General features: G+C 36.9%; 2 protein-coding genes across 2 annotated transcripts; one reads left to right on the top strand and one right to left on the bottom strand.

Annotated features, from left to right (window-relative positions):
- The first annotated feature begins 2484 nt into the window (after positions 1–2484).
- On the top strand, positions 2485–7124 carry BTD (biotinidase). The gene is made up of 3 exons (XM_009704504.1): positions 2485–2716; positions 4241–4390; positions 5816–7124. The coding sequence occupies exons 1-3, from the start codon at positions 2498–2500 to the stop codon at positions 6995–6997; spliced, it is 1551 nt and encodes a 516-aa protein (XP_009702806.1). The 5' UTR covers positions 2485–2497; the 3' UTR covers positions 6998–7124.
- A 9570-nt stretch (positions 7125–16694) lies between these two features.
- On the bottom strand, positions 16695–63747 carry ANKRD28 (ankyrin repeat domain 28). Its single transcript, XM_009704492.1, has 25 exons — positions 63666–63747; positions 60535–60735; positions 59664–59751; positions 53419–53561; positions 52143–52355; positions 45123–45201; positions 44554–44668; positions 44033–44115; positions 41551–41614; positions 40187–40255; positions 38454–38594; positions 34265–34376; positions 33595–33621; positions 32569–32643; positions 31191–31392; positions 29659–29746; positions 29093–29210; positions 28277–28496; positions 26778–26865; positions 26598–26681; positions 25936–26081; positions 25668–25750; positions 25442–25524; positions 23079–23170; positions 16695–17497 (listed from the first exon to the last, which is right to left on the bottom strand). Exons 3-25 carry the CDS (start codon positions 59749–59751, stop codon positions 17211–17213), a joined length of 2700 nt encoding a protein of 899 aa, XP_009702794.1. The 5' UTR covers positions 60535–60735; positions 63666–63747; the 3' UTR covers positions 16695–17210.
- Positions 63748–72089: the final 8342 nt, after the last annotated feature.

The raw sequence follows: 72089 nt of genomic DNA, 5'->3' as shown, positions 1-72089 counted from the left end.
ACCGGTGACAACATGTTCTGCCGCACCTTCTGACTTGTTCGTGCTGCCGTTGTCAGTTGTTCAAGGTGAAAAGGTGAACCACTAATAATGGCGGCGTTCAATTCGTCTTCATCGTTAAGTGTGATAACATGGATCTTTTAACTGTGAGACACAGCATATTTCAGGAATCCTGTGAAATGTGTAAAATTTACGGTGAAACATTATATTAGAATGGGCAACATTCTTTAAAAATAGGTTGCACATCTGGATAAAAGCTAGGAAACTCGAGCGAGGTTATATAATGCATTGCACACAGAATAAACATTTTACAGAAAAGGAACTGCAAGATACCTGTTCATATTGAGCTAGGATTGCATTGCTAAAAAAACCTTCATAAAAAAGCTATATGGTAAAATACTGGGTTAAAATATAGTGCAGCATATAAAAGCAGTAGACAGGAGGGACCAGTGGAAAAAAAAACTTGAATTTCACTATATTTTTACATCTATGTAGCGGCTGTTGTGTTACATATTCTATATATTAGAATGGCAGCAACATCACAATTCTTGGGTATCACTTAATGTAAAAACAGACTGCTAATTATTTTTTCATAGCAAATTTAATATTTTGCCTTGTAGTTATTACTGTTCGTGTTACTATAGCTTAACAGGCATTTGCTGTTAATCACTTAAGAGGACCCAGACTAGTGCTGTGTTTCTTCTGGTTTTTATAGCCTGTTGAATTCTTCTGAGCATAAAAGTGCCAGGAAGCAGGGTATGTATTGCTTTTCTCTGTTTATACATCTGTGTTTGGTGAGAGCCAACAAACTTCTAAGTTTCCAAAGTTGTTGAAAAGTGAGTGACTGGATGCTTTACTGTTCAATGCACTGAGATTAGATGGTTCTGAAAACTGAATAGGAAAACGGTCTGCACTGTGACTGGGGGAAAAACTTGTCTGAGTCAGCAACCAAACTTAAACACCAGTCTTTATACCTTTTGTATAGAACTATAACTAGAATACTGTGACTGCGTGACAGTAATACTGCTATGAATACTTCAGTTTGGCTGAGATGATCCTACTGAAGTGTATCTGCCAGGCAAAAGACTGCATAAATCACAAGGAACGGACAGAAAAAGAGATTAAATTATAAAGCATTTCAGTTCATGAAAATTTCTTTTGAAGTCATGGCTCAGGTGAGGTGACAGCTCTGTAGACCCTAAACAAATTAATTTCCTTTCAAGAAAAGGATTCATTAGATAGTATAGCACTTTCCATTACAGAAAAAAAAACCCAACAAAACAGAGTATGGCTGAGACTGACTTGGAGTCTCCACAGCCTGAGCTGAGTAAACCCTGATGGTATCCTTATTCTGAGTGGACAGGTTGCTATCGCCCAGCCCAGCCTTGGGGCTTGTCACAGCTGTCCTTGTTAGAAGCAGTCTATTAGATAGCAGGGTTCTGTTGTGTAAGCTGTCAAGTAGGGGAAAGGCATTAGGGAGCACTCAGGTAAGTGCTAAGCCGTCTTCTGTAGGAGTAACGGTAATCACAACCAAGGGTAAGCACTCAGAGGAATGATTTTAGTTGGCCCGGGTTCAGCCAAATGGGATTGTGTAGTTCAGTGTTCAGTGCTAAACCTCTTTGTGCATCTAAATGAGAAAGGGATCGAGGGTAGCACTTTGAGTGTTTCTGACCACCAGAAAATAAACCACGGCAGAAAAATGAGAGTTCTCCGAGCATGTCTGTAAAACATAACATTTTGTAGAAGCCCATTACCTGTTAATTTAAAATTGTTATTACTATGAAAGCATTTGTGACCTTACGTATATGCATTGTATAGGAGGAATGGAGATCTGAACTGCGCTCAACATTTTTATAAATGTTGAAAAAAAGCTGGGCTGTATGATGCCAATTAGTCTATTAAATTACATATGTGGAGTTGGAATAGAGTGAATCCATAATCCATGAGGAGAGGCATTTTTGTGATAGACAGATAAATGCAGAAGTAGTGTCTAGTGTAATTCTTTTGGCAATTATCTGTTTCTGTATTGATAAATTCTATTTCTACTTGACTACTAAATACAGTATCCAAGTAATTTTAGGAAATGCTACTTTTAAATACATCCCCCATCACCAAATTGGGGAGAAACTGCAAATTTGCTAGCTGCTTTTAACTTTTCCCAAAGTTTTTTTGATATATGGTGCAATAATCTATAAATGAATGCTAAAGTTAATTGTAAAGGTAGACCAAGCAAGAACATCAGTAGAACTATATATGAAGCTAAAATGCTTTTAAACAGGACAGTTATTTAAAGTGCCAATGTAGCTAGATTTAAGGTTTAGAAACAATATGCCTGTGGTCGTTCAGGAATTTAAAAACAACACACTCAGTTCAAACACTGTTAAGAGTCTCAGTTGCAGTCCGTATTTAATAGTAAATTTAAATTCCTGGTGTGATTTGTTGCTCAAGCTCCTCCCCTGTGGTTTGGTATTTTTTTTCCTCCAGATTTGTGGCATACACCATGGAGGGTCTGTGCTGGAAGCTGTCCGTCTGCTTTTTGTGCTATCAAGTTGCTTTGGGAAGAGTTGAGAGGGAGGGGCATTATGTTGCTGCCGTGTATGAACACGAGTCCATCCTGAGTCCTAACCCGACAGCCCTGGTTGATCGTCAGTCTGCGCTGGAACTCATGGGCAGAAACCTAGATATCTATGAACAGCAAGTAGTGGCTGCTGCAAGACAGGTATGCCGCAGCTTAGTAGCAGTTGCATGTGTCCTATGTATATATAGAGTAAGTGCTATTTGAGGATAATCTTTCACATTTGTGTTCCCAGGCAACTAAAGCCGTATTTATATACATAATGATGGTCTGGTTTTTCAGACATTCTGACCTGCCAGCAGCTCTGAAAAAAATCCGGCTGATTAGCAGCTCGCCTGACTTGAGTTATTCCAAGCTTGGAAAAACACGCCTATAGTTATTTAGTATAGGGAAATTAATTTTCTATTTTGGTCTGAATACCTAGCTCCTTTCTGTTTTCTTAAATGGAATGTTTCTATTGAAAGATTGTCTTACAGGCAGCTGTCCTCAGGTTTCATTTTATTCCAGTGCTCTCAATGGAAATTCCTGAATGTTTCTAAAAACTAAGGAAGCTAAATGCTTTGGAAATGAATGTTCCACCATTAACAACTTTGTGGAAGTAAAGTTTTCCATTCCTTTCTCCTGCCCTCCATGTAATGGTTCTCAGTCTAAATATATTTAGAGGAGAGATATTAATATTTCTGGCTGTTCTTATGCAGAGTCTCCTTTCCTTCCCTCCCCAAGAAAACCCAAAGCTGGTTCTAGTCAGAGGAAGTGGGCATTACTGTCCCTATGCAGAGAAGAACTGACTTGCAAGCTTCACAAATCTGTTTTTCTGGAACAGAATTATTACCACTTATGTATAATTGGAATTTTTTTTTTTGGAGACATTCAGATGACTCTGCATCACAGTCCAGAAGCACAATAGCTATTTTTATGCAGTACTGCATCCAAGACACCTGAATTATCCCAAAGCAATAACACAGATAACGTTGAACTGCCTTTTGAAAAGTCACAGGAATTTGAGTGACTGATTCTGTGTCTGATTTAAGAGGAATCCACTCCATTTTTAGCAACAGTTCAGATCTCCCTGAACTTCAGGTAGAGCCAGCCTAGTGCTGGCATGGCTACATTTCTACCAGAATCTGCATTGCTTCCACACCCAAGCTGTTTCTGAATTCAATACTCCAGCACCCTATCCAACCCTATATACCTAGTCAAGGTATATAGCCATAACTAGGTGATGCTGCACCTTTCACACGGGTACAGCACCTTTCACAAAGTTCATCTGCCAATAGCGTAATTCTGAAAAAAAAAATTAAGACAAATTTTAACATTGTCAGCCTTTAACCTGAATGATGTCATTTTCATGATTCATGTGAGTGGAGAATACTTTGGGTAAGAATTTAGATGAAGTCTGCTCTTACTTGCACACCCTTAAAATAATGTCGAATAGGTTATTTTTCAAGCTAAAGGTATGTGTCAGGTTAAATAAGCTTTTTTCATACATACAGTTACACCTACTATGAAGTCAAAGAAAAGATACTTTCAAACTACGTTCTTGTGAAAATATACTTGGGTTATCCTTAACTTTCTTTAGCTCTTTTTACCCACGAGATTCCCTTTTTTCCTTTTGTATTTGCTTTGGTTTTGCTTTGCCTACAAAACATGTCTTTGTTTTACATACAGGGGGCACAGATCATTGTTTTTCCTGAAGATGGAATCCATGGCTTCAACTTCACCAGAAGCTCCATTTATCCTTACTTGGATTTCGTTCTGCATTCACGCTCTGTGAAGTGGAATCCATGCAGAGAGCCATATTTGTTCAATGACACAGAGGTAAATGCAGGAGGGATTTCTGCAGGGAGGTGGAATAACTAAATGCTAGATTTCTGCTCCAAGTAGGAAACTAGCTCTAGTTGTTTTGCTTGGGGAAGTAAGCAAGAAGTTTAACAACTCGTAGTAGCAGATTCTGTTTTCAGGGACTCTCTGTTTAGGCTGGTTTCATGCTTAGCAGAGGAGGGCTTTAGATACATACATGCAAGAAAATTAGCTTGTTTATGAGCTGTCTGGATTTGCCATCTCCTCCTCCCCAGCCTATGAAATGGTAATTACTCCCTAATAAGGCACATTGTGTGTGATTTTGAACAACATTGTTTTGTATAAAACAACATGGCAGTATCTCCACTTTTGATGCATTCCCGTTACTCAGTTTTAATGACTTGATGACAGCAGAACATTCTGACTCGGTGATTGTGTGTAAAGTGATCAGCACAAGTAACAGGACTTGACCAGCTGCTATAATGTAACAGAAGTCACAACTTAGCACAGACCAAGTGTGATTACAGATTTGACACGCAGTTTGCAAAAATAGTATTTTCATCAGCTGTTCTGAACCTGAAGTGAAAATAATCATGCTTAGTAATACAAACTATTCTTATTAATGTTACAGTAGTCAATATAATGAAAGTAATCACGCATGGGCCTACTAAGCAGAATTTGTGTGCAAACATGAATCACAGTTGGAAACGGTGACCTACTTTGGTCTATGAATCTTTACTACCAATGATCATGGGCAAGCAAGATCTTAGTTTGCCATTTAGCTCCTATTTGGGGATTGCAGTACTGGCAGTCTTTGGTACAGCTGTCTATGGCATGGAAGAAAAATCCGAGTAATACTGTAGTCTGTAGCTTTTTGTATTTCTTTTCTGTAACTATGCAAAATCTGCCTGTTTACATCTCTGCTTCTCTAAGTTGTAGCTAGTAATCACTTTTTTGAAATTTAGAGTAAAAACATCTAGTTGCAAGAAGGAATTGCAGGTGCAAATGATCGTTGTTAGATGTTTGCTCGTCTACTGACACACAGAGATCAGTTATGCTGCCTTGTCACAGTTTTCAGTTGACCTATGATATTTTAAAGCAATTGGTGCTCCTGCAACAGTCAGAATTTTCTGAAAATTAATGCCCTTGAAATAGAGAGATTTGTTTATTTACTTACTTCTGAGGAAATAAAATCCAGATAATTTTTTTCAGTGCTATTTTGAAATTAACTTCTGAAATACTTCTCTGTGTAGAAAGCTACTGGTTGCAGTAGCTTTCATCACAAAATCATCAGTACTTTTAAATTTTACAGGTACAGTCAAATGTGTTCAATTTCCATTTGAAAATAATAATTTGAAAAGTATTAAATAAGCCATAGCTGCTGAAGTAAAACTTATTCCTCCATATTCTGAAGTGCTTACATTTCCCCATACTGTTCTCCAGGTTCTTCAGCGTCTGAGCTGCATGGCACTGAAGAACAAAATATTCCTTGTGGCAAACTTAGGAACTAAGCAACCCTGTGAGCACACCGATCCTCACTGTCCATCTGATGGGAGATACCAGTTCAATACCAACGTGGCATTCGATGATGACGGTATGCTGGTAGCCACGTACCGCAAACACAACCTGTATTTTGAGTACGCTTTTGATACCCCTCCAGAGCCTGACTATAAACTCTTTGATACCCCTTTTGCTGGCAAGTTTGGTATGTTCACTTGCTTTGATATACTCTTTTTTGAGCCTGCAGTGAACCTCATCCGACAATACAATGTGAAACAAGTTGTATATCCAACTGCCTGGATGAACCAGCTCCCACTCCTGTCTGCTGTAGAATTTCAACAAGCTTTTGCAACAGCTTTCAACATCAATGTTTTAGCAGCTAATATCCACCACCCTACCTTGGGCATGACAGGGAGTGGCATATACACTCCAGTCAAATCATTCATCTACCACAACATGGAAAGTTATGGTGGCAAGCTCATAGTAGCAGAAATTCCTGTGATTGCCACAGATTATGAAACCAATTTGGAGAGTAATGAAAGATTCAGAGAGAGCTTACATCACTCATGCAAGACTTTTACAAGCACTTCACTGGATGATCAAGTTTGCTTTAAGGAGGGAGAAGAGACCCTCAGCAGAGTATCAGAAAAAGGAAATGAACAGTTACCCCTATTTTATGCAGAAATGATGTATGACAACTTTACTTTTGTTCCTGTATGGGGGGAGAAAGGAGAGCTCCGTGTTTGTGCCAATACCCTTTGTTGTTACTTAAATTATCGGAGAGCTGTTTTAACCGATGAATTATATGCTTTGGGAGTTTTTGATGGGCTCCATACAGTGCATGGCACATACTATGTCCAGGCCTGTGCATTAGTAAAGTGTGGTGGTCTCAGCTTTAGCACTTGTGGACAGGAGGTTACAGATGCCACTGCTCTGATAGATTTCCAGCTATGGGGAAATATGAGTACCTCTTATATCTTTCCTTTACTGCTGACGTCTGGTATTACCTTGGACTTTGCTGATCACAGGGGCTGGAAAAACAACCACTATTTCATAAGCAAAAATAGAACATCTTCTGGCCTACTGACAGCTGCCCTGTATGGACGATGGTATGAAAAGGACTAGCACAGATATTTGACTGAATCAGTAAACAACTGCCCATATGTTCAGAGCATGTATCTTAACATAAGTTATTGAACATCTGTACTAGAGCTTCAGGTGTGCTTGTTACACGAGTGACTTGATTAGATGCCACATTTGAAATGATAAGTGGCAGCACTTAACCTAAGAGGCTGTAAGTACAGTCTGTACCTTGGTAGCTTATGTCCTACCAGAAGTAAAAGAATTGCCTTGCAAAGATGAAGGCTTGTTATAATGTGTTGAGATGTTTTATATCGGGAAAATAACATTTCTCGTTTCAACTGAATTTATTCCTTTTAATTTAATCTTTTGGTTTTCTGAGGTCCTGGCTAGCAGTATGGAAATTAATGGAATGGAAAGCCATTGCAAAAGGAAGAAAAATAGGAAAGGGAATGAAGACACAAATACCATGCATGACTCATGGAAATATATATGTATACATACATATAGCTTGTATGTGGTGAGGTTCTGATTTCTGGTTAGGGTGCCGTGATTTATTTTTTTTTCTTAGAGTCAAAAACTCCCAGCTGAGATCGTTACCATTTACTGGCCGCTTGGTTGACTGTAATCCTGTTAGAAAACTCAGTGAGTTTTCCCATATACTTTTAACAGTAACTGAATGTTACAGTTGCGAACATCTCCGGAGCAGCTAGCCTGGGGAAGAGGATGTCAAATGATTGTGAAAAACTAGACTGCATTAAGACACAATTTCCAGCCTACTGTGCAAGGAATTGTGTTTAAAGAAAACGTTGGCAATGAATATCAGTGACTATGTTACGTACTGTGTAAGTACTTTAACTTTCCCTGTTTAAGAGAGGTAATTTCAAAACTGTTTTGACTTTTAGACATCTTACACGTTGCTCGTAAATTCATTCAACAGGAGCTGTGAAAAGCGCGTAATGAATTGTGAGACAGCAAAGTTTTTACATAAATACTTGGTGTACCAGAGGGCAGGTTTCTGCTGTTAAATGAGTAAAACACAGCATTCTTTCCAGAGCAGTAACTAGGTGAAGTGCTATAACTATTGTACTGCAGTGACAAACTGTTCTACTGCAGTGAAGAATTTGGGAAGAGAATATTCAAAAGATATTAATTTGGGGTTAAATTCAGAGAAGATAATTTATTCTCAAGCATTCTAATTTTTTATGGTCTTATTGGCTGTTATGACTTCATCTGTGTAATAGCTGTTGAGTAACGGAATAAACACAACCATTCCTTTGGTGAGTCCTCATGTTCCATTTTCTCAGTCTGTTAATCAGGCCAAGGGGAGCAGAGCGCTAAGAGGAGAGCTGTCAGTCTGTTTTGGTGGTCTGAGTCTGTCCTGAGATGCGTTCAAACTCAAACCACTATGGCAGCTGTAAGTACGTGCACTGAAAGGTGCTCAATAAGCTCCTGCTGTGAGTGAACTCCCTTTCCAGTTTCAGAAAGTAAAACCACAAAGGAATTTCTGAATTTCTACCTCAAGGTTTCTTAAATATTTACACTAAGTATATAAATATTGATAATCTTGGGCTCTATCAAACCTTCCTTCTCCACGTTATATTACTGTGAGCCAGGCCTAGGTGCACTCAGCTTTGATACAACACCACAAGTTTGTTTATCCTGCAGCATATATTGGACAGAAAGATGGAGAGGGGAATGTCTATATCTCATTAGACATAAACTTGCTGATGTAAAAGTAGGCCATCCCACCGCAGGCTTATTAAAAATCATTAATTCTTTGGCACCCATAGTGGTGTTCTTGCTGAACACTGCACTAATTCCAGAACATACAGGGTAGAACAGAAAAGCATTTGTGGTGCTTATTTGTGCTTCTGGTTCTAGTACCATATGACCAAGTCTAAAAGAAAGGAACAATGAACAGCTGGAGCATTTCAGGTCTCAGGACAAGCCTCCCCACTCCACTTAGTAGGCTTGAAAACACGTATTGTCTTGCACTAAATACTGCTTTGGATTTAGTTCCAAAGCAAACCGTTATTGTCACAATAAATTAGGCAAAATAAGTAAACACCATTGCACGTATTTGCAATGCTTAAGGAGAAAAAAACGCATTTATCTATGAGATATTTGCAAAGTATGTTCCACAGAGCTATTCTAACTTTGTGTATGTCAAAACTATTCAAAAACAAGACCTTCTGGCCTTACTGTTTGCATGGAGTACGTTGCTCTGTCTCCTCCCTGAGAAGTATTAGACTGTGTTCTCATACCTTGTTCCCTTCACTCCAAAAATGCAGCTGTTAGCGAAGAGACAGTGGAAAAAGTGGAACAGACAGTACTAGACACGATGGAGACTTACCAATAAGTAACTTCCACCCCCATCCCGATCTTTGAGTGACAACAGATGTACCCGTTCTGAAAGGGGGTGACCAGGCAGTACCCTGCGACACTCACCACTACCCATCGGCGGCTTTCGGACATCTGGGCTGGAAGAGCAATCCCAGCCCTGCCCAACACAGCCCCGCGCCCAAACAACCTGGCATTCACAGGAGTGCAGCTGCGTTACCATTTACTGAGGAGGTGTGAGAAGCCTTCAGCAAGACTGATGTTCACACAGGCAGACTCATACTGTAGTGCAGTCCATCATCTAATCTCTCGTCAGTGGATCTGAACAGTTGTATTAAAGCTTCCTGAATGGTTTCCACCTATGAGTACACCAAAACCAAACCAGAACACAAGGATCTTGTGGCATACGGGAAGTACAGCTGAAGTCTAGAACAGCTTTAAATCACTCAGTCTGTTGACTTAAGTGAAACCAGGATTTGGAAATTTGTACCGACGCCGAAGGAACATCCTGTCCGAGACAGACAGGAGGGGATGATGTCTTTAAAAGGCCTTGACGCTGCCCCTGGGAAGGGGAAGACAACCATAGACACCGACTGTCCAGGCAGGGGTAACAGCACACGAGTGGTGAGAGGGGTTTCTTCTTAAGGGATCTGCTGCTTTGGGATGCACACGACCAGTGAGTTTTCCAGGTGGATGTGGGAATACTCTGATTACAGTGAGAGACACCACCAGGAAGCACACCAAAGGAACATGGGGCAAACAGGACGTTGGAGTTATTGAGAGGCATGTGAACAGGCTGAGGAACTGGTGACAGACTGGGACAATCTGTTCAGATCAGAGATCTTCACAATGCACAAGCAGGCGAAAACTTGTTTAGGCCGATCTCTGCAAGTGACGTGAACTGGACTGAAGCAACTGACCTTCAAGGGCCTCCTGGAATCAGCACAGATGTAAGGAAGCCATCGTCATGAGGCTCGGCATGGTCTTGCCCAGGCTGTGACCCGTCTTGCAGCATCAGGTATTTAATGACCACCCCAGCATCGCAGAAGACCCAAGAGGACCAACACAAAAAACTGACTGCCCTCTTTGGCTGCTTCAGGCATACCATCTAAAGTGAATAAAAGAGCCAACTGAAGAAAATTGCATTTTCAGAACTGTTACAGAAAGAGGAGCTGAACAACTCCTAACCACCACTATGGCGCACATGGAGATTCAGTGGCTAGAAAGAACTACCCCCCTCCTCCTCCATTTATGTAGGTTAAAAAAAAACCCCAAAGTGGTGACAAATGCCATTCCTGAAAACCCCAAATATCCACAGGTTGAAGTGAGAGTTATCGTTCAATCAAGTTTTTAATGGTCAATGGCAATGGAAGTATTTCAGAGACTCACTGTGCTCTCCTTCCTCCCTCCACTGGGAGAGCAGGCATAGGTGACACAGGTCAGCAGTCAGAGACGATGATTGGTGGTACCCACAGCAGATCAAACTCTTGGTAGAAGAGATGAGAAAGGCTGAATTCAGCAAGATGTTAATCGATTCTAAGAAAGATTTTTAAGATTTTAAGAAAACTATGCAGACAGCTTGAATAACAAAGTTTGGCAAGGGATAGGAAATATATGACAGGCTAGGACGTGAATCCATAGATTTTGCCTTAAAACTATTTAAGGTATCTAATCTATTCTTTCAACATAACATCTGAGACCTCGGTGTGTCAAGCTTTCTAAAGTAAGTCAGCTCCCAGGTAAAAGAAGAAGAAAACCTACATGTCTGTCATTTGACAAGGCTTGGAAAGTGGGGGTTTGTTTTGTTGTGAATCTGAATAGCAAAATTTCTGCTTGCCTCTGTTGAAATTTTAATGAAAAAAGAGAATATAAAGTGTTTTTCTCCTCTTTAAATATTTACTGACACAATATTAAGACAGTTTGAAAGGCTCTTTAGGTTCCATATTATTCAACTATGTTTACAGTTACATGGTGAGATAGTGCAAGATTCCTTTCCCAACTTCAGCTTGCAAATTGCTAAAACATAGCGTGGAATGGAGGGAGCTCAGTTCATCCTGATGTAAAAGAACACTGAGCACCAGGGAAGCACAGATAATTTAGATACTGCTTTGTTCGAAGACAAATAACAGTGCTGAAGAGACCGGGATACTGGGTTGGAAAGAGTTGCAAGAAATCTTCAGGTCCCACAAGCAAGGACACTTCTTCCAGTCAGGAATGTTCAGTTGCGAGATGAGTTGTAGAGACGGGAAAAAGCCCACCACTTGAAAATGTTAGTCCCATCTGTAACTACTTTTCCCCTAGGGAAAGGAAACCAAAACACTTGCATTTTCCTGGGCTCTAGATGACTAACAACTGGAAGAAATACTCTTTCCGAGGCTGCAATTGCAGATGGTTTTTCTCTTGGTAGGTATGAGAGGATACATGGATCAGACTAGGGGCCAGGGTGACATTTACAGCATCCAGCCAGGCATCTGCTTCTCCTGTTAAGTAGTGAAACAAAGGGATTTCTGTGATAAGGCTTATAGATCATTATAATAATAGGATATTTTCTTAATAATAACCGGTTGTTTTGCTATTTCAAATTAATCCACAGTGGTTCCTTTGCACTTAACATTTTTTAAAATGTGGATATTATAGTGGGAAACAGACTCTAGAAAAATAAAAAAGCCAATGCTATCAGCTAACAAAGCAAGAGGCCTGCATTGCGTCTATTCACATTCAACATCTCAGGTTTCAGTCTGTAAAGGAGACCCATGTTTTATAAATTCTTATCTTGTCCAATTTATTCACAGCTACAAATTTATAAAAAAAAGTTTTTAATCTTAATCTGAAATAATTCTTCTCTGTCGCATCAGCTTCTGCAGCATATTAAAGGATTATAAGGAAGTCATCACAAATCATTGAGAGATTACTACAAGAGGCAATAATTACCAGTCAATCTTGGATTTAAGGATTTATATGAATTTGCTGGACCAGCTTCAAGAACGTAAATGCTTACTTTTTCCTGATTATTGAAATGGATTTTGCCAAGTTTAACTCAAGACCTATGTAAGTGGTGTTAAAAGTTTAAACTACTTATTAAGAGATTATAACGGCCCTTCTCTCCAAGGTTATTAGTCTGATTCCAACCAGGACTGGTTCAAAAAATAACCTTATTGTTATCAGGAACCAATGCTTTTTAACCAAAAGCACGATGGCATTTCTTTTGGGGAGTGGGAACGTACCCTCAGCAGAGCCACAGAGCAAGGTGGCGGGCGATGAGGAGGGTACTGGGGCCAGCTCCAGCTCCTCCTCTTAGTCCTCCAGCTGCAGCGAGGGAGGCCCACGGAGCTCCCTCACCCACCCTGTGGTACACTGAGCCAAAGAACACGTCCTCCAGTTCTCCACAGCTGCTGTTTCCATAAACACTCACCCTTTTTATTTAGGTTTCGGTTTTTAAGATGTGAACCTCACAGATCCAAACATGGAATTAGGTAGTATGAGCTCCCAGGACACATCTGGCACTCTTAAAAAAATGTTCCATGATTATGCAGATGAAAACACTCACAAGTACGTGCTAGGCAACAGTCCTTTGTACAGCATTCACTGTTGCTTCCAATCTTTCTACAGGCTTATCCTCACCCAGTTATTGCATGATTAACAGAAAGGTCACCGCAATTTATTTTTTTTTTTTGTAATAAAGCAGCTGATCTACCAGAACACCACTTGTGTTATCTCCAATCAACTAGACTTAATGAACATTCTCTCTCATTTTTTTTTTCCCCCGAACTAGAATATAAATACGAGTAGGTTATTCTAGATTACTAAGTAGTTGTTGCCTTTAAATGGACGTAATCTCTGGGCAAGACAGGAAGGCTAATTCCTCTCAAAACCAGAATTATTGGGTTGAAGAATCCATAAACATTATCTCATGCAAAGACAGGAAGGCTAATTCCTCTCAAAACCGGAATTATTGGGTTGAAAAATCCATAAACATTATCTCATGCTCCTTTTTAGTCATCTTCATACAGCTTAGGTAACATCTTTGGGATCTTTACTGCCCTTTGTGTAAATGTTAAAAGGAGCAAAACTTTGTAGTAATTGATCTTTAAGTATTAACTTTTTTTAACCAAACATTTATTAATTCTTTAGCCTGGTAGACAGGTAGGAATTTTAAACAAGGAAAAACCCAACCAACCACAACCAAGATCCAAGTTTAAGAAATGCCTATCCCTAGTGCTGTTCCAAATACATGTATATGATTATTTTGGAGATATCTAAGCGTGGGGAAACAATAAAGACTAATAGGAAGAAGTACAAAGCAGGAGACACAGAGAGCTCAAAATTTTGTAAGCAATTACAAGAAAAATGTTTTTGATTACAGTAGGGTCACTCTTGGGCAGGAGGGGGAGACAGACCAATTCTTCATTTTAACAGCATCCAGCATTTATGCTACCACACTACGCTCTAAAAGTAACAGCTCAGCCTAGGAGGTTAATACTAACTAACTTGGCATTTTCTCCTGCCGAACATTTATCCTGAGAACTGAAAAACCCATAAAACATCCCAGAAGTCAGAGTACACAGAAAGCTGAGCAAACTTGGTTGTCCTCATTCCTGAAGTCCATTCAATTTTTTTTTTTCCAGAATAAAAAGGGTTTCTTTTATTCTAATATACTGCTTCAGTGTCCAGCCAAGGCTCACTGCTCTCTCTCAGTAAAAATCCATGAGATTGTTTGGATGAAGGTTGTAACAGTAACTGCCCTATTCATCTGTACAAAAAGAGGAGGATTTCTTTTAGAAAGATGGAGGCTCCAATATAATTTTTCTGGAAATGAGCAGGCCTCCACTAAGGTATGAATGCTTTTTTCTTTTAAATTAAACCCCCCCACCAGCCACAGACAGCATTATTTGTTTTACAGAAACAAGGAACCTTCTGTTTCTTGACCTCTCATTAAGAAAGTTGTTTCTGACCACAGCAGCATGTTCTTTAAACAAACCACATTCCATTTTTGGAACCATATTCTACTAGTAGTCCCAATTACCACTTACAAGGCACAATTGCTGTCCTGCCAGGTAGTGATGGAGGGTTTTTTTGGTTTTGTTCGTTTTTTAAATAGGAACAACCAAATACATGGAAACTGCAATCTACAGGCTCACTGAATAAATTCTAACAATGAGCTAGACGAGATACACAAATCATATAACTCTGGATTCCTAAATGGAATTAACGAGTTATAATAATAAAAAACCCCAGACAGATCTTTAGCTCCACAAAGTTCACAAAACTTAAAAATAACGCAGTGAAAAAGTTTTCTTCCTCCGGAGGCAAGTAGTAATGAGATGGAAGAGAGAGGTGTGATTTCTGACTGACATAAGGAAACAAAGGTGTTCAACAGCACTGCTTTCTGCATTTGCCTGTATTCCATATCCAAATCTCTAACTTTTAAACCAACGCCTTCCAAGCTTTTTCTCCTCCATCATCCAGGCACAGTGGACATGAACAGCTCAGTCCCTACTGCCCTGCGAATTTTTCAAATAAGACCGGAGCGTCCCCTCCTATAAACTGCCCTATGGCTACAGACAGCACAAACTGAGGTAATAGGTCATCCTGAAGTCAAACAGAAGTTAGCACAGATAATAAAGGCCTCTTAATATCCTCTTCTCACAACTCCTTTGAAGCAACAAAAATTGGACAGTTTCATGAACAGAAAGATGCAATCGTTACCTTTTAAGTAACAGGCATGCTACTTGGCATTCTGATTCAGATTTTCCACCAGTGTATGAGGAAAGCTCTGCCTGTGCTGCTTCAAACTTTGTATTTAGATGTAGTGATTCTCAAGACAGGCGAATATGGATCTTTTGAGTGCTGCCTGCCCACTCAGCTGGGGCACGTACATTACTCCCACACTGCCCTGTACTTTGAAAGACTCGGAAGGAAGCAAATACAGAAATCATGATCTCCTGGAAGTCATCTAATTCTGCTCACAGACCAACACACTGCACATACAAACAATGAACACAGGCACGAATGGTTAAGACAGGAAGCCTAAAGGAATAATGAAGTAATTTAACATTTAAAATTACTTTAAATTTAAATAACTCAGCTTTGCTTTAGAAGTAAAATGCTAGCAAAGCTTTTGTGAAGTGAGTTTTATAAATTCTAGCAGTTCAACAAAGGAGACTTTGTCATTAATGCTTAGTAGATACAAATACATTATTCGTTAGTAGAACTCACATTTGGGTTTTATTATACTCCGTAAAATATACAGGAATCTTGAAGTACTGAAAGAGTGCAGGTAAATACAGTATTCAAGCAGTCACTATTTCTATGTACATGCTCATTAATTCTTCAAAAAACCCACAAAATTATCAAATAGATCAAAATATTGTCCCGTGTTTCCACAGTATGTTCAGAAAACCAGCTGATAATTTACAATATCATAAAGATTTCCAGTTTCACAATACAAAAAAGGATAAAAAGGAAATTGGAATCAGTTTGTAGTAATTTATTCTTACTTTAGCAGGACATGCAAGGATTCCTTGCATGTACATAAACAAATTCACTTGAAAAGTAACAGTTATAGTTAAAGCAGAGCCAAATAAAGTAAATACTCATATTTAACAGACAAAACTTCAGCTTACTTATGTCAGTTTTTCATTCTTCAGGCAATTAAAAAAACCACAGTAGTCTGTTATAAATAAAAAAAAAATTCGGGCAAGTCTGAACTACTTTACAGGGACCTGTTCCTGCTGTTTATTTTCTAAATGGAGCACAACAAAGATACACAGCTCTTCCCACAGACCAGACACTGTACTTCTTTCTCTAATAGGGAAATATACTTTTAAATTCACCTCCCCCCCTTGTAACTCCAGGATTGGAAAAAAAAGTGATAGGGATATACAATTTTCATCTTACATACAAATTTATGATGTAAGGAAGTAGACAAATTATTGAAAAGAACTCTCAGTCACAACAGGGTTATCAAGACATTTCAATTTTTATGCAGTTTCATAGTTTCCAAGTAACTTGTGTATTTTTAAATTAAAAAAAAAAATCTCAATCCAAAACCCAAAAGTTAAAAAATCTAAAACTGTGCAACAATTACTGCTTCCCTCCCACATCTCCCACCCCTTCCCTTGTTTATTACACTGTACATTTTTCACCCTGACTTCACCTTGTTAGCTGGTTTAATTTTAGTATTATAAAAGTATGACAAGTTCATTTTCATTTCATCTAAAAGAAAAAAAACCCAAAACTTAAAAGTACATCTGCTTTCTTTCATGGTACATTTAATAGTGTCGGAAGGCTTTCAGATGATTAAAAAAAATAAATCAACATTTAAAACCAAATGTAAGCTTCTTTTCCAGAAGTAATTAAGGTTTGGTTGAAACAACTTCTCAAATAACCTATTCCAGTTTTCACAAAAACGTATTTAATTAAAAAAAAAAATCTTTAAGTTATTTGGTCCTTTGGCAATTTGCAGCACAAACAATGCCTACTGTACCAAACTCATTTATTGCCTTCAAAATGGTTTTAGTTTTATTGGTAATATTTAAATCTAGCATCCTTTGTGTTGTACGATAGTGTTGTTCATTTACATCAAGTAGGGTGCCCAGTCTGCAGAAATTACTCCCGGCACCGGAAACAGAATGGTAGAATACAGTTAAATAAAACAGTTTTGACATTCTTTTTTTTTTTTTTTGCCATGGATTCCAAGTACTTATTCAAGAATTTATGCTTCTTCTGCAAAATATGCTCTTAAAAATCCTCCTACAGTCTCACAGATTTTTTTTTATATGCAACCACAATAAAAAACATCTTCTCAAAGGTCTGTCCTCTTTTTGCATTCAAACACTGATAGCTTTTTTCCGAAAAGCACAAGTCTGACCTTCCAGCGCAAGGGTTCACTCTTCAGACTTACAAAATGTAGCTTCTAATAGGTCTCAGAATCTGAGTCATTGAGTTCGTCTTCTTCTGTATATGGGTAGCCATCTTCCCTGCCAATGTTGTTAAAAGTACAGTAAGAGCTATGGTCACTCCTCATGATTGGCAGGGAATCGAAGGTGACAGTTTTTGAGGTGTTGGTGTAATGATTAATGGCATTGAATGTAAGGGAAGGTAACGCGCTGCTCGATGAAACAGGCATCATCGTGGCCAGAATGAGAGCTAGGCAATCAGCCACATCCTTATTGGGTGCGCAGGCCAAAGCTGGTGTGTAACCTGGAAAGTGAAGAAAAACCAAAACCTTCATTTAAAATAAAGACAATGTAAAAATTTCTCCAAGATCATGTCATGTTTCAGCTGCAAAAGTATTTTATATTGCTTAGTTCTGCACTGTTTAAAAAAAAAAAATCAAACACATACATTTAAATGCATTATCAATTAAAATTTTTAAACTTTCTGTTACAAAAACAACCCAGAAGTTAGTGGGCTTTGGAACAGAGATGTAATTGTTTTGTTAAGCACAGTCAGACAGTCTAGGCCAGCGAGAAAAGCCTGGATTTGAAAATGGTGAGGAAGTCACCTGGCTGAGGTGACAACTAATGGCAGCCAACAGTGGTGGGTGAAGGCATTCACTAGAGAGCCACTGCAGAAACTATAGCTCAACATGTGAAAGATTTCATCCAGAAGCTTCCATATAGCAGGCAGTTATTTTAGTAAGACTGTCCTATCTCAGTAACAAGCTGGCTAAAGCATCAGGGACAGTTAATTGAAAACGCAGAACATACAATTTCAATCAACCTATACTTTTATTACTATATACAGTAATATAAACTATAAAGCCAATGTCTAACTTTTATTTGAGGGATATCAATTCAGATATCCACAAGAAATTTGAAGAAATGTCAGCTGGATTAGTAGGCTGGGACTTGCAGAGAGAAACTACACCTCTTGGTTGCCCACCTGGTCCGGCCAAACTCCTGCTGCCAGGCAATGCTACTGTCACAACCCCCAAATGCTGCAGGAGGTCTCGGGCTCTGATTTGCAGTCAGGTCACGTAGCTGTGAAATCTCTTCTGGGTAACTGTGGCCCTAATGATCCTCCAACATTTCTCCTTTCCAGCTTCACCCTTCCCTATATACTTGCCTCTACTCAAATGTCAAGAAGAACTCTTCAAATTCTCCTCAGTGGAGATCTCCACATTGCTCCCATCTCAGGCTTTAGCCTTACTCATCCAGCAAGGCACCTGAGGATAAGTTTTGGCACAGGTCTCAGGTTATTTCTGCAACACCACGGCACTGCAATGAGGGTGACAACAGCAGCTCTAGAAGCAAGGCAGCCCCCTAAGAACAACCACAGATAACACCTAATTCTGCTGCCAAGACCAAAGTAAGTTTGTTCCCTCTACCTGGTCCGCACAGAGGTGGGTGTCCAGATCACCTTGTAGCACCCTTGCACCCTCTCACTGCATGCGACAGATATGCCCACAATGAGCCGAACAGGAAGACTCACATCCAGGTACATTTGGAAGTCTGAAGTCCTGCGCTACCCCAAATCCACAACTTAAAGGTATACAACATCCAGGTAAAAAGCACACAAGTAATTTTAAATAACAGATGGCTTTAAAGCAAACCGTGTGATGGATTTCTAGCTAGACCTTAGGAAGGCATGGAAAATGAGGCAATGCCCATTCTACCAGTAAGTGTTTCAGCTACTAAGGAATCATCTTTATTGTAGAAGTAGATCCAGGTCAAGTGTTAGGATAGAGCTCAGGAGTAGTTATCGTGTTGTACAATTTCACAGAAGTTTTGAACAAGTAGGCACATTATGGAAAATAATTGTAGCTAGAAATTAAGAAAACAGCAAGCAGGGGACAGACAATCTTGCAGTTGAACCTCTACTTGCTCAGGACAGACCTTGTGCTTGATGCTTGGAACAGAGTAAGACAACAGTCCCTGCCCAAAGGAGCATACAATCCAAGGGAAAACACAGATAATTCAAGCACAAAACGCACCAGCTGACCATGCGATAGGGCCGTACAGAAGTGCAGCGCAGCGGATGTTGTCATTGTTAGAGTAAGGTATCACAGCACTTTAACAGCTCAGAGTTAACAGTGACAGTCTGCAGAAGAGATACATTTTGAGAGGATTCAGAAGCAAGAGCCAGAGCTTGCCACACTTGGATGAAGACTGCATTTCAGGTACATCAGGCAGAATAGAAAGCTCAGCATCGATACTCAAATGCACACAATTTGATATCTACAGTTGCAGGAGATTGTATGAAGGTAAGATGGCACACAAAGTGTTTATTCAAGCTGGCCATACTCAACACCATTTCTTTCACTAACACGGTTTGATAAAAGCTCAAAGAAGAAAAATGAGCAGTCACCAGCTACCTTTGAGTGTTCCAGTTCAGTATAAAAAACATTAAAGGCCAATGTAAAGATTAAACAGATTACTTGCTTATTTTAAAAGTTCTCTAAAAATAGTATTTATACTAATATTCAGTTTTAGATCTTAAGCTTCTGGCTTTCATAACTAGGAATGAAATATCACAGTTTTATTCTTGCCTTAGACATAGCAAAATGAAGTAACTGCTTGCACCATGAAAGACTGACATCTGCATCCTCCAGCACTTTATTTTTTGTCCATGTTCTTTTAAAATTGTAAGAACAAATTACATTTTTATGTCCCTCAAACAACTGCAAACTGATCATTCATATGTCAGGGCAACAACAGATATAAATACTTCAAATGTTCTTTTAATAAGATGTTGGTAAAAGGTACCAACTCACTGAAATACTCTTACTCAATTCTCATATAATGTTCCCCATAATCTGTACTTGCCTTTGCATAAGCTTTCATAGGACCAAAAAAAAAAAAAACACCTCATCAAAAATCACTATCTTCATTTATAGACAGGGCAACTAAAGCAGAGTCAGCTGAAGCAGCTTCCTCGCACAATAGAAAAGACAGCCTAAGTAGTGGACACGGACTTAAGACAAGGGCTCTCTCTGCCCAAATGCAGAGCTGCTCCGTCCCCTGGGGCTTGAAAGTTTCCATGAAGGCGCCTACAGGAAAATCAGAGGGTTATTAATGTGGTCAGTGCAAAGACAGTTCTCAAGAGAAACTGAATGTAGTCTTACACTTGGGAAAGAGAAGAAAGTAATCTGAGGCATGAGTCATCTCGTAAGCATTTACAAGAAAAATTCCTTCCAGAAAACTGGAGGTCTCCAATATAAACTAGAATATGAGTAAAGGAAGGCTTGGAAAAGAACTAGAACCGCCCCGCCCCCCCCTTTTTTTTTTTTAAAAAAAAAAGAGAAAAGCTTGCAAGGCCAATCATCACTGTAATGATGAATCTAGAGAAGAAGAGAAACCTCCATGCTCTGTCAGTCTCCGAAGCTAGAGAATGCCTCCTCTCACTACTGTGATGCACATTAATACAACAAAAGACAGACCGTACCAAGAGATTTAGCTAGCCTAGCAAGTTAAACAGCAGGAAAAAGTCCAAAACAACAACAACAAAAACTTGAAAAACACTCGTTTGGAAAAAAACTTGAAAACACTCGTTGAGTGACCAAAAATAAAACTTCAGCTGGTGTCAAAGGAAAGAAAAAGCTAGTAATTTATTTTAAGATAGGTAAACTTGCATAAATAATGTAAAATTCAACCAAATTTTTGTAGATGCGAGTGATGGTAAAGTTTTATGAAGAAAGGTGTGGAAACATGGGAAAAGAACTGAAAGATTTGAGTGAGTGCTGATACAGAACTGAGAATGAACCCTCAACATGACATTTTTGGGAAGTATACTGGACAGTTAATTTGCTGTTTCCGTTGCATTTAATCTTTCGAGAACCAAGAGGATTGAATTTTTTCCAAAGACATTAGTTCTTAAACATCTCAAAAAGTGATCTCACCCCATTAAGAGATAGTCTATAATAAAAGCAGTAGGACTTCAAATCTAGAGTTTTAAATATCTTATAAATTATTTATAAATTTAAATGCAGAGAATTGGAGTGACGTTAGTTTTTTTCCAAAGCTCACGTTTTTCAGTACTTTTCTGTAGCCCAGATATAGCAGCAGAGGACTGTTAAGTAGTTTTATACAGATATAGATACAGACTGCTTATAAAAAAGGTCAATGCAGCCTTTATAGAAAGGCACAACTTCAAAGACAAAAAGGGGGTCACCACTCCATACCAGTTGAACTTCTGCTGGTTACATGTTCCACACATTAAGACACGCTTCCATGTAAAATACTAACTCAAACTTTACCTCCATTTTAATCTAATTCTACCTGAAATGCCAAGCTTGCATGGCAGATGACTGTACTTACCTGAGCTATGCTAAAGTAAGAGAATGTCAGTGTTGTGATGCAAAATATTCCAGCGCCTATTTCTTCAGTCTGCTTTGCTAACCGGATAGCTCTCACCCCCAAAAATGTATCATACTCTTTTAAGCCTTTCTAATTAAAAATAAAAAAAAAAATAATCAAAGTTTCTCCTATATTTTTACTTAGAATTAAGAAACACACTCTAGCAATAGATGCTAAAATCAAAGACAGCAGACCTAAAGCAGAACCTGGCTATCACTACTGCCAACTTTTCTATTTAATATAAAAGGTACACTATGGAAATCAAGACAACTGTTGCAACAGGTTTAGCAAGTCTGCTGACATACTAATACTTCTAAAAATTAAGAAAAAATTACAGTGACAGGTGAAATAGATTGATAAATCCTACAAAAGTTTCCCTTGCTCTCCCACAACTCCAAGTATTCACCACTTTGCATGTACTGTACTTTAAGTTGGCACATTCATCCAATAGAAAAAGAATTCATTATGAATATTCTCAAGGCTGCTTAACATTGTATAAACAAAGCAATTGCTATTAGCAAGAAAAGAACCATAGTGAAGAACAAGATTAGGTAGCACTCAGAGCTACTTTAAAATTTAACTGTGACTTCTATACAAACAACTTTTTCTCTGTTACATCAAAGATCCACCCTAACAAGGGACTTGCTGGCTGCACATGAAAAACCCACAAAAATACAAACATCTCCAGTTAGCATACTTGTGATGAGAAACAGAAATCAAAAAGATATGTTTTCCAATCTTTTCATTTTAGGGAGTTTCATTTACAGTTACACCTGTCCCCTGTTTTGGGCAAGGAGTGATCTTTAAATCACCCATGTCACTTTCAGCAGCGTAACTTGAGAAAGGCACAGAGAAAGTCATAGTAAACATTGAGAGGAAAAACTTTCCAAACTGGAAATATAATTAGAACTCTTAATTAAGCACATCCCTTTGGGGGGGGGGGTAGGCGAGGGGGCGCGGGGGGGGGGGGGGGGGGGGGGAAGTGTGTGGGGGTATTCTCTGTGATAAAGCAGTTACTTTTTCTTTCATGTGCCAAAAAACTCTAAAGAGCCAGAAGCTTGAGACCAGTAACAGAGATCTGCAATTCATACTTGCTTTTAAAAGCTAACACCAATATATCTACCATGACAAAACAAATGGCAATTCAATCCAGCTTCTTAACAGTTGAAAGTTGTATTTTACTTTGAGCATTATGCTTTTCTGACCATTTTCAGTATGCCAAAGCTAGTGTATTTATAGGGTATACATTATAAAACTACACATGCAAACCAAACATTTCTATGCCGTGACCTGTGCTGTTGTGGAAGTTTTCACTCTCCTTACACTCTGCTGCTTTGCTAAAATGACCCATCGCCACCACATTTTTTTCTATGGGGGAACCTACTGCAAGACCCATATGAAATTTCCAAAGGGTTATTGCTTTTCAGGGAGCTGAGTTTAAAACCACAGTTCCTTATGGGGAAACAAAGTTAAATTTTGCTTACCATTTTCATCTACAGCAAGTACACTTGCTCCCTTTCCTAAAAGCTCTTGAACTACAACCGTTAGTCCATTCCGAGCAGCGACATGCAGAGGTCTGTGAAGACAAGCAAACTCATATGTAAATATGAGAATAAGATATTAAGTAAGATAGGTAGCTTGCATCTAGATACACGATTATTGAAGTATTTATACTTGTATGTTATTTACACACATAAATATAGTAGATATAACTAAGATGGGAAAAACAGCAAATCTTTTTTCTTATCGCAAAGAAACTGTACAATAACAAGTGTGCACGTTCTTCTTTTTATGGCACCACACAGTGAGGAAGTAGCTACTAGAAAAGACCTGCTTGCTTATGAGCTTTATCATGTTAAAAAGTTAGAAACATTTAGTACCCTACTGTTGATAAATCCTTCACTGAACTGTTGTAACAGATATTGTCACATCTGAGAGTTACTGCATATTGCTGGCAATAATCATTAGAATACTAACAGTAGAATGGTAGTCATACTCTATCGCATGTAAATGCTTATAAGAGTTGCAGAAGCCTTTAATCAATGTGCCTTTTAGAAACCACTATATTCCATTGTGATTAGAGATTTAAAAAAATTATTTTACAGTATAATGCATGAAGCAAGAAAAGCAGATTACTTTTCAAAACCTCAAAATATTAACCGTAACTCTGTTTTGTGGTGACTTGATCCTCAAATATTCAAATTTTATCTTTTTAGAATGCAACAGTTTTTCAAAATTGGTTCCCACTGGCTTAATTAAAACCTACCACCACTCAGCAGTAAAGAGAATAATCAGCTTACTTCCCTTCTGCTTTATATTGCTCTTCATTCGTTTCAAGAATCTTAAAATTGTTTGAATTAACTGTGAACTATATTTTGATTTGCAAACAAGTGCCTTACTTAGAGACCAGAAATGCAAAAGATACAAATAGAAGCAGCTGTATCTATGGTGCTTATATTAAATTATTAAGATTCAAGAACTACTGCACACCACAGATACACTGAAAAATGTACTGTAATTAAAATAATTCTAATACAAAGGCCAACAATTTTAATGCTTATCTTGCCACAAAGTAGGACATTGTTTAAGCTGTTTAGAAAATCAGTTTAATTATTAAAAAACATTTGCTAAACTAGTAACATTTTAAACAACCATTAAAATCTTGCCATTTATATAAACATTTTATGGAGGTGTGAATATGTACCTATTTTTCCCTGTGACATCTCTTGATCAGACTATATGAGCCAAGGCATGTGGGTGGAATTACGTGAGCCTGTGGTAGCATACTTTCCCACTTCTGTTCTCATCACATTTTTGCTTTTCTTTCTCTCAAGACATCCTCGCTTCAAGTCAGAAATGGGGCAATCAATCTCTTTCCTGCTTTCTGGTTATTTCATGCTGCCTGAGGTGCACCATGGTAAGCAGTAAGAGAGAGGAAGAGTCTTACTATCTTAACTCCTTAGTTCAAGCAGATCTCTGGGAATAGTTGGAAGAACTGTAGGAGTCTGAACATGACAGATTCCAAAAGGGATGCAAGGCCAGAGAAATACAGGAGTTGCTTACAAGTTCCAGTGTTTTTTTTCTAAATGGTCTGTGATAGTGTCATTAAAGCAGTCTAACAATTCATGAACATAACTCAGCTATGTATCAGGTGTCAAATATTGCCTATAACACAAATACATTCTTTAAAAGAAAAAAAACCACAGAAGAGTAATTTTGATAGCCCATCCTCATATATATTCCCCAGTATGACATATCACTACATTTTTAAGTTTTCCTTATGATTGGGCTAACAAAATAGGCTTAATTCTATTTGACAGAAGATCTTCAGGAAGCATCAAGAATACTGTATCCTCCATAATATTTAATAGAAAATAGTCTTTCATCCTAGTAGGAATAGGTGTCTTTTGCTAACAGAAAGCATACTGAAGAATAAAAGCATACTTCAGCTAGGTTTTTTTTTTTCTTTTTTTTTTATTAGTTAGCTTTGAAGAGCAAGGATTAGTTTGCCTCAAGTGAGTTGTTAACTGAAGTGAATTTTAATTGAAAAATTAGGTAATTTATAAAACAAAAATATTGGTTTACAGGTAATTGCAGTGGATTGCAGTATTCACACAGGACTCCCTGAATCACATTACTCTAAGATTTATTTGTCACCCCTTTCACCCAGCTAAAACTAGAACTTTAAGTATAAGCAAAACACCACTTCAGGTTGGTTCAACTCTTGGTACCTATTAAGCAATTAAAATTCAACAAATTTGGAAAAAAATCTGAAAAATATTCCTCTTTATGAGCAAGATAAACACCAAAATCTCATCTGTACAACACACTCACTGCTGATACGTACGTTTGCAAGGCTGCATTGGTGGCATTGATGAGATTTCTATCCGTAATCTTCTCCAGTATTAACAAGGCACTAGTTTCATGACCCTTAATACAGAACAAACATCTGTCACATAACAAATACTCTTCAAAAATTGCTATGAATGCCTTTTCAAAGTAACAAGTTAATATTTGCAAACAATGCTTGATAACACCAAGTTCAGCCCTGATAAGTCAGGCTACGCACACACCTTGCTGCAAGCCAAATGGAGTGCTGTGTTCTTAGAACTGTCTTGCAAAGTCAGATCAGCTTTAGCACTGCTAACCAGCACCTCTGGGGAAATAAAGATTTGTATTAACTAAAAGCATATTCCTTAAAGTCTTAATGGCTTACATTTGAACAAAATGAAAATATAATTTTGACAAAATATATCCACAATAACATTAACTATAAGGCAACTTTACCAGTAGTGAGATTAACAAACCTAAGAGCAGAAATATGTAAAGCTTTCTCTTTACCAACTGTATTCGTCTGTCCATTTTCTGCAGCCATCATTAAAGGTGTTTTTCCAGAAGAATCTACAGCATTTACTTGAGCGTTGTGACTGAGCAGAAGCTGTAGACACTCAACGTGATCTGTAAAAGCTGCTGCATGAAGAGGAGTTCTGCAACAGATCAAAAGACAGTATGGCCGTGTTCAGCCATGCTTTCTACTTTATACTACACATATGACTGTGATCCTGCAGATACAAAAGTCTGGGCAGTCCCTCCCACTGATCCTGTGAAATCAGTATTGCTGGACTTGTGACTGCTGCCTTTAGAAAGTCACCTTCAAGTTTCAAAGAATTCCCTCTATATAGTTTACAATAGAGATACAATTTGATTCAGGAAAAATAAAATATGCATAAAATACCACCCACAAAATGATACAATTTAAAACATGCTCAAACTTGCCTATATAGTAAAAAGCCAATTCAAGTTTATTGAATCAGAACAGGATTTTTAAAAATCTAAAACTTGTTTCTAGCACAGAATAAACAAAAAATCTTCAAAGCATAAAAACAGGGGGAAGAGGAAATTAACATAAGTAGCAAATACAAAACCCCCAAATTATTCTAGAATTTAGCAGAGCCACTCTATTACATCACAAACATTCTTCCACAGTGCATTTACACTCTTACCTTCCTTTTGAATCTGTTGAATTTACAATACCAGCACCTAGTGTATCAATTAACATTTCTGCAGCACCTTCATTGTCATTTATCCTATAATGAATTAAACAGCCTGTTATTTACAGAATGATAAATCTTTTGTTAAATACAGCAATGAAATCTATGAAGAATAATTTTGCACTTCCTTACACAGCACAATGCAATGGACTGAAAGAATTTCCTTCCATTTTCTGGAAAACTTCCTGTTCCAGGAGGAGCTCTACACAACTGTCATGACCTAAAGCAAATATAAGAATTAGGTATTAAAAAAAAGAGGGAAAAGGTCCATTTATGGATTACAACAAAAAATACTTATCTAAATTAGATTAAGCCATATTTAGTTTGAAAGTTTCAAAGATACACCGGTTATATTTGATAGGGTTACATTTAGGAACTAAGACATTTTTAGAATACTGAAAACCAAACTGACATTTAACACTGTAAACTTTGTGAAATTTAAAAGGGTTCTCATGCCATCTGAAGAACATCCAGAACACTTAATTTAGTTCTTTACACCTCCACGTTTCAAACTCTTCTGTAAGTTTACCACTTTGTCTACATGAAAATATCTCCATCATTTGATGTTCCACTGTCTTGCTAAACCCAAAGAATTACCAAGTCGATAGTCATAACAAAAGCTTAAAAAGAACATATTCAACCTATCATATTATTATTTTCAAAATTCTATAACCTGCTGCTGTACAGGTAGCTAGCAATTGTAACTATCTGTTTAATCTTTGATGTATATATGCAGAGAACCTTAGTTCAACATTCACTGATGTCTGAAGATTTGTATTTTCACAAGTCCTGTCACATTTTCATTCTACAAATCAAGCATATTTCAGTTCTGTTTTATTCAGACACTGTGGTCACTCTGAAAATGGACCAAGCTGCAAGAGTTTAATTTTATGAATGTGATAAAGAGATGTTATTCTAGTTCAAATTATCAGTGTATTACCCAGTTGCTTCAGCTGTGAAGAGAGTCTAGTTAGTTATTCACTTAAAAATAACTGGTAAAACAAAGCTCTAAACCCTTGCTTCTTGAGCTTTTTCTATCATGTGACTCAGTAGACATTCACATTTATTTCACCTCTATGTCGGAAATGAACACTCAGAATAAAATCTTTAGCAAAGGAGCTGAATGAACTTTCTACCTTTTAAGGCCTCCCTCACCCCCAAATCCAAGAAAAGTATCAGTGAAGAAAAGGATCCATAAAGAAAAAAGTAAATTCTTATTGAATCACTTTTATATACTTTAGCTTCTTATGCCTATATCAAGGTCGATTTGAAGCAAGTTTAAAAAAAAAAAAAAAAAAAGATTTAATCTGAAACCATTCCTCCCAAGACTCCCTGTGAAGGTTATTTTTTTGGGGATGTGTGACACATTTCTAGTCATAGGTACTATGTTGAATTTCTTGAAAGACTCCTTGAGGTATAAAACTAAGAAGGCAATTTGTAACAAAAATGTAGAACAAAACTAAACACCTCATGTATCAGATGTTAACGTATTCGCCCTCAGGATATCATGTCCATCATATTGTCACATTGACTAATAAGAACTGACAGAGGATAGATTATATATGTTACTCTTATAAGTAGTAATAACTTCTATCTCAATATCAACAAATACATTTAGACCTGTATTTTACCATTATAGCAGGCCCAATGCAGTGATGTGTAGCCATGATTGTCTGCTATTGCAGGTACTGCATCCGCAGATGTAGCTGACTGCAGGAGAGCTCCTAGAACACCTATATGTCCACATGCAGCTGACAAGTGTATAGGGGTTCGTCCCCTACAGTCTCGTAATAAGGACTTAGCACCATGTTGAAGCAATGCTTCCACACATTCCTCATGCCCAGTAACTGCCTGTGAGAGAGAGAAGAAATAGCAAGTTTGCAAATATTCATGTATGTAAGCCAAGGTGTATAACTAAAGCAAGCAAACTTCAGGCAATTTCTTACATTTTTAAGTAATAACAAGACAAGCACAGTTACTTTTATTCCTGGAAACAGCCACTCTGTTGGAAAAATAGTAATGTATTTCAATATTGATGACAGAACAATTTCTTGGAATAACACTGAATGAACTGCTAATCTCTAGGGCTCATTCAATTGTCTTATCTGGCAGAGACTACAAAAAAAAAAAATTTGGCATATGGCATGCATCACGCTTTTCCTCCTCCCATTAACACTACCCCCACCCTGAAACAAAAAGCTGTACTCTGAGAACTTTCCAGTCAACACTCCACAGCAAGATTAAGAGACTCTAGAAGTCCAAAAGAATTCTGAGGGTACGTACCAAGCAGGCAAAAGCTAACCTTTCGAAAGCAACTAAAAAGACAATTAAAAACTAAGAATGACAAGATGAGAATAATGAGAAATTCATTAACACTACATATTAACTTTATACTTGAAATTAATATGTATAAAACTGGAAAGGACACCAAAGGAATATTCTCTTACCCCTCTATGTAATGCCGTCCTTCCCCACTTATCTTTGGCATCTACATTTGCTCCTTTGTTAAGGAGCGAATAAACGCAGTCCGTGTGCCCATTGAGAACTGACAACATCAGAGGAGTCCTAAGCAGAGAGTGAAATAAAGTGGAAATTTAACAGACTAGCACTCAGTTGAAATGTAACAACTACTATCCTTCTGGACAATGCTGTTAAAATTTACATCAATGATTTTCTCTAGCACTGCCTTCACTCCAAGAATGCCACTCATATTTGCTTTTCAGATTCAAGAAAATCAATTAATATCCCCTAATGCAGAAGTCCTGATTAAGTTACTAGAATCCCTTTTTTCAGCATCTGGGCATTAAGACACATTTTAGTTTCCCCCCAAATGAACAAGAACATTTTTCACTGTTAACTTGATGTTTATTGTAGAGTACACAGTCACATTTGTCCTAGTTCAAATATCATCTCCCTTTAATAAATTAAAAATCACTAATGTAAAATATTTAGTTTTTCCTTTTATAAAATGCAGTAACTTCTGAAGAACAGTATGTGTATCATTTAGACTCACTGTCCATTTCCATCTTGAATGTCCACTGCATTCTGTGGTTCTGCATTTCCTATCAATAGCCGCAAACATTCCGAGTGACCATTTGTAGCTGTAAAACATCATTAAAAAAAAAGTTTTACATTAATTGCGTTTGAGTATACAGCTCAAACAGAACGGTAACCTGCTCAGACTAAAGCCTGTTAGCTTGAGAACCCACTGTACAACTTTACCATTGTTATAACTTAAATTAAAACCAAAAAATACAAACACTGGAAAATTATTTTAGAAATCAGGCATTCTCAACTGTATAGTATTAAAAGTAATTGACTTCAACTGTCAATTGCCAACAGGTATTTGTTTTTTACATATAAATGGGGTTGCACACATTAAGCATAATTAGAATATATGCTTATACAACATCCACAAGAAGGAATAATTATAGTAATTAGCATAAATTTTGCTTGTTTTAAGGCACAGGTAAACACATATCTAGCCAATCACAGACAGATTTTGTTAGCAAGTGTAGCGTGCGCATAGTTATGAAATAACTGAAATCACATTTAGAAAGAGGAGAAGGAAATGTAATGCATAGAAGTAATTAACCAAGCAGTTAAAAAATAAGGAGGGGGGAAGAAAAGAAACAAAAAATTGAGAAATCGCATTTACATGCAAATCATGAAAGATAAATGATTGCTTGTTGGAGGGGAAATTATTTCTGACATACAGCTGCTGTATTCAGTCCCAATAAGAACAGTGACAATTCATGCTTCTCTAGCTGACAGAAATGCCAACGGAAGTTAGGAGAAGCTAAATCAAATAGAAGAACACAGCTTGTGCTCATGGAAAACAAATTAAGTGGTTAGAATGATGATGTTTTGTACATAATGCTCTTTTTATTGCGACATTTCTGTAACACCATAACTATAAACATCAGTTTAAATAAGCCTATTTTCAAAGACAGGAAGAAAATAAGAATATAGTATGAAGGCTAGACTTCGAGAAAGGTAGGTTTATAGAAGTTTTCTAGGAAACGCAGTGAGAAAATATTGCAAAGGATTGATGTTATTTTGAAAATACTCAGGAGTCATTTAAATCCTTGGAAAAAAGCAACGTATAGTTTTCACGTCTCTTCTCAAACTGACAAAATTCTCTGAGACCCCAGTCATTTTTAGAAGTATTTTACCGCCAAGACAGGCAACACAATTCACGTATCTAAATTTGAGTCTACAGTTTGGGCTGTGTGAAAGACGAGGAGAGAAACAGGAGCGTGTCACTGACCCCTGTGAGCAGAGCCATAGTCGAATGGACAAGGACAACGCACCCTTCCAGAGAGCAGTGTGGAACAGCACTCTTCAAGCCAAAATGATTTACTTAGTTAATACCGGTTTCTACCTGCAACTGCTTTGTTACACCTTTCTCAGCATGGCATATACCTTAAAAGTCACCGTCTATTCCTAAACCACCATTTCTCAGAACATTAATGACAGACTTCTAAATATGAAGATGATCCACTTCAAAGGCCAAAATTCTAGAGGTTAGCAGTTAGCACATACCTGCAGCATGTATTGGGGTCCTCTTTACAACATAATCTTTCACCAAGATTGATGCCCCCTGATTAATGAGCACATCTACACATTCCACGTGTCCCTTAAAGGCAGCAAGATCCAATGGTGTTCTTCCGTTATTATTCCTCACATCAAGGTCCAGCAGCGACTGTACTAGCACTTCCAGAGCTTGATGGTGGCCATGATAGGCCTACAAGAATAAGAAAATTCTTCAGTTTTCTCATCCTTCACATTTCTCCCTTTCTTACCAGAATTACATAAATTAAACTGTGAAGATAGTATTTTTGTTTTAACATGTGGAAGAGATACTGATGCAGCATGTAAGTAGTTATAATAGTTATAACTAATTTTAAAACCCCCACAATTTCAGAAAGGAAGGTTGGTGGAATTTTGCGGTTTTATCCTTGCAGTCAGCAACTGAAACTACTTTCAGAAAAACATCTCTCTTCAATTTGTATAAATAACAGTGTTTTAAATACTGCATGTTTCATTGCTTTACGTTATAGTTACATCACACTCAGATTATTTCAAGTGAGGAACATATGCAAACTTAACGAATTCCTTGTATTTTTTAAAAATAAAATATTTAAAAAAGAAATCAATAAAATTTGTAGGTAAAATGAATACAGTACAAATAGCTACAGTTAACATAACTGGTAAAACAGAAGGGACTTAGGGAATGAAACAGTTAAGAGCTCAGAATGGATATACAAGGATAAAAAAAAAAACAGAGAGAATACTCTGTAGGTATGTGTCAAGACAAAGTGTCAAAGTTAGTAATGAAAATAAACATCTACAACTATGGTTTTATAATTTTTTTTTTACTTTGGCCATATATACACATACATATGTATACTGCATGAGACTTAGGCTATTTTCAGAAAGTACATTGTGGTTTTTCAGTTGCTCAAGGTCCAGTGAAAAGATGAAAGCTACATATTGAGCTGGTTGCTCTGTATATTGAGTATATTTGCATAGACAGTTTCATCAGGTCCTGTCCTACACTTCTCTTTATGCACAAATCTTTATGCAAAGGACAAACATTTCTCATGCTAAACAATGATGAGAGTAAAACAATGGTGATGATACATTATTACTTATAGAACAAGTCTTCGAAAAGTTTTATTACTATAAATTATAATATAAATCTTAACTAGAAGATTCCAAAGGAAAGCTGTTCCATGAAGCAAGTTTCAAGTGAAATGCAAAAATCCCCCTGTACAGCTCATTCAGGAATATTAGTGTGTATTTTTGCATTTCACTTATTGTTATTAACCTATTTTTAAAAAGTTCAGAATGAATAAACCTATGTCAACAACTGTTTGCAATTAGATGAGCTATCATCACTAAAGAATGAAATACTTACAGCTAAATGCAGTGGACTTATAGGTGCTCTGTTGTCTGAATCATTCAGCATGTCAGTACCTGATGTTTCCATTAGCTTAGCAGAGAGAGAAAGTCAGAGTGAGTGCAAAAACCCCTCACCTTTAAAAACATTCAGCAATAATTGCTACAGTTTCCAGTATACACAGATTGAAAAATAAAGGATGAAAAATGGGAAAAATAATATAGGATTACAGTTTTCTTAGGAATTCTAGATGTCCTTCAACCTTTTAAAGAGTTTGAATTGCAATGACTGCAACCCCATCCTCATATTAATCTCCCAAGCACAGTTGTTTAATTTTGCATAAAAATGCCATAATTAAATCAGAAACTAATCTAAAATTATTATTTTTCCTGAAGCAACCATACAAAATAATATAGATGAGATGCATACAAAGGGAAAACAAGGACAGGTGAGAACAGCTGTAGTAGGGGAAAAAACCAAACCAACCCAAAAACCCCCAAGCAACCAAGCATTTAGATTAGGTGAAAAGTCAGCAAGAAAACAATATGAAAAGCCAGAATGCAGGATTGATTTCTCAGAACAGAACAACATTTCCCAAAGAGAAGAAATAGACCCAAAAAGGCACAAGTGTTACACATAGATATTTTAATCCTATTTTATATGTATTTCTATTTGTTACTTTCAGATGTGTTCTAAAGTTTTAATTCTGGGTCCTTTTCAAGACCATATTTAATTTAGTACACTAGTAGAATTAAAATATTCAAAGTGTCTGAAGAACACCAAATACATTCAGATCACTAAGTTTTTATTATCACACTTTTATAACAGGGTCATATGAATGTTGAAATAAAAAAAAAGGCTTAAAAATAATTTTCTATTTTAAAATTCTGAATTGCAATTAAATCTAAATTGTAATTGAACTTAATACATCTATGCATTGAAGAAATGGTTGAATAAGTCTAAAAATAAGCAGTATTTTTAAAATTACATGTTCCTTTTCGCTGTACAGTCATACTTTAACAGTGAGAAATAATACACACTTACAACATCTAGAGGTGTTTCGCTTGCAATCTGCAGTAAAAAACATTCAGAATTCATGTTTGAATACATTTGAATATAAAAGTATAATTTGTATAAAAATACTAAGTGGTATAACACAGAGAAGAAAATTAGCATATCAAACAACATACACATTTTTGCAAAGGGTTTAATAAAAAACTACCTGAGGCTTTGTTATCTAAAATTCTATTATGTGGCCGTTACTTACTCTAACTCTATGAACAATTTCAAGGGCACCCTTACTTAACAGGTTTTCTCTACATTTTAATTTGCTCCTTCGGATGACTTCTGTGAAATTTCTTAACACTTCTCAGTGAGATAACCCATGGTTATTTTTTTTTCAGCCGTCAGGAAAAAAATTTATAAGTGTATTCTAAGTTAAGAAACAAAACAAAACTAATATCCACATCCTCAAACAGTTATCTCTTCATCTCAGAATGTATTATCTTTTTAAGCCAGTATCTAGCATCTCAGCCCCTCACCTTGGCCCTGTTTTAAGAGTACAAAGTGCTTAAATATTTATCCTCACGGGGGCTGTAAACCAGTATTGACCTAGCTTACAGATGAACCACCAAGACGGAGGAATCCCCTGGCCTCTGCATCATATTCTGTAAGAGCAGCTGTTACAGCTTTCATCTATGATATATTTTCTTACCAATTCAAGACACAAGCGATGACCATAAGCAGCTGAATAATGAACTGCATTGTATCCTTGTTTGTCTCGGATCCCCGGATTGGCATCGTTTCTTAGCAAGTATTCCAGGCACCTATTTAAATTGACATATGCAACCATATCTCTAAATGTTCAATTTCAACTTTATGCTAAGTGATAAATTGTTCCAATTAGATTGGAAAATAGAATATAGCACACAGGAACACTGATTTAACGTACAATATTGGCTAGGACTAGAGAACACCTAACTCATTACATCAAATGTTAAGGTCAATCACAAAGCTTCCAAATTTTGAGAGAATCCTTCTCTGCAGACATCCTGCATCCTCTGAATTATCTGACTTGGTTAAAACTAGTATTTCATGACTATTTTCCTCCTAGCTAATACAACTGCAGTTACCTTTGTTAGTATAAATGATTACTATTTTTGTATGTTTTTCTGTATCAGTACATTCTTCTGTACTTAACACAGAAGGAAGAAAACCAATAGCTGAGTCCTTCATGGTATGTATCCAAGAGCCATACACACATATGCTTCCACTACCAGACACTGATTTATTGATTTATTTATACTGTAAGCACACTCAGTTGTTAGCATGCTTATATCCTACAATTCGTTACTTTCATTACCCAAAGTTATAAGGCAGACATGATCAGCACAGTTTCAACCACAGACACTCAGCCAGGAAGATGAAAAACAGGGTATTAAAGTCAGCTCCCTCTCCCTATTTTTCTGTTTTTAAGAGACTCCATGCATACACACTAAATGATTCCAACCAATAACCCTACTTATTAATAATTTTATACTCTCATTTCAGCAATGTTTTGCAAAGTCACCATCATGACCTTGAACTTGCTGGTAAAGCCATTTGGTTTTCTGAAGTGTACAACAGGTCACTATCCCTTCTTCTCTCTGGGATTATGAAATGCTTCTCCTTTATCCGTTAAACAAAATGTATGTGAAGCTAAAAAAATACATTATCTTGTCAAATCCAGCTTGGAATCTTTCTTCCTTAGCACAGTTTATCTAAAGGTCTCACAGATTACCATTATCAGTAGTGACACACGGGCCAGTTGGATACACTGACAATGAGAGTTTTAGTTCCCATTTATCTCATGGAAAACTGTTTGGTGGAAAGTTAAAGGAAATTTCAACATTTGTAGTTGTATGATATGGCTATGCTGTGATGTCATGTGACAAACTTGCAGTAGGATATGGCAGGTTTAGATTTGAGAGGCAGGAATCCTAACATGACCTCTGATCAATGCCATTAGTAGAAACTTGATCACTCAAAACCCTGGAGAACATTCAAACCTTGGAGAAATACAGGCAGAAATCCTACAAAAGCAGTCATCTCCTGAGGGAAGACAGCATGGCTCTGTGACATCAGAACTCTTCCTAAATTCTTTCAAGGAAGGGCCTAGAGTCAGCAGCAGATGGAACAATGCAAGTTCATCATCTGAATGTGATCCAGTACCAGCTGTGATGAAATGGAAACACATTTCAGCATAAGTAAGACAGCTGTACTGGCTCAAGGGCCCGATAACCTTATGTGCAACAACAGCAATTTGCTGAAGACCTGACATTTGCTTTTCCAGACAAAGGCTGAATGTAACAAACCAGGTGAGTGAAGATGAAAGAGGCAAAAAGCTGCAGGAAAAACTGTAATTAGACACGTCCTCATTCATAAAGTACTCTGTCTCATTACAAAGTTGAGAAGAGGAGCAACACCAAGGTGCGAGCTCACTTTCATCATTTTGTGTCCAGCATGCACAAAGGAGAAAAGAACTTAGGTGGGTAGTAAAAAAGGCAACAATTCTCCAATTTTAAAAAGAGTAACAAATGTAACACAAAATGTAAGTAACTTTACAAGTTCAACGTATCTAATAAAAAACTACCTGTAAAGTATATCTATGTTTTTAACCAACTAATTCGAGTTTTATTTGCCCAGTAAACAAATGCCTGGATTTCATTACAGAATCAGTTTGGTTGGAAGAGACCTCTGAGATCATCAAGTCCAACTTTTGCCTTAACACCACCATGTCAGCTAAGCCATGGCACCGAGTGCCACGTCCAGTCTTGTCTTAAACACCTCCAGGGATGCTGACTCCATCACCTCCCTGGGCAGCCTATTCCAAAGCCTAATGACCCTTTCTTCCCAACACAAAACAGATGATTATTTTTGCTGTTTCTTCTCATCCGGGAAAGACATTAACTTTGCATCTTTTGCATACTTAACTGTCCTCAACAGGCCTATTTAAAAGGAGTTCAATCAAACTTTCTGAAAGCCCAGATAAGTTATTTTCCATTTATTGGTATACTGTCTGTTAAATAATTCTAACAGAGTAAGAGTGTGTTTTTTTCTCTCCTAAGATGCTGGTTAGTTTATTTCATGCTGCAACCATGTTTCTCTCTCTGGTCTTGTCAAAATGAGGCTTACTGGTGTTTGTTCCAGATCAGAAGCATTTGTTGAAGACACAAAAGAGACACTTCCAAACAGGAACAAACAGGTAAATAATTTTCAACAAAAACGTCCTTGTCCCTAAAATCTGTCTTTAAAGATGTCTTAACAAAGACTATAAAAATGCACATAAATATCTTTGGAATTTCTATATAGATCATTTCCTGATATTTTTTCCCCCACTCATTTTCCACTTATATTCCAACTCAGTAATCATTTCTAGCTTCATTCCTAATTTGAATATGAGCTGAGCACTACTGGTTTTCCAGCTGTTACTAATCAACTTGCTGCATCAATATAAAAAGCTTCTCCTCAGGCCATTCTGCTTTGCAGCCTCTCTTCCAGACAGCCAACTGTTCATCAGAAGGGCAGTATCGCATGGGTTCCAGAGACGATTCTTTTGAGTTACCTCCCAAAGCTCTGCAGTATTGTCATCATCATTCTTGTTCATGCCTTTTATAAGACAGATGGCAAAACGATGTCATCTGAAGAACCATTACAGTTTGGAGGTTTTCAGAGCAACTGTGAAGCTAAAATTAATCCTAGCTCAACTCATAAGAGGGCAATTAAAGTAAAATTATCTCAGCAAACTCCAGCAGGAACTGAAAGTATATCTAAAAAGCAGCAATTTTGTTTTGAAATTTGGCTTTACATAATACTTAAAAGTACATGCCTTTTTTATTTAAATGGCCATGAAAGTGTTCTTTATTTATCCTTTAAAACCCAATCTGTAAGTTATACGCCACCTCATCTTTTAAAAGGTGCTGTATTCAAACAAGATGATATGGCACTAAGCAGCACTCTTTTCCAGTGAAGGTGTCACTGTATGCATTTGAAATGCGATGCTGCACACCAGCTTGTTTTGACCTGTGTATGCGAGCATGTACATATGCAAGTGGTACTCTTCTCAAGTCTCAATATATACAATGTCTACAGCTTAAGTAACCTCATCAGTTTTGTGCTATCTATATAACTTTTGCACATAAGCATTTAAACCATTAATAACTATGTTAAATATAGCCATTAGTTACAAAATAAACACATGCAAGAGACATTTGTGGATTTATGAAAGTTTCTGGATGCTTTTCATTAATAGAAATGTAACTACTTCACAAAAATTTACACTAACAAGAGACAGAGTTGTAATGCCACACATGAATAGTTTAATCAAACGCCAAATGGATAAAGCATCTTATATTGAAATGTCAAGTTAACTTCTATCCTGATGTAGGCCTACTGTAACTCAAGAGTCTAGTTTTACAGTGTATTTCTGACTAACTACACAGATTTTTGGGCAATGGTAAGAACCCTCCATAAAACACACCATCCTTCATCAGAATTTGATTTTAAAGCAAAATAACCCTACTGCTCACAACTGTCCTAATACCGCCCTTGCACCCCCCCCGATATTTACTCAACCACTGCACAGCAGGCAGGATGAAAAACACTGTTCTCAATGAATTCCTGAATTAGGGCATCTGCATTATAGGACATAACCAAAAAATTACAATACATTTTACTATTGTTCATTTTTCTCAGAAATATTTGTTACAGAAAATATTTTATATACAATCTACAACCCTCTGTCCAGTTTAATGTTTAAAAATATAAAAAATTGTATTTGGCAAAGCTGAAGGCAGAACATACACGAAATTCACAGCTCAAATGTTTCTAAGGAGAAAGGCTTTAGTACAAGGCATGCCACTTACTTTCCGTCTGTGTCTGATGCAGCTGCATAGTGCAGAGGTGTACAACCCCTCTCATCAAGGTCGTTCACACTAGCTCCAGATCCCACAAGGGCAAAGAGGCACTGATAATTACAATTGGCAGCAGCATAATGGAGTGGAGTTCTTTAGTACACATTTAAATAAAAAGTACAATGGTAAATAACAGCAAAACAATATTACAGAGACAGAAAAAGCAAAGTAAATTAAATCCTCCTTACATTTTTTAACAAGCATTTGTGGTGAAGAATGCATCATTACAATATTAAAAAAATGGGGCCATTTTCTAGGGGCCATTTAATAATGCAGAACAATTTCTAGGGGATCTATTTTCCAGCCCAAATATGCACAAACTTTGTATGAAGGGAAGCTTTATATGAATTTTCTTGTGTAAACATACAGAGGAAAATCAAGTTTACATTAGAAATAGTATTTTTAAATAAGTAATTTCAAGCCACATGGAAAAATATGGACAAATCTAAGAACTGCATAAAACTAAACAAGGTCAAAATAAAATACAACAATTAACAAGTAGATGTTTTCGACAAAGAGATCAGAATTTTGTCTAAAGAGAGGCAAGCATTATTTACTTATTTTTAACTATACTAACATAGTAGAGGTATTGTTAAAGAAAACTTTTGAAAATAGACCTTGTCTTCTTCTAACAAAACTGTGAAATATTAGTACTGATGTATAATCTCAGAGGAAACTCATGCCAGCTTCAAATAAGTAAACAATTGACTAAATAAACCAGTTCAGATAAAATTTCAAAAGCATCAAAATGACTCAGAATTCCATTTTCTATTTTTAAAAAAAAGATTGCTACTGTAAGTGTTTCAATTTTGAGGACACAGCACTTTAAAGTGTCCTACCTCTTCCCTTTCCCTTAAAATTATTTTTTCCCCATTTCTCTCCATTTTTAGCTATTTTAGTCGTTTCCCTCTCCTGAAATAATTGCTCTATATAACATGCACATTAAATCAAAAACCAAACCAAACCAGCAGAAAAACAACTTTCAATGACAAAAGTTGTGACAGGTAGTTGTTCCTTTCTCAGGAAAGAATGGAAGTGGAATTTAAAGCAAAATACAACTTTGGATCCATAATGGTCTCCTCAAGTCCTACTCTTGCCATTTACATCCTGGAAAATCATATTTTCCATGATGCGATGTGAGATTTTACACAAGTACTGATCATGCCATCTAAACTTAAAATATCCTATACTAAAAATAGAAATTAATGTCATTCCAAAAGAGTTCAGAGCACGAACAAGGAAACAGAAACGGATGAATATAATGAAAGGAAAAAGGTAAAGCAGTTATTATAAAATAATGGATTTTTTTTTATAAAAAAAGCTTAGAAATAGCAACAGATTTATAGGTTTGACTAATACATTATTTGGAAAACATTGCTAAATTTCTTATCCAAGGACATTAAACTCATTAGATTCATGTTATAAGCAAAAAAAGGCTCATAAAAATTAGAGTTGAATACAGAACTCAGTCTTTAAAAATAAGACTAAACACCTACTTAACAAAACACAATAAACAAAATACATTTGTAACTCCTGGTAACATATTCTGAAGCACAGTTTATTAGACACATTGTATCTTAAAAAAACATTTAAACTGGAACACACAGACTTGCCCACATAGCAAGATGCTACTTCTGTAATACTTTTCACAGCCCTTTACAATATACAAATCTAGAACGTCTTACCTCCCAAATCTGTCCTTTTTGTTGAAGTCTGCACCAGTATTTAGCAGAAGATTTAGGCACTCCAAATTCCTATTAAATCAATGTGATATTACTTGTGATTGCAAATTTTATTTCTTTAATATTGGCCTCTGCAAATATCAGAACTGCTACACATACACATCTCATACGTTATTTTTAATGGAACTGAACTATCATATGAAAATTTTGATAAACATATTTTTGTATGTAAAATAGATTTCATAATTGCAGGACTAAATCAGGAAAGAATATAAATTATTTCAAGTCCATATATAGAAATTTTATTGATAGCAAATGGCATGCATAAAGCACATAAACATTAACCTAATTCAACAGAAATTTCAATTCTTTAAAGCAAACAATAACACCTGCATGTCACATGCTTTTTGCTACCAGGATTCCAGCACAGAGGCAAGTTTTTACTGTGTATTTTAAAGGCCAAATATAAGTTGCAACATAAATATTTTACTTTTTAGTGTAATTCATTTTCAATACAATATGATCACCACAATAGACGTAGAATACTACTTATTGTTTAAACACTATTTTAGTAACTTTCCTAAACTGGAGATGAATGAGGGAATGTGTCACAAATTATGTGTTTTTATATGAAAAGATAGCATTTTAACCTTAATAAATTCCAACAAGTATGTATCTATCAAGTATCTTTTGACTTAGAATGATTACTTAACGGTATTACTTAAACAACATTGAAACAGAAAAATGAAAATATCAATATCATGGAGTTCTTGTGTCCCACAAAGTGTATCATGAAATTTATTACCCAATTCTTCCAGGCAATTTTGAGTAGCTGCTATAGAAAACCTACAATACAATAACAATAATCAATATGGATCACAACTCAAGTGATGAGCAAGTAGTTCTGACTACTTCATCCACCTAAACTCTGGAATTTAATTATGGCTTTTAATTTAGTTAGATTGATCTTTTTGTTTATGGATTTGGTAAAACGTATTTCCCAAAGTTGCTGTTCTCTACCTCATGTCCTACAGTGATCTTAGCTGGGCATGCTGTAAATTCTAAAAATTGTATCATCATCCATGGGAATTTAAAATAGAATTCAGTTCATCCTCAAGCATAAACCTAAGGGTAAGGCTGATGATACCTGGACACTGTACTCCAATAATTACTTATTGAGCTGAATATTTAATTTATTTTTATTGTTTGTACATAGAATCCATCTTGAAATTATTTTCATGTTTACATAAATTCCAAGGGGAGAGGGCAGGAAAAGCACAGAGAGGAAATAATAAAAAAAGAACAGGAATGATCAGCAATTGAAAAAAGAACACTAAATATGAAAGCATGAATGCTTTTTTACATACCCTCCAGCTGCAGCTGCATGAAGACAAGTCCTGCCAAAGTCATCTGGTGTGTCAATGTCAAAACCTACAAATCAAATATTTTGTAAAATCATTATGTAACACCATATTTCACAAAACTGCTCTCATCTGCTCTTAAGAGAAAGCTTGCTAAGCAAACTTAAGTGCTTTTTTGCAAGTAGCTGTTAAGCACTGAAAATGTACTTCATTTAACACACGTCCTTGCTATTTGCAGTATTCTGAAAAACAGACATTCAAATAAAACTGAAAGGGATAAGGTAAAAGACAATTACCTGCACTGAGGCAAGAGGCTATATTCTCTCTTATCCTATTTACCTGCTAATATTTCTGTGTAATTTAGTACTGAATATAAATTATATGAAGGAAATAGAAAAATTTTACAATATGGTAGAATTTATCAGTGTTATGCACAGATTTTTTATTTTTTTTTTAAATAAAGGAGGGAATGTCAGCATTACTAAATCCAGAAGCTACTTCATTTCATCCTTGAGTTTAGCTCTTCAGTTCCAGAGAAAGAACTTTGTTAAGCTAGACTGAAGGTTGTAAATAGCAATTACTTACAGAGGAGCCCTTTAGAGAACATTGTAGTTTTCCCAAAATGTGTGAACTATTGAACTTCAAATTTGAGATCACAAACTTTAACTGTGCAATTCCATGTCTAACCATATATTTTGACATGAAGATTACTATTTAAATCAAGTTTCAAAGCCACATTTTTGGTTTGAGAAAACTACTATATTCTCCTAAGAGTCTTGCTCTGGTGTAAAAAAACATATTCATTAAATCTCCAGTTTTGGTACTTTTGCCTGGGAATACAATTTTTTAATTTCTTTTTAAGAATTGTTCAACAACGATAAACAGTGAACAACACAGGATGCGTTATTCAAGAGTACTACTATTCAAGACTCTTTTCCTACTTCATATCCCCCAAAACATAAGTTTTCTATGTGCAACTATATTCTCCTCCCATTTCAACAGGCAGTGATATATAGCAAACAACTTAAGAGTGTTTACCAATCTGATTTGAAAAGTTGTCTTTGATGCCTTTCCACATCCCTAGGTTGCTTGTCTAACACCACTAACTACTTAAATGTCATTCAGTACTGGGACAAGGCAGAGTGATGTGTGGTGTTTTGTTTTTTTTTTTTAAGGTCTGCACATGAATATTAATGAATTTTAAAATCAGAAACTCTTAATTTACATAAATAAGACTCTTCTTCCCCAAACCAAAAGGGCACATAGTCTGCAGATACCAATCCCCACACTAAGAGCAGGTACTAATAAGCTGTTAGCAGTATCTAGTCTTTCCAGCCTGAAGGCTTAATTCTTCAAGTCCTTATCTGTTCCAGGCTAGATTTACATCCAAGTTTGCTCAATTCATGTAAAAGTCACAGAACCCACTTGCAAGTCTTCCACAGGGATTCCTTGCCCTTACTGAATCTTCAGTATGGGCACAGCACCATGTGTAGAAAGGAGAAAGAGCCAGAGTATTCCTCATTTTGAATGCATCCAATTGAAATATAGTCAACTATAGGACAGTTCTTTCCCGCAGTGAATGCTTGCAAGCTTGTCCATGACAGGACAGTGAAATAAAAAGCCTTATTGGCTTTTTATTGGTAGTTTTAGTTATACTCCTTTAGTTCTTCTCCAGGCTTCTCTAGCAGAAAATATAAAGCTGGGGAAGCAACTTCCTTCTCCCAACCCTCTGACCCTTTTCTTTTTTCAAAAAACCATGAAGTGCCTTCAGATTAATGTAGAACCATTTAGTTTACTCTTCTTCTTCTTCTGTTCTTGAAGTTTCCACAATCTTTAAGACAAAACCATTTCTCAGAATTGCAATGGTTCAAAGGGCTCAGAATTTACACCAGAGCAGACTCTGGACCAACAAGGGAAGTAATAACCTTACAACCCTCTGCAATTTGAGGGAGGAATCGAACAATGAAAGCAAAGCACAGTTCGGGTCGCATTTAATTAACAATAAACCACCAATGCAACAGTTTCTTAATGTAGCAGTCCACAGAGTCTTCAGAGCTATTAGGTGCCCACTACAGGAACAGACTAATCTGTATTAAGCTAAAGACCTCACGGAACGGAAATGGAGGCAGCTCCATGAAGTCATTTAAGAGAACATTAGTCTTTCTCCTTGAAGTTGCATTATGGTTTGAATCAGTCATCGCACCTCTACGGCCAACTTAAAATGCACAAATACAACATTTAAAAAGTTATAGATGCATTATTTCAATTTGGATGATTTTTTTTTTCCTTCAAAAAAATTACTTCTGTAGAAGTTTGCATTCACTTTAACTATGGACTGTCCATTAAAAAAAACAAGCACTAGCCCCAGGCTACTAGTAAACTATAACTATTTTCATGTATTACTAAATTAAGACTTAATATAAAAGCCATTCTATGGAATAAAAAACAAAGTGCAAAGCAGCCATAAGATTTTAAAAGAGTATCCTACCTGATGAGAGAAGCTTTCTGCAGCAGTCTGAAAATCCACTTAATGCTGCCAAATGGAGAGGAAACATCCCATGTATACCCCGCCTAAGATACACCATAATCAGGTATCACAGTTTCATTACAATTAAAATAAAACAAACATGATTATGTGCCAAAGTGCACATGCATGGTGGGCTCAGCAAACTACCTAATTAATTAGAATACTGAGCCTTAGGAAAACTTCACATATATATTAAAGGCTTTCTTACAAGCTAGCAGGATGCATTAAGTCAGTGAAATAGCCTATTAAAACTTTCAGAGCTTTTACTTGAAATACATTCAAGGAAAATCAATTTATCTTTCTTTTTGTACAAATTGCAATGTACTGAGTAGCTACTTAGAAGTACAGTAAAGGATAATACACAAACTATTTCCTATTTCAAGTTGAAGACAGTATAAAAAAAATTCATACTAGTCTTGTTATTTCAATAAATACATTTCTAAATTCTCTCAGCTTGCATTCATGTCAGTAAAGTTACCTACTTTGCAGTGTCAGCACCACTCGTAATCAGAGTGTTGATTAATAGCTCATGGCCATATCTAGCCGCTATGTGCAAAGGAGTATTTCCATTCTTATCTTCACAGTCTATTTCAGCTCCTATAATAAAAAGTAATTACTAAGTAACAATATATGCAGGCATACAGATACTTTTGTTAGAAAACCAGTACTAATGCTAATTTAAGCAACATCAATAATTGTCTGTGTATCACTACTTTGGATTTAAAATCTATACAGCTTTCAGTGGTATTTAGTATTAATAATAAGCAAAATTGAGGGAAGCATTTTATTATGTAACCATACTGGACAAACTTTCTGCAACCTGCGTTATGGAAGAGAAATTAATATATTTTCCTGTGTTCTGAAAAATAAACGGTTCTTCAATGTAACTTATCAAACTTATAAGCAGATATGCGAGACTCCACCATTAACTGAACTACTACTGGACATTAGATATGAAAAAAAATTCAGTACATTGTTATCAATACAAGAGGAGGAAAATATTCGTAATACTGGAAAGCTGATGACAAAACTACTCCCTCCCTCTTTTTACCATTTTGAATGATGGTTTGGGATCTTGAAAATCTACCATGGATCGCTGTCATGTGCAAAGGTGTTTTCCCATCTTTACTCTGGAAAAGAAAAAAACCAACCCAGTGTTTACTTAGGCCCAGTAACAGTAATCCACCAGAACTGACAAAAAAAAGACAAAGGACATTCTTTTACTTTCTTCTCTCCCTTCTATTCCCTCCTTTAAATTGTTTCTATGCACTTCTGCAAGACAGATGCTGGCAGTGACAAGTCAGTATGACATGGCAAGCTCTTCAGAAGAACTGCTCTTAATCACTCTTCCAGCTGTGAGTGACAACCCAGTGATGCCCACTCACTCACAGTTATGCCTTTAGGATAATCACTCTCAAGAGGATGATGACAGCACACAACTTTAGCAACAAGTCTATGCCCAACCCTTCCCCTGCCCAAGTCTAAAACAAAACAATGCTTCTTTAAGCTTCTTTCTTGAAAGAAAATAGCTGTATTTACCATAGAGGTTTACACGTTATGTTAGAAAACAACACATAAAAAAGCTCGTGTGTTTCATGGAAATTTCTATAAAGTGATATCTGCAAGCAATTTATTATAAATCACAAGTAATCCTAGGGTAGAACTATTCAACCATAATTGGTACTATACATTTGACATGCATATCAAATGTGCACTTATTCATTCACTCAGTAAAGATATCCTTCAAGTAGGCCAACAATAATGCATAAGGGAATTTCAATTTTTAGCAGCACAATCTCAGTGCACTTACAAAACCATTATTACTGTTATTATTACTTTTGGATGATTTTTCTCCCCCCTGTACTTTATCATAGGTAATGGGAAAGCTTTAGTGCAGAAAAAAGTTCTTTCAAATGCACACAAAAAATTGTAAACATCACACTCACAGAAAATAAAAGCACTCTTGAATGCACAAGCATACCACATCTTTAAATTTTAAACACAGGATTTGAAGAGTATGAAATGTTCAGAAAATACAAAGCTAGACAAAGACGGTAGGAGAACCATATGATATGAACATTTGCATTGAAATAACAGGAACTGTCGTCATGTGCAAAAGTGTCCTCCCCTCTTTACTCTTCCTTTAGACCCAAATGGCAAAGCTTCTATGGATGTGTTACTCAAAGTCTGCTGGAGACCCTTTTAGACAGAGTTGGATGCGGAAATTTTAGTTGTGTCACTGCACACAGCAGCATATACCACCTAGAACAATGCAATTATGGAAAACATTGTCTTCTCAGACCTAGACTGAAAGAAATAAAACATTTGATAATGACAGACCAATTCTCTCCAGACGTTTCAGCTAGCAGATTTCTTTGACTGTAAATAATCCAAAAGACAAATCCACAAATCCATAGCAGACACAAAGAAACACAGAAAATGGGGTTGAAATCCATTTGAGGAATCGAACAATCGACTTTCCTTCTGTCACTGAAGGCCTTAAGAAAAGGTCAAATAAAACACATCATAAGTGATGACTTCCCCAAGCAATCTCTATGCTTTGATTTTCTTACAAAGAGAATTTTCTTCTAATGTCTGTCTTTCATCTTTCTCCCCACGGTTTAGTTCTACTCTCTTTATCCAACGATTAACATTCTCTGTGTCCAATTATTTTCCTCCTTTAAAACAACTGTTACTTTTCCCTCATTTTTCTCCTTTAAGCTGAAGGATCAATTAATTTAAAGAAAAATGATCACATAAAATAAGGTTAGTTTGACTGAGTGACCAAAAGCTGCTTTGGTAACTAACATTCTAAACTTTAAAAGAGGAAACTTTGAGAAAGTAAGGAAATAAATTAGTGAAGTAACAGACAGAAGAATTTAAGGACTTGGATAAAGCAGCCTGCAATCCCACTGGCTCAGATATGCTAAATCTGTATCTCAAAGGAAGGCTAATGAGGAGTAAGAAGATGGAGCAGAAAAAAGTAGATCCAACGCTCATTGAGCACATTAATAAAGTACCTTACAAGGACATAAGAATAACTTACGGTGACAGTATTAGAAACTAAAGGAGCATGGGGGTCAAGTGAGAACGCTCACAAGACAACTTCAGTAAGATCTTGCAAAGGACAGCAAAATAAGCTACAAAATAATTTTCCAGTAGTAAGTGAAAAACCACAGTACAATCAATAATGGATTTTTAGATTTACTCTGCTCCAATCTACTTAAAAATGCACTTAATGTAGACTTCTAAGGCAATGGATTTGATTATCCACAGTGCTTCTCTCCAGTCTAACAGTCCCAGTTTCCTTTGCAACCCAGGTGTAACATAATGCACAACTGTCTATCAACATAAACATAGAACAAGTATAACATTAAATGAAGGTGATAATTTCTATGTTGAAGCTGAACTGCTACGTAGAGGATTGCGTTCAGAATTCCCTTCTTAGACATTGTCACGAGGGAAGGATATACAGAATCAGAACCAGTAGCCAAAGAGTTCTTTTAAGCAGTGAAACATCAAGGCTCATTTATTGAGCAAAGTAGTTTCCTGAGATGTCAGGAGGTTGGACTGCATAAAGCAAGGAGGTGTCTTCAAAACTTTTGCTTCAATTTCCTTTTTGTATGCCTTTAAGGTCTTCTATCTAAATATTAAGTTAACTACAGGTGTCTGATTTTACAAGATCAGATAGGATAAGAGCACATGATAGAATAGCTATGGGCTAATGCTAACTTTTGTTGTCTTCACTGAAATTCAATTAAGTGTGGTAATAGGAAAGGAATCACCCAAATCTCCTCTATCACTAGAGAAAACATATCCACAAAATACTTAAAACCATACAAAATTTGCTAAGAACAGTAATTGCTATTAGACAGAAAGAATTAACACACAGCACAAGATGTTCTATCAAGTGATTACTTGGATATTAACTGTACCCAGACTACTGAGCTTTACTGAGGGTCAGGGGAAATGTGGGTCTATCATGTCACAGCATTCCTCCAAGCGAAATCTCCCCCTAGCAACAATTTTTATGTTCTAGTATCACCAACGGAAGTAAAATACTTTTTCTATTTAGGTCACTGAATTTTCAAGCAGCAAAGGGACCCATAAAACAATTAATACTGTCCCATTACGTACTCATTTCAACATGTTCTTCCATGCATGGAAATCCTGAATAGTAAGAAGAGAGTGCTGCAGTAATGAGCAATACTTAACAGGATTCACTGTTCTACAGTACTATATGGACACTGACAAGGCTACAAAAACAAGTATGAAATGATGTCCTTTGCCTACAGAAGTGATAAAAAGCATATAACATATTTCTACTGTTCCATTATCCTCTGCTACATATTCCCTTCTTGAGACGAGGTTAGCATCCACAGATATACACAAGCACTTATCTTCCATCTGCAATCAAGAATAAGAGTGTTTCCCTTTTGTTCTCCCCACTAGGTCATCCACAGCAGAAAGTGCTCTAATAGTACTGTCCAGTCTGCACCTAGATTACCATCCATACCCACTCTGTTACCTCTAAAAACCACAGGAACAGTTGCACATGGGAGGGAACTACTCAATCAGATTACACAAGCAATATGAATGATGAAAAATCGTAGAATGGTTTGATTGGAAGAAACCTTAAAGACCACCTAGTTCCAAGCCCCCTGCCATGGGCTGGGACCCCTTCCACTAGACCAGGTTGCTCAAAGCCCCATCCAACCTGGCTTTGAACACTTCCAGGGATGGGGCATCCACAACTTCTCTGGGCAACCTGTGCCAGTGCCTCACCACCCTCACTGTGAAGAATTTCTTCCTTATATCTAATCTAAATCTTCCCTCTTCCAGTTTAAAGCCATTGTCCCTTGCCCTGTCACTACCTGCCCTTGTAAAAAGTCCCTCCCCAGCTTTCTTGTAGGCCCCTTTAGGTACTGGAAGGCTGCTCTAAGGTCTCCCCGGAGCCTTCTCTTCTCCAGGCTGAACAACCCCAACTCTCTCAGCCTGTCCTCATAGGAGAGGTGTTCCAGCCCGCGGGTCATCTTTGTGGCCTCCTCTGGACTCGCTCCAACAGGTCCATGTCCTTTTTGTGTTGGGGGCCCATGATTGTGATGAAAAATAAATATTATAACAATTGTAAGAACTACTTTGAACGTCAGCCTCAGTATTTGGAATTGGGCTGGTTTCAATAAATACTTAGTAAAAACGCTCTAAAAGCATCCCGTTTTAACTCTACAAATTATTCTTAGCTACAGAACATATTCTTATTCAATTTACCTTTGCTATGTTTTAGAGATTGCTCTTCTGATTAAATCCAAGATTTATCCTTATAGGCCTTTCCAGGGAAGCAGAAGTTGACTTGGAAACTATTTCCTTTTGTCTCAGTTCTTACACTTGCACTGTTGAAAAGTACAAGTTTTCATATACAAAGTAAGTCTGTTCACACCTTCGGGCACAAATTCACAGGCCAAATTCAGTGATACTGGTATAAATCCACAGAAATGCTATTAACAGAATTACAATGGAGAGACATGCTGGTGCGGAAATAAAGGATAAATGTTGTTTCCAGGCTGTAACTCCTTAAAATCCCAACACAACCCCACATACTTAATTTTGCATTTAACAATTTTGATACTTACCAAATCAACACATTTTTATTACAGCCAACCTATAGCTAAAGCTACTAGCCCTTTCCACTGTAAAGACATTTTTTCTGAAGCAGGGTAACTTCAGTAGCCAAATTGTTACTAAGCTCTTAGACTTCAGCTGAAATTCTCAGCTCTCTGATATGCTTCAGGCTGCATCTCCCAGACCCAACACTGTCGTGTCTCAGAGAGAATGATTCTGTCATCTCAAGACTAAGCTTAAGAGAAAACCTGAGTTTACCCATACTAAATCTTCTAAGGATTTTTTTTTTTAAGTTACAGAAACTGACAAATCTGTACTTTGGATCCCATAACTTAAAATTGAATGGGAAGGCAGCCAACAATACATCTTTCTGATGTTAAAACATCTTTTGTCACTTCCAAACTAAAGTTTGCCCACATTATAAACTTCAAAGAATTTAGGAACTTTGCCAGTCACTTTGAAGATGCTAGCCATTCTTTGCACAATTCCCAAGGTTACTTAGTGTTATAACTGACTAAATGTAGTCAGTATCTACAGTGTATACCATATATAAAAGAAAGATTCTTATTTTAAGTTCAAACATAAAGATTACTATAATCTTTAACAGTGTTTAATTATCCTAATAGAATGTTGGACGTTTTTATTTTTCATTCCTAACCTACAATTAAGGTGTATTTGAAAATGAATAGCCAAAAATCCTAACCACCATTACTTGCTGCACATCCTTCTGAAATGAAGCCCTCCCCACTTCTTTCTTCTGCATCAGAAATATGCACAAAGTCATGAACCCTTGCAATCCAGCATATAAGAAAACAGTAATTCTTTGCTTGGTAATATTTATGTTTCTCTTTTGTTCTTATTCATGTAAGCAACAAGTGTACATAATAATTAGAATATTTAACACTGTGGGATTATTTTCATGACAGAACACACATTACTGAGAAATGATGTTTCAAGAATGCAGGACAGAAGTCGGCCTTGTAAGGATAAACCCTCAGTCATATCCAGTCTGGGACATTATGCAGACCAGAAAGCTGGCAACAAAAACAAATGGACTATGAGCTATGTATTTTAGGAGAAGTTGGCAATAAACCCTGTAGCACAGCTCCTTACTTCTCCAGGGCACTTTGGTGATTAATTTTTCCACAACTGAGTTTAAGTACATTTTCATTAAATGAGCTGCACTTTTAAATATATGTAAAAGTGAGCAGTAGCATACTTCAAGATTTTTCCACATCAAATAGTTTATTTTTAAATTACTCCCAAATTTTCAGTTGGCTATGGATTTTGTACTAACAACAGATACAAAATTGTATTTTAGAATTAGCTGAAAAATCAGTGTGAATATCTTACATGAAGTGAGCCACAAACACCATGATTTTTTACTAGACATGTTCGCTATTCTAATATTCACCTCTTATCCAGATTGTGCTGAAATTCAGACATAACTATTAAATTAACAGATTTATTTAAGAAACAAAAGGAGAGATAATTCTCTTCCTACCACATGGGCAACAGTACAGGCAATTAGGTATTTTGTAAGAGGAAGACTTGGACTCTTCATTCCACATACCCATTTCCCACTTTCCCCAGCCTGAAACCTGTCAAGATACCAGATACTGCCACTGAATATTTCTGAACACAGTCAAGTTTTTATTAATAGCAGAAAAAATGAACTTAATACAAAACAGGAGGTCTCACATCTCTCTCTCACATCTCAAGACCTCACCCTACACATGAGAAGATAATAAAAGATACAGGTTATAGTTTGCTTTTATGTTTGTGTGGATTAGAAATTCCACCTGCACTAAGGCTGGATTCTAAGGAATATTCTGCAGCCAAAGACTTGTGACCAAGTAGAGGTCTAAAACGTATACTGACTCTGTTCACAAAGTTTTGCTGGAGAAATTAAAAGCCCAGCTGTCCATTAGCCTAACCTACCTACCTTTTATTTTTAATACACCCTTCACAACTCTCCCTTATTAATTAGATTTTAGGATCTTATGTTATCAGCTCTTGAACTGCTCTGGCAATTAGCCTGTTCATACACGTCTCTCAAATAGCCTTGATTTTGTTAATGTTGCTTATTTATAAGAAAAACACATTCTTTTGCATTTTTCCGTATGATTTGCTCTTAGTCATACAGATAGACTAGGGAAGACAAATTATGTGGAATTCTGACATTTAAATATAATGAAGATTGACCAGACAATATTGTCATCTTTCTTCTTTATCCCTTTGGGCTATTTACTACATCCCATTGAGGTTTTCAGATTCAGATCAATCCTTGAAGCAATATACTGGCTCATTTTTTCTGTAGTAATTTTCACAGAAGTACTCCATCAATAGTGGGAACTTCTAAACATTATTGTAACAACAATTTTGAAAAATTACCTCTGACAAAAACATACTGCATCTTTAAGAGTGAATGGATGGCTTTGGATTCACCTACCTTCATATTTACATCTGCTCCGTTACAGACCAAAAGCTCCAAACACAACGCTCCATGTGTTGATGCAGCAGCAAAGTGCAAAGGTGTAAAACCCTTCTCATTCATTTGATTTACATTAGCACCGCAGTCTATGAGTTCATTCACTACAACATCTTGCCCGTTGTAGCAAGCTACATGGAGTGGAGTATTTCCATAGGCATTTGGTTCGTTCATCTATCAGGGAAAAAACCCCGAGATCAGTTAGTAGGCAAAAACCTGTATTACTGCAGCATTTAATTATGAAAAAGAAAAATCGCATGTCAGGAGACAACTTCTTCGTTACGTCTTGGAACTCTTCAAAACCAGAAATTAAAAGCAAGTTCTAGATGTAGTACTCTGATTGAGCAGTGTGTACCAGGGAAGAGTACAATTGCTTTACAAGTGAGCCAACCTCCTCCAATTGTCTCCACACCCATTTCCTGTACGCAGTATGCAACTTGATAGAACACACATATGGAAAAAATGTCAACAGTAGCAATTTGCACAGACACTACAGACCAAGCAGAGCATGGACCACCATCATTTTTCAACAGCATTTGTCGGTTTCTGTTAAAAACGGGGAGGTGCATATATAAGTAGAATTTGTTGTTGTGTACAACACAATAATGAATTCTCCTCTACTTCTCAAGATAGAACTTTGGCAGCATTCTCCAGTCTTTTAAGACCAAAATGTGACGCATCATGTATATTTCTTACACGGTTTCACAGTTTGTTGTTAACATGCTTTCTACATGGAGGTACAGTACAGCTTTTTAATTTATTTTGCATTTCAATATTAATATGGCCTTCCTTACTGTAGTATTGAAGTTTCTCAAAATTTTTAGTATTTCCTAAAACTTACGTGGTGTAAAAAAGTCAGTAACATCTATATTTTACAAATAACTGAAGTAAAAGAGTTTAATTTCCTGCAGTTCAAAAAGGATTGTGTGGCAAAGCTAGGAACGGAACTCTATTTCCTGAGTTCCAGTCCCATGAAGTAAGAGTAAGAAATACCAAATGAACAAAAAAGCTATTAAATACAAATTTATTTCCAAATAATTGTGCAAAATCTGTGTGGCTCTTAAATTACTTGGGGGAATGAGGTTTTGTAAAAAAAAAAGCATGTGAATGAAGATCTTTGGAAATACGATTTTCACTATATTGTAATCTGCCTCTAAGTATCGTAGCACACTGTTTATTAAGAAAAGCATTTCAAACAACAAAAAAAAATGTATCACTTTGTTTCGTTCTTCCTTACATCAACTCCAAGATCCAGAAGATACTTGACTACACTGATCATTCCACTAGATGCTGCAGCATGTAAGGGTGTATACGACTTCTTGTCTTTGCATGTCACTTCAGCTCCGTGGGCCACGAGTAATTTCACAACTTCAATATGACCTAAAAGAACAAAGACAGAAAGAATGAAGCTGTGTTTCATGTTAACCAGCACAAACTTACAAACGTAATAATTGTACAATTGTTATAACATAAACAAGACAGTATTCATTTGGACCCAAATTGGAAAATAAAGAATTGTTCTTGTGTTCTAATTGTATAAGGAACTATAAAAGCAACATAAAATATTAATCTCCAGAAGAGAGTATTTCTACATACCCCCTCCAATAATCATAGTATTTATACTGTAAAAATAATCTTGTATATTAAAAAAAATACATCTTGTCTTCTGCTTACACAAAAGGATTTTTTTGGGAAGATTTGAGAACTGGAGAGGTGAAACAACTTTGTAATTATTAAACATTTAATGCAAATTTCTGTTAACAACTTGAAAGAAAATGTGACTGTCAGTCTTCCACCTTCACCTCAACTGCAAACATGCCTGTTAAGGTTTTTAAGGCCTTCAGCACAAACTTTGAAAAAAAATTACACAAACATGAAAAGAAGAAAATATTCTATTTTAAAATAAAAATATATAAACCCCACCCCCCTCCAATCCAACCTCCTTTACTTGTAAAGCCTTTAAAATGTTGACCCAAAATCATACAGAATTTAGCAAAGCTCTGTTTTCAAAACTGACTCAGGCCTCTGAGGAACCAGAGCCTTTCAAAAGCACCAGCTATTCTCCTAAGTCACGGGGAGGAGAGGAAGAGCTGAGTGGGATCGTGGGGAAGGGATGATCTGGGGGAAGTTCCAGGCAAGAGGGTGGAAAAGGGAAGGGAGGGCGAGGAGCCCACCCTGAGGTAGCAGGCAGTTGCTCTGACTGCCAGCTTTGTGGCTGGGCCAGGGACCCCCCCACCGCACCGCTGCTGCAAAGGGGCAGCCAAGCTTTCCCCTCCGCCGTGCCCGCATGCTCCCCCGCTAGCTTGCACGCAGTTCTGAGACTGCACGCTAAGAGAAAAAGCTATGAAAACAGGGTAATCCAAAACATCTATCGTTCTTGCTCAGTTGTTAATTTAACTGCCAAACAAGTCAATCACTGAAAACACATGGATAATCACAGCAAAGTCTGCAGGACAATGGAGCACACGAGTTAAATAGATCACGATACATTTAGTTACCTTTGTAACTGATCCATACAGACAGATGTGGGATTCTTCGTTTTACCTTTCAAGTGACACCCTTACCTTACTTAAAAAAGTAGAGGGGCACACCGAATACTTACGCTTATCCAGTCACATATGTAAGTAAAAAGTAGCAAATCCAGCCTTCAGTTTAAGTGCTTCATAAAAAGTGAGGGTCTTTGCTTTTTCAATGACTAAAAGAATTTGCAAAAGTTTGAATAGGAGTGCCTACCCAAAGGAATACAGACACAGCTATTTTGATAAACATTCAGTTACCATGATACTTATTTTATGCTGCATGCCCAGCAACATACAAAACAACATTTCACCTAGCCTCAGAAACATAGAGTTTACCAGTGCAACGTGAAGTACTGCAATATTTCACTTTTCAATTACTTCAGTATTGTAGGAAAGAAGAGAAAAATAAATGTAAACATGATACTCATCTCTGACCCAAATATAACAGGGACGAGAATGAAAACAAGCCCTATATGAGAGACAGAAGTACAGAAGATATTGAAAGCAGTGAAAGGAAGAGAGACACTGAAGAGAACAGTGGCAGAAAAACCTTTTAAGAGAAGAAAAAAACAAAAAAATCCCTGACCTGCATTGAAAACGCAAGCAGCAATCAGTGGAAGATACTCAAATAGAAGAGCAAGGTACTTGAAGTGGGAAGTGCCGAGGAGACATCTTGATACAGTAAGGAGGCGATGCAAGCGTGCAAGAACGAAAGTCCATTTTAGTCACAGCATTGCAGTTGGACACCAGTGGAGCCGGGTGAAAAGCAGGAAGGAAGGGAAACAATGGCTATAACCCTAAAAAGTTATTTATAGTAGAGTGACGAAAAGCATAACTCCCTTTTTTATTCTATGGTCAGTCTTATATGGTGGAAAAGCTTTAAGGCTTTCTTCAAACAATTGGAGCAGCATAAAATGGCTCTAAATTGTGAGAATGTCATAGTTTTTTTTTTTCCTTCTTTGAAAAGTCTTCAGAAAGCTTTTTCTGCTCTATTCTCTCCAAGGATATTTAGGTTGATCAACATCAGATGAATTACATTTTTTCTACCCAAACACTGTCCATTAACAGAGTTTCCTGTTAATAGCCTATGAAATAGCACTGACTAAAATTGGAATAAATGCAGCTTATCTGAAAAATGAAAGACTTGACTTATCTAGGTGAGCACAATCCAACAAAATTTTGCAAATAATCACCTTGAGTAAGGTAGTTGGACAGCCTGTCACAGACATTGCTTTGCACATGTAAGTAGATTATAAAATACTAATACAAAATATCGCAAAGAATGTTGGATCAATAATGAAGACTGCTCTTAAACTTCTCAGTTTCAAGTACTGGTATCAGTACTTGAAGTGCAATATCATACAGCTTCAAATTGTAACTTAAAAGAGTATTAAGGCTGGGATGATCACTTCATAATTCACTGGTACATTCAAGTACCTCCGAAGACAGCTCAACAGGGTCCCTATGTTCTTTTTAGCATTTCACATATGGATTTCACAGCCTTATTTTACATTACAGAAAATTTGCTGAGGGTGCGCTCAATCCCACTGTCTATGTCGCCAAAGATGTTAAACAGAGCCAGTCCCAATACCGACCCCCCTGAGGAACAACACTTGTCACTGGTCTCCACCTGGCCATCGAGCTGTTCACTGCAGCTCTTTGAGTGCAACCATTCAGCCAATTCCTTATCCACCAAGTGGTTCATCTGTCAAATCCATGTCTCTCCAATTTAAGTGTCGTGAAAGTCAGCGTCAAATGCTTTGCACAAGTCCAGGTAGATGACATCAGTTGCTCTTTCTTTATCCACCAATGCTGTAACCACGTCATAGAGGGCCAACAGGCACGATGTGCCCTTAGTGAAGCTGTGTTGGTTGTCACCAATCACCTCCTTATTTGCCATGTGCCTTAGTACAGCTCCCAGGAGGATCTGCTCCGTGATCTTGCTGGGCACAGAGCTGAGACTGATCAGCCTGTAGTTCCCCGGGTCTTCCTTTTTCCCCTTTCTAAAAATGGGGGTTATGCTTCCCATCTTCCAGTCAACAGGAACTTCACTGGACTGCTACAACTTGTCAAATATGATGGATAGTGGCTTTGCCATTTCATCTGCCACTTCTCTCAGGACCCATGGATGCATCTTATCCAGTCCCATGGACTTGTGCACCTTCAAGTTCCTTAGATGGTCCCGAACCTGATCTTCTCCTACAGTGGGTGGTTCTTCATTCTCCCAGCCTCTGCCTTTGCCTTCTCTGACCTGGGCAGTGTGGCTGCAGCACCTGCCAGTAAAGACTGAGGCAAAAAAGTCATTAAGTGCCTCAGCTCCCCTGAAGTCCAGGGTAGTGAGATTGCTGTATGTCCTCCTCACTGCCCTAAGGATATTGAACTCCACCATTTCCTAGTCACTGCAGCCAAGGCTGCCCTTGAGCCCCACACGCCCCACCAGCCTTTCCTTGTTGGCGAGAACAAGGTCCAGCATAGCACCTCTTCTTGTTGGCTCCTCTGTCACTTGCAGAAGGAAGTTATCATCAATGCATTCCAGGAACCTCCTGGATTGCTTATATCCTGCTGTGTTGTCCCTCCAACAGATATCGGGGTGGCTGAAGTCCCCCATGAGGACCAGAGCTTGTGAATGTGAGGCTGCTCCTATCTGTCTACAGAGGGCCTCGTCCACTAAGTCTTCCTGGTCGGGTGGCCTGTGGCAGGGCCCACCGTCTTCCTGTTCGGGTGGCCTGTGGCAGACCCTACCGTAATGTCACCTGTCCCTGCCCTCCCTTTAATGCTGACCCATAAGCTCTCTGTCAGCTCCTCATCCATCCCCAGGAAGGGTTCCATGCACTCCAGCTGGTTATCACCATCGAGGGCAACACCTCCTCCTCATCTCTCCTGCCTGTACTTCCAAAGAGCTGTATCCTTCCATTCCAACACTCCACTCATAGGAGCCATCCCACCATGTCTCTGTGATGCTAAAATGTGTGGTTTTGCATTTGTAAAGACCAGAATTCTCAGTTCTCAGACCAAAGCACGTTTCATACAACGAACAACTCATCATCAACCCCCAAAACTCTGGGTAAGGTTTTCGGCGACTGTATTTAAATAGGTACTGCCTCACATGCTACTGCTCTTTTGTTTTGCTATGTAAGTTTAAAATTGTATTTCCACTTTCAAGTTACTGCTTCCGTTTGCTCTTTCCTGCCCAGACTGGGAAACATTGCTTGGATAAGTGTAACAAGTCCAAAGCAGTTATGGAAGATACTCAATGTCACAGAATCACAGATGAGAAATATGTTTAAATAGCAACCTTAAGTCAGTTTTTAAGAACCAACCCCCATGTATACAAATTGCACAGCATTTGCCTATTTATAAGTAATTCTCTCATTCATAATAATGAGCATTAATACAAAACTGAATATTGAGGGGCATTTTGCCTAAGATCAGACCTCCAAGGCAGTTATCCTAGACTTATGTATGTCAATGTAATGAGTCCATGTAATTTCCTAGTTTATGTATGTTTATTTTTTTGTTTTGATATCAGATACAGTAAAATTAGTTTGTTTTACTCAGGGAAGGGGAAGTATAGAGATTAATCTCCTTGTACATGAGCTTAAATATTTGTCAAAAATACAAAGTGCTCCTTTATAAACCCTACATATAAAGGTTTTCACAGAGACAGTAATTCCAAGTAGTATTCTCCTCTTATAACCAGAACAAAAACGTTTGCATCTTTAGATCATCTCTGAAAAAAAAGCTGCCATAAATAATAGGACCATGTTATCTTCCTGACTGTTCTACTCCTTAAGTTTTGTAAGATGGTATCTTAGACATATAGATATGTATTTTCTGGAGAATTTAAAATTTAGGAAAAGGCAGATCATCAAAACATAACAGGAACAAAAAATTACATATAATGAAGTCTTATTTCCCCATTTCATCTTTGAAGAAATGCCCAGGCATGCAGATTCATACAATATTGATGCTACGGCTTTTACTCTTCTCCCTTGGCTGGATAAAATCATGAAGCAATAAGCTAAAATACTGAATAACAACCAAGACCATGTAATCCTCTCAATCAGCTTCTTCCTGAAATTGATACTGAAACTTAATTGTTCACTGCTCATATATGACACACGCTGCATGTGTTCAAGGGCATTTTTAGACATTTTCTGGAAGTTAAAAGAGGTATTATGTTTTTTGGCTTCCGAACAGGTACAACATACTCTGCAATGAAAAATACAATCTGCAGTTGCATGTGAATTACTTAGAAACAGAGCAATTAGCCAAAGCTAAGAAGTCTTTGTCAGTGTCAGCCTAGAACTCTTAATCTGCATTTTCCATGATTCACCTTCCAATGGTTTATATTGCTCATATTTTAAAAGCAGCTTGAGATACAAAGCTCTGCTATTTATTATAGCCATGCTGAAGAAAACAATTCCTACCACTTAATAAAATGAAAGTCTGATAAAAGGCAATGAAGTACATTACTCTAACAGTACTGCCAATGCATTCATCGCTGCCATATGAACAATAATTATCCACTCCTGGAATAAGAATAGCAAGTCAAGAATTTGGAGGTTTAGAGATTAAATATTCTTCTTTTAAAATACAATCCCCAAGGTTGGTGTCACAATCCACTGTTTCAGGTGCCCCTTGTATTAATTAATTACTTTCTATTTAGCATTATTGCAAAAGTTTTCACCTGTGATTAGACTCCTGCTGATTGAGGAACATAGTTCCTTCTTTTTAAAGAACAAAATTACCTACCTTTTCTTTTCCAACAAATTGATTTTTCTCACCACAAAAAAACATTTATGAGGCAATTTGAAGTATACTATTAATGATTTTCTGGCAGACACACAAATAACCTCAATGCTCACAATGTAGTATTTTTCCTAGAAATATATAAAACCACTAAACATAAGGTGACTTTTTTTTACTACCAGAATAGTAATCAACTGAAATACATACATACCCATATATGCTGCCCAATGTATAGCTCGTCTGTCTTTCTTGTCAAATGCATTAATATTGGCCCCTCTAGACAACAGTAAACTGACCATCTGAGATAAACAGAAAGAAAGGAAACCCTCTGGTCATAATGGAAAACTCTGCTTAAAATTAGACAACAAAAATCATAGGAGAAAACCAAAATATATGCGTTTTCAAAGGGCTCAAATGTGTTGTTTCTGGAATATTCCACAAGCTTGAAAAAACTGGCTGCCCACCTTGGCAGCAATAATGAAGTGACTGTAAGGAACACAAAACTATGTCAACAAAAACATTTCCCAATTAAATATGACGAAGCTGTGGAATCTTCGAAATCTTCAGGCTACTACCAAGGGATTCACTAAAGGTAATCACTAAAAGCAAGTCTATTGCTAATTTGTTTCCAATTACCTATACACAATTACAATAGGAATTTCTCAGTGGTCATTTTTCAAGGCTTGAAAACTAGCGAGTTAGAGCTTATTACATGTATTTCCTCCACATTTCAGTTACAACACATTCCATATATTGTTGTACTGAACCTACTGAACAGAAAAATATCTTCTTTTTTCCATTTTAAATTTATCTATTACTAATTTAACTCCACTTAACTCACGCAAATTTGCTTCTGTGTTAAGAAAGGTGAATGCTGTAATAACCTTCCAGCTAAGTGATGTAACCTGTTACTTTCCACAACCATTCTGTACACAGATGCATACAAAAGAAATTTAAATATAAAACAGGAGTTGGGATTTTTTGAGGATATGAGGGAAACATGATTTTAAACTGAGAAAGTAAACATCAGAAATGTGAGGGGCAGAACGAATGGGAAACAAGCTAAGAAAAATAACTCTTACCTCAACATGTCCACTGAAGGCTGCATGATGCAACGCAGTTCTGCCTGCTCGATCAGACACATTGACATTGCTTAAGAGAGGCACCAAAGCTTCAGCACATTTCACAGCTTTATTTGCAGCTGCTATATGTAGGGGTGTCTGCCAATTTTTATCACGAGCATTGACATCTGCTGAATGCTTTAACAACACCTGAACAGCATCCTGAAAGCATTTACAAAAAAAACCCAAGCCACTTAGTAAAGATTTGAAATGCCAGCCTTAAATCCACGGACAGTATAATGGAATAGAACTATTTACAATTTGTTCTTTTGTAAACATCATCTTATGTTTTGGGATTTGTACTTTACCATAAATCCAGATTTGGGGATGTTCTCAAGCACATGAGCAATGTACTCCCTACAAGATTCAACTGAATCAACCATTTCCAGGTCTTTCATTCAGTTCCTTAAGCCAGCTGGCAAATTATTTTGTCATCACAACTAATTTTCAAAGCTCAATAATCCTCCTTAGAATTTTTTCCATTGCTAAGGATAGTGAAGTACTATGAACTCATAATGCATTTTCATCGATCTGCCAAGCAAAATTTTTGAACTATCAGAAGTCTAGAAAGGGTAAAGAGAAGAACAGCTTATTAAATGTATATTTAGAGAACCACAGATAAAACATAGCATGGTCACAAAGAGTTTCAACATACATCGTTGCAAAACTTCTGAAAACCTTTTCAAAATGTTGCACTGAATTCCATCTCACAAAAAGATTATTCATTTCCTTTTGTGAAATGTACAACCTGTAAAAATTTGACAAATAAGACTGTAATTCTTACAGCAAGATAAACAAATCCCATTAAAATATGAGCACACAATTGGAATGCATTAAAAAATAATCTGTTGGCGATATCAACATGATGATGAATACTGCATTTTACATCAACTCCGTGACCTTCCCACAATTCACTAACCGCTTTCAGTGTCTTCCAACTCAAACACTGATCATACAAATAAATGGTTGACACTTAGAACTTCAAACATGTTACCACAAGTAGTTACTGGAAATTTTGAATTACATTGTGGCACAACAGCTAGGTATTATTCTCAGCTAAGAGTAGAATGCTAAGTAACACTTGATTCTATTTATTACAATAAATTATAATTAAAATGTTCAAATTTCTTCTACTGTCAATAAAAAAAGAAAATAGGAACAAACATAAGAGTGAAAATAATGCATCACAGGCTTGTAATTTAAATGAGAAATGGAATAGCTCTTCTATTCTCTAAGAAACATAAGCAGATTTAGTACTTAAAAAAAAAATCAGTATTTTGAACTTTTGTCTTTTTTGAACCAAATATTAAGAAAAATCATAATTGAAACAAGGAGATTTTAGAACAGCTATTACCCCTTTTGCAGGCAGAAACACCATAGTACTAGTATAAAAATAATGTATCTTATATTTTTATCTGCATATGCATTAATGAATTTGAAGAATTAGTGAGTCTGTTTAGAATTTCTTTTTTTTTTTTGCAAAGTATACCAGGCACACAAATATAAAGGCCTGGAGCATGACTTTCTTGACATGAAGTTGCTTGAACTTGCACAGTTGACAGCTAAATCCATAATTCCAGCTATTTTTCATGTTTCATTGTCCTTGTTTAATTGCAGCTGTCCTTGCTTCAAGACTAAGTCCAGATGTTTTAGTGAAATCATTAGAGTTTTTTTTGTTACAGCTTTTTTCATCTAATGCCTAAAACCCATGTATCATTGCCAGCTGGAAAACAGTGCCTACATGTATCAACCATGTATGTGGGCTCCTATGACTTACTGCGTTTCTGAACAGAAGGTTCTGACAAGCGCCTATCATTGCCTTTTGGGTAAATAGTCTGATTGATTTACATGTGTTGTCTTTAGTTAGTATTCTGTTTAAAATATTCCACATTTAAAAAAAATATGACCATGGTTGCATTACTTGAAGTTATCCATTTACGTCCAGTTTGTCTGCAGTACTCCTCTCTGCAAGCATTACTGATACAAGCAGATTTGATTGTGCCTCAGCTCTGAAGAATGCAGCATTTGGTGCTTTGGTCAGCTCCCAAGGGAGCAGCCTAAAAATACTTCAAGAAGAACAAATAGGACTGGGGAATAAGGTGCCCTTAAAGATTCATTTTCGAACACTATTTTGAATAACACAATCTCTAGATAAGTTAGCTATTAATGCTAGTGACAAAATACTGCAATTTATCCAAGGAATTCAAAAGCAAAAACTGAAACAAGGCTTGTTTACGCAGTTTGTGGATCAGATACTTGAAGTTCAATGCTTGACAAAAACAAAATATTCAATTCCATCTTCTCAAACAAAAATTTACACAAAATCTTTAAAAAAAAACCCCACCACTTTGTTTTTTAAGACATGCTGAAATGAGCATCAATTTGACTTGAGGTCTCAAAGGAGATAGTTTTGCATAAACTCTTCCACATAACAAGCTCAGCATTTCTCTGTTTGTTTTGATCTTCTACAGGCACTTTAAATTTTTATTAGGTCATCAACAACAGAGGAACAGTAACAAAGTAGTTTCTTATATTACTATATTCTCACAACAGTGTAACCGGTAGACTTCAAAACACTTTCTACATATTTAATTTATAACTTTTAAAGTGATTTTCAATACTATCATTACTCATTAGTTGCCTTTTTTTAAAAGAGATGTTTGCAGGCCTATAGAACCATTTATTTCTTCAATGCCTGAACAGACAAGCATGTCAAAAAATGAAGAAATGCAAAGATAATGCTGTAAAAGCTGTACTGAATCTTAGTTCATCTCTACTTTCCTCATGCTAAACCATTCTGGTTACCTTAAGAGAAGTAAACTGGACTTGAGAACACTGCATGCAGAATCCTGTGCTAGGGAAATGGCAGAGAGCACAGCTGAGAACTGGAAGTTTACAGTTCTCTAGCTTGCTTTCTACTCAGGCATGTGATATATACATACATATCCTCAACAGGTTAAACTGTTGCAAAAATGTTCTGCAGGTCCAAACATTTGGAATAGTTTCATTTTGTAAAAAACCTAACAAAGAACAGAAGGTAATTTGAGATGTCTTATTTTAACACAAAGCAGTCAAAAAAAAAAAAAGCATACCTCACTACAAGATGCCACAGCCCTGTGTAAAGGAGTCAACCATTTGCTGTCTTTGGCATTAACTCTAGCTCCTGTAACAAAAAAATAAAAAATTTATAATATATTTACAGAAAGACTTAGTTTCAAGTACAGAGATAGAACTATTGGAAGATACTTATTAATACAGCATGATGCCAAAAATGGAAAGGAGTCTTTTCTCCAGCTGAAGTCCACTCTTTGAGGAAATTCTTTTAACACCGCATCCATAACTCTTCCAAAGTGTACTGATCTTTTTACACTAGGCAATCCTCTATAACCTTTTGCACTTCCAAAGGCATGTAAAAGCCTGTTGAGTAAGAAAGATGGACTCCTTGCCTTCATTCAGCAATAAAAATCTACTTTCCCACTACAGTTGAAATTCTCCATTAAAAGAGAAAGAGGCTACATTTATTCCCTGTGCCTCCAGTTTCCTTGTGGTTGGTGAGTCTGATGCATAGGTGTATAGAACAAGGATGCTGCTTCTGCTGGGAATTTGGGAATGAAACTTCTCTACTCCACCAGGTCACCTGGCCCACTTCAGGACCTCCTGGACCTCCCAGACCTCCCTTCATGAGCTAGACTGTAACAACCACAGCTCTCTCCTTCCAAAAGCATACCCGAGAAACAGCTGTGCCCATCCCCAGGGAAAAAGGTCACAAACATCTGTAAGGGACACAAGCCTGGGTTTGGATTTTAATTTTTTTCATAAAAAAAGGAAAGAAAGACTTGGGGATTTTTTTTCCTGAAAGAAGCAATTGAACTACATTCTAAATTCCAGCAAACTTTAACAAACAAGAAAGCTTAACGATTAAGCTTAATGATTTAATTTCTCACTGATATATATAGATACACACACACACGTATACATGTATATATAGGGGTTTTTATACCTTGAGTGGAAATTTAGCCATCTTTATTGGGAAACTGCTGAGATTTTAGAGGCGTGATAGCTTAGACAAAATGTTACATTTTTGAAAAAATACTTTGGAAATACTACTGGATGGAGTTCATAGAGCAATATATGATATCACACGGTAACATTAATGCTACATGGCTACTTATTAACTTCTCAGGCTAAACATAATATTGTTACGTCAGAACCAACTTTAATTTTGTCTATGCAAAGAATAGAAAAGAATGGAATGCCAATATGACACAATGTCAAACAGGCTGCTGGTCAGGATACTCAGCTGAGAGACAGGGTATTTTGATCCAAGTCTCCCAGACCTGCACCAGCAAAGAAGTCTCTCCCAGTCCATCTGAACAATCTGACCAAGAAACTTAGCAGTCCATACAAAATTACGGTTGTACATATTAAGCAAACTGAAGATTTGAAGTCACTTCTCTGAGTTAAACAGTTTCTAGCCAATCCATCACTTTCAGGCTTAAGAACACAACATGGAAGCTATTGCCAGATCCAAACTCCCACTTTGATTCTAGGTCTTCCAAGCACCAGACAGAGCCTGACATCTAATTGCTGGCTACAATTTCAGGGATTTCCCTCTTTCCTTACCCAAATTTCAAAAGCTGTGGGTATCAGCCTATTTTCCAAGGTCAAAAGTTCTTGAAAAGTAAGTTTGAAGGAATGGGGAGAAAGTCCAATTCCATTTGAAGAAAACCCCCATAATCTAACAAAAGTTTGAGAGACTTAATCTTACCATAAATATCTGCTTTTGTCAACCATCGTAAGGACCTAGTGTAATGCACTGTATCACATAACATAATGTACTGTATCAAATCCTACACAGAACTTGAGAAAAAAAAAAAATTTTTTTTGAGAATTCTAGAAGTCACCAGAAATGTCTTGGGATTTTTGGTAATCCTTTCCAAGAGACAATAACCTGAAAGATCACTAAGTGAGAACATGATCTATGTATTTCAAACACATCTCTAATTCTTGATTGTCTTCCAGGTTATTGCTAGCCACACCTGGTTTTAGCCGACAAGATAAAATTAAGAGCCAAAATAGTACTCCAAGCTCCACCTGACTTCATGCCTACAGTGAACAACCAAGAAATCAAGACTTTCAAGTCTAACTGATTATTTCTATTTCTAATTTTAGGATACAAATGTCTTTGAAGAGTTTTAAAGGAATTAAAGATCACTAATCATCATCCTCATTTTCCTCAGGAAAATGCATTTGCAAGATTTGAGGTCAGGTCAGATGCACTCAGGTGATGAAGCCTAAACTAGGAGAAGCACCATGCCCAACAGAAGAGTGGAAATATACGTTTCTACTCCAAGAAAGCAGCAGTTACCTAAGCTCTAGTGAAAAGATTCTTAAGAGTCCAAGCCGTGTTTATGGGTTCAGCTAAGTCATTCACTGACATTTCTGGTACTTTAACACACAGCCTAAAAATTGCACTAAAAGAGAGCAGAAATAAACACAAAGATACCATACAAAAGGTTTTCCCAGTGCTAAGTTATTCAAACTTGCTAGGACTAAAGGAAATGAGTATCTGAAAGTGTTTGCTCTTTCTAGTAAGAAAGAAAATCAGCATTAGCCAAAGAAATGCCTAAGGAAATTTGAAGTGATATCTAAAAGTAACACGGTCCTCTCAAAAGAACAAATTCATCACAACAATATCTGCCCCACACTCCGTCAGTGATCTTCCACCCAAAGAAGCAAGAAAGCCTAGGTATAGTACATCCCACTATTAAATTAGTGTAGTATGTAGACACTTAAATTAGTTAACTTTTCAAATGAGCAAAAAAATTGGAGAATCTCTGACAAAGGAAAAAAATAAAGTTGACTTTTGACAAAAGATCTAAATCTCTGATGGACTTTTTTAAGAAAGAACCAACAAGCTCGTTTCCCTCCCCACAAGAAACAACTCTTAAAAGGGTTCCAAAATTGCTAGATTGAAAGACAAAGTTTATAAGTAATAATCAGAATAAGCACAGTACCAAAAAACGCATATGCATTATTAATGTGGGAATCAGATCTATAGCTCTAGATACATTAAACAAAATAATAATTTAAATTAACATAGAGACACTTCCTGCTTAAATTTCTCCAAGAAGACATGCTACCAAGAATGATTTAAGTTTCATAAAACGCTTCTCCAGTGTTGTATCTGAGGACATAACCCCCCTCCAGGCTGTTCTTTACTCCCTAGCACATGACTTGGGGAAAATGTTACTGCTCCTCCCTCCCCCTTCAGATGCTCTGCATAAGACAAAGCTCCCTCAAACCTATCCTACTCCTACCATGCAACAGTGAGGAAGTTTACAGCCTTCATCCTCTGGGGTAAAGCTCTACCCCAGATCACTGCAAATAAATGTTAGAAAATATATTACACGTTTACTGAGTGTCTTTTACTTAAAGATGATTTGCTTCACGGTTTGCTTAAAGACAGTTTGGACACATTATATATAATTCACTGTACAACACTGCTGGTGCAGTATTATCTCTGTGAAGCTCAACCTGCTGACATGTTAACCAGGGCATTTCTCACATTTCAAATGCCTTTAAATGCTGGTTATGCAGCAGTGTGCTCTTTCAAAGCACAATGCAGCGTACCTCAATCCCCAATTTGTAAAAACAAAACAACACAACCAACCAAACCCCTAAAAAAAATCCCCACTACACTGCATCTTCTAGACTTTAGGGGCCTCGTCTTAACATAGTTATTAAAACTGGTCAAATATTTCATTTGTTTAATGTAAAGTTTCTTATATTTCAATTCTTTTAATGCCATAGAGCTTGCAGGAAAAGGATTTGGGGGCAAATATCAAATACAATACTGCAACACAAATACCCATCATCATTGCTTGAACTTAAGAACTGATGATGTAAGTGACACTGCCCTAGAACTGCACCTTCTAGACAAACCAACTTATTTTCCATATTGGTGCACTAAACCAAGGCAATGAATGCCTGGGTGGGAAATGCTGCAAGGAAGAGCCATACACCTCCTCCTCTATCCATAAAGTGTCACGTAACTACATACAGCTGTGTCTCAGCACATCACCTCTGTGCTCCTCTCGTAAGAAATTTTGCTGTGACTCTCTTCTCGAGCCACTCTGCAGCAGAACTCTTCCTATTTGTAAATGTCCTCAGAAGACTAATGAATGCAGCAGCCATATTACTTATGTTCACTAGTTGGAAATAGATTCAGAAAAGAAATACAACAGAACTGACAAGATATTTTCATCTTCGCTGACAGTATGGACTTAAGTACTGAATTGCCTCCCACTGTTCTGTTTGTAGTCTGTATTTTTAGACTGTCAAGGATGGTATTTTCCTTTGTTACTGTACAAGGTGTGCTAGCAATTGAACAATATCATAACACAAGCAAATAAAGCAGAAGTGTTTCTATCCACATATGCAATACAGACTCCTGATGTTCAGTATTTGAAGCTCTAAAATGTTTATTTAGGAGTAAAAGATATAAATAAGATGTTTAGCTTGCATTTAAAGAAGCTTACAAACTTTGTCTTAACAACTACTATACTGAAACAATTTTAGGAATTATCTTTGCAGAAATTAGGTAGATCCCAGGTATAAATCACTGAGAATAACCAGCAATCCTACTGTAATTAGATTCTATTTAATTATATTCCTAAGGACTAGTATTAGCTTCAGAATTTTTTCCTTTTTAAATGATCCACTTTTTATCTAGAGAACATGACCATGGAAGTAGTTAAAGTGGCAAGCAGAAATTCTCAGACTACACTGGGGAATGAACAGATGGAGAAGAAAACATTTCCATCAATAGAAAAAATATGTGAACATTCAGGAGGAGATACAGAAAAAGTTTGTAAAGTAAAAGAAGATTTGAGATATGAGTTGAAGCAATCAGTAACAGAAATGTAGGGTAATTTCCTGTTGAAAACTTGGATACTTGGAAAATTATTACTGCAAAAATAATGCATAAGACCTTATTGAGAGAAAGCTTCTTCCTGTTTATAAGCTAAATGCATGGTAGAGGATCTATAGAATAGTGAAAAATATTTAAAGAGGGACAATACTGGAATATCTTTTGACCAGCCACAATGATGCTTCAACAACAGATTTTCTTTTTATTGGTTAAAAAAACCAACAAAACAAAACAAACAAAATAACAACAACAAAACACAAAACCGAAAAAAACATGGAGATACACTGGCCACAAAAGGGAGGAAAACCTTCAAGGAAACGATCAAGTCAAAGCCATCCTCCAAAACTTCGCTGCCTTGTCAATGTAAGTCCATTTCAAAGGAAACTTCATAGTTTCTGCTGCATCTCAGCCACCACCTCCTCGAGCTTCAGAGAGCAACACGAGGTTCTCAGACTCCTCGAGCTACTGAATGCTTTTACTGTTTCATAGGTCAGCTTCATTTTCTCTCTCAAAGAGCATCAGAGCTACTGTCTTCACAGCAACTGTTACTGCTACCAGAGGGAAGTTAAGACAGCTCAAAAAAGAAAATGGTGGCCAACATCATTGTTGAAAGAGGAGGAAGCGGTCGAAAGATACAGCTAGTGTAAAAGAAGTTCCCGTGAAACGCCTTCGGCATTTGGGTACACCTGCAATCCAAACAAAGGGAGCTTCATGCGGCTGACATTTCTGCAGCGGTAGCCTTTCAACAGCAGAGCTGTGTGACTGTCATCGCATGGACTCATATAGCTTCAGAGTTAGATGAAAGAAACACAGGTAGAGTGAGTAATGTTGGAGGGTCTTTACTACCCTCCAAAATCTGTTATTACTGTAACGATAGTTTTCCAGCATCAGCACGATTTTTACATTTTCCAGCTGACCCAGAGGAAAGCACAACAAAAACTCGTGGGCTGCCAAATCTTAATGAGATGGGGTTTGGCCACACACTCACGTACGCTGAGCTCCATGCAGTGAAAATTTTGGGTTAAACAAACAGAAACGTGTTGTGTTAGTATTTAAGTATCAACGCAATACAGTAACTAAATCTATTCAAAAGAAAACAACAGATAATTCAGATGTTTATTTTCAGTAATTATGTTGATCTCAGTGAAAACAATAATAGTCTACATGGTACTTTAAAGAAAACACATGGAAAAAGTTACTAATCAAAAGAACACATTCTGATATCACAGTAATCTGTCCTGCTCCTCACATGTCACTTGCCTGCAGAATAGACTCTGATAGCATTAAAAAAAGCATAGGATAAACAGAAAGAATGTTTTTTGGTTTGTTGTGGGGTTTGGGGTTTTTTTGGTGTGTTTTTTGTTGGTTTTTTTTTTTTAAATAAAGGAAGAAGCTTCCTCAGAACAGTTCACATGCAGGACTTAACTGAAAAAAGGGTTTGTGTTTTGTTTTTTTTTTTAATTGGGATGTCTTGGAAAGAACAAAAAGTTGGACATTCAGTTAATTAAGACTTAATTATTTTGCTTTTCCACTTCTCAGTAGTTTGCCATCAAGTAGTTACACAACTAAAGTCAGTGCAATTATGCAAAGCAGACATATTTGTGCATCAGGATGCAGAGCTGTACATACATCATAAAAATACAACTGTGATGGGTGTTCACAACTCTTCAGAGTAATACAAAAAAGAAAATGCTTCTAAAACTATGAATCTCAAGTGACTAAAATATAAACTTTTGTTCCATCATTCTGTATACTATAAATGACCATCTTTATGACTCTTTATTTACTCTTCACCTCCTTACCTAACAAATTTAGAAATGCTAATTGCTCATCTAGCTACAATCTAACAGGGAGAGATGGTTTGAATATTTAGACTTCCACAGACCATAATGGTATGACTATTTGCTGGCAAGACGTTCACATCCTGAGGGGACAGGTTTATCAGTGTTTAGTGAAGCACCGTCTCAAGATAAAAAATAAAAGGCAATCTAAATGTCCAGCCCGAAACTGGAGTCACTGAAGCAATTTTCTTGCTGTTCGAAGTCTGCATCCAAACCATCACCTTCAGGTCCCTTGGCTGGGTGAAAAGCTACAATAGAAGATGTCACAGAGCAACCTTGAGGTTTGGTAGGAAAACATCTCAAGAATTCAAAAAACTAAGTGAGTATGCTTGCAAGACTGAAAACTTATCCCACAAAAGTCTGCAAACAGGCTGAATCGGTTATGTCTTCAGAATGTGCAATATGGCTTGCTTAGGTCTATAGCAAAGTAGTATAAAGATATGGTAACAGCAACATATGATCCAAAACACATACTTGAAAGCAACGTAGATCCCCTGGAGGGGGATACAAAAGACATTTCAATCAAGTACAAAAAAGTTATGTCTAGGTAACATACGATACACACTTTAAATAAAAATAGAGAATAATGAGAAAGCATCAGGTAAGAGCCACTGAGTACTGGAAAGATTAATACTGACTTCAGTAATTTTGGGTGCAGTTTGAAGAAAGAATAAAAAAGTCAAAGCAAACAGCCATCACAGGATGGCTTGCACAGCAGGAAAACTGTGAAGTGCTTCCTAATAACATTCCAGCAAAACTACATTGGAGGACATTACAAGTTGCAAAGCCAAACTCTCACAAGGTGAGAAAGGCTAGGATGAAAATAGTCTACACTACTTACATTCAATCCCTTGTGCAAATATATTACATTAGGTCAATTAAAGACACATACAAAATGTTTACATACAAATTTACTGCACAAAGGAGATTGTTGTTCAGAAATTCTGTTTATTCAACAAACTATTTTCTCATTGTTCAAAAAGAGGTCTTGCAACACAGCGAGCGTTCTTCAAACCTTGCTGTGGTAACAGATGTTCTTTATTTGCTCCCCAATGCTCATCTATTTTGACAAAATGTAACACTATATATCTGTCTCCAAGGAGAGATTTGATTTCCAGCTGAAACACAACAGATGAATTTTCAGTGTCTTTATGAAATGGAGAGGATAAATACACTTAACCTCTGTTCCCCGTCTTCCAATTAAGAGAGCTAAAAGAAAAATCTTGGCTTGTGCATTTTGAGATGCCTAGACCTGATTTCTGAGAGAAGTAGCTGGTGCAGCACTTCAGATACAGCTGTGAGCACTCGCACTTCACAAACCACAAAGACTTCAAATCCAGCATTCAGAAATGAAGGAAACTAAATTGGTGACTTCTTTTTACAGAGTCTGGTTTAAGCTGCTTGCCTAAAACCACAGCCTGCAAGCAGGCAATATACAGATTAGTGCCCAAGTACAGCACAGGCTTTCAAACTGAACAGCCTTAACAGGCAGACATCACTTTCTCATCCTGCAATTAATGCCCCTCTTCATTCACTTACAAATGCATCTGTGCCTCCTTCACTGTACCACCCCGATTCACTCCCAGCATAGTCCCTCCCTCTGAAATTCATGCATCCGTTTCTACAGCAAGGCACAAACACGTCACTGAAGTCCACAGCATCACGCATGAGCACACCAAGGTTAAACTCATACTACCTATACATTCCACAGCTTTCGAAGTTTTTGATTTTGCAACCATTTA

Source organism: Cariama cristata, unplaced genomic scaffold (genome assembly GCF_000690535.1).
Source record: "Cariama cristata isolate BGI_N322 unplaced genomic scaffold, ASM69053v1 scaffold700, whole genome shotgun sequence".
Taxonomy (NCBI): Eukaryota; Metazoa; Chordata; class Aves; order Cariamiformes; family Cariamidae; genus Cariama; species Cariama cristata.
This window is presented reverse-complemented; position numbering and strand designations above follow the sequence as displayed.

Bases quoted from the DNA above. Each gene is read 5' to 3' on its own strand.
- BTD (XM_009704504.1), top strand. From the start codon at position 2,498: ATGGAGGGTCTGTGCTGGAAGCTGTCCGTCTGCTTTTTGTGCTATCAA. The intron at 2,717-4,240 runs GTATGCCGCAGC...TTTTACATACAG, and splicing joins TAGTGGCTGCTGCAAGACAG to GGGGCACAGATCATTGTTTT. The intron at 4,391-5,815 runs GTAAATGCAGGA...ACTGTTCTCCAG, and splicing joins ATTTGTTCAATGACACAGAG to GTTCTTCAGCGTCTGAGCTG.
- ANKRD28 (XM_009704492.1), bottom strand. From the start codon at position 59,751: ATGGTCAGTTTACTGTTGTCTAGAGGGGCCAATATTAATGCATTTGAC. The intron at 53,562-59,663 runs GTATGTATGTAT...TTGTTCTTTTAG, and splicing joins ACATTGGGCAGCATATATGG to GTCATATTGAAGTTGTGAAA. The intron at 23,171-25,441 runs GTACGTATCAGC...TTGTCTTCACAG, and splicing joins ACCAATGCAGCCTTGCAAAC to ACCTCTGCATGTCGCTGCTC.